At 35.8% G+C, this 72,089-nt stretch overlaps 1 non-coding gene across 1 annotated transcript; it reads right to left on the reverse strand.

The window, feature by feature from the left end:
- Window positions 1-21,641: 21,641 nt before the first annotated feature.
- LOC145060787 (small nucleolar RNA R71) lies at window positions 21,642-21,748 on the reverse strand. Its single transcript, XR_013686970.1, has one exon. It is a non-coding gene; the product is annotated as a small nucleolar RNA R71 (small nucleolar RNA).
- Window positions 21,749-72,089: the final 50,341 nt, after the last annotated feature.

Here is a 72,089-nt window from a genome sequence, read left to right on the forward strand (position 1 = left end):
CCCTTGGTAGTTGAGTTCCACCATCGCAAACAGTCCATTAGGTTCCGATTGTGCCATTGCTGCGAGTTCTTTGTTTCTTTCAGCTCGATCACAGGAATGCTTCACAAACCCTAAATCAGTTTCTTTTACAGCTCAATAATGAAGAAGAAGACTAGTGAAGTTCGATAGCTGAAGACGAAAGGCTTTAAGCGTCGTATTTCATTAATTGACGTGGCATATCTCACGTGGCATCGGATTAGACAAAAAATATATATTAATTGACAAAATGGCATCGTATAACCGGGAAACCTTCTAAAAGTTGCTAAAATGGTGTAATTAAAAGGTCAGTTACGAGTTTAATGGTCTAATGTACCAAAAAAAACTTTAAGGACCAAATTAGTCAAATGTTAAAAGTTACATGTGCTACAGTGACATTATCCCTAAAAAAATCATTACGCAAATATAGTCTATTTACACATAAAATTAGCAACTTCAAAGAATTTTCGATCTCATATAATCTTGGTCTTATAGAGTGAAAAATGATTTGAAGTAAGGTCTTAAACTTGACAATTATAACTCAAATTTTATATTTCATTTTATTAATTACACTAATTTAGAAATCATCAATTATGTTACCATATAGTAATTTCCTTAAAGTGTGCCAAAAATAGGAATGATATGTGATGCTGCAGTTTTCTAAATAAAAAACAAAAAATAGTATCTTAAAGACAAATATCGTAAATTTGTATAATATGTAACAATAAAATAAATAAAGATTTAATTGACGTTTTTTATTAGTATACAGTCAATTGCAGCATTTATGCAACGAATCGTATGATTTGTGATGCCAAAATTTTGTACGAAAAAAAAGGTATTTTGGCCATTTTCTTAAAAAAAATTAAATATAATGACAAGGATAAGAAAGAAAAAGATGGGGTTGTAGTGATGGGGAGTTGCTCTTGGAGATCTTCTAACTCCGTTTTCTACCACTACTTTTTGTTTAAGTCGTGGCAACTATATACACTCATAATTGAAAGTGGGTCACAAAATTTGTGTCTATTGTATATTTATTAATCAAATAGGAGGAAAACGGTAAAAGAATATAGTTTTTACTTTTTATATATAAAACAATACCATAGCTCTACTATGTAGATAGTCCGACGAGGAATGTTGATATTTTTATAAAGAAAATGCACGAATGAGGATTAAAATTAAATGAATATAGTTTGCTGTATTTTTATAGAAAGACTTTTTCAGTTATATTCAATTTTTATGATTACATAAGCTAAACATTCTTCTTGAGTTGTAAACCAAATTAATAGGTTTTAGGAACTAAATAGCTTCAAATAGTGTCATTGATTATGAGGTTATAATGAACTAACTCATTAATTTTGCATAAGAGAAAAACATGAAAGTCGGATGTTTGTTTTATGTGCAGACATAAAAGAATATTATTTCGAAACATAACACTAGAACAAGTTGATGTTAACACGTTAAATTTTCTTTAAAATTAAATAACTACCCATCTGGTTAAGTTAGACTGTTTGGTAAGTTTTTTAATAGTTATACTGAAAGGATGCTCTGAATCAGACGAATTCAGAGTGTTTTGTTTCCCTAATTTTCCACCTCTAAATGGTCCAACAAGGCTCTGATTTGTTCAAACTTGTAAGGGGCGTTGAACAAAAATATTTCCCCCTTTTCCCTAATACATCTTTCTTCGTTTTTCATTCACTGAAAAGAAACCACGCCACACCCACCTCCTACGTTTTGCTTGGCTGCATCATCCTCCTCCACGTTAGGCTCCACACTTTCCACACCAGCCACACCAAAGACACTTTACTCCACGCCATCATCGCCCTTACATGGTAAAAATCTAAAATTTTAAACTTCGAATCTCTCTTCTTGTGTCTAAAATTTTGGATTTTGAACGTTGTTTATGCTAAATCTAAAAACTTGTGGTGAATTACTAAATTTATGAATTTGTTTATGCTGAATCTGAAATGGTTTTGTTTAGGGTATCAATTGATGACAAGACATGACACGAAACGAAATTTAAACGAAACTGAAAGTTGAATACGTATTCATGTCGTGTTCATGTCAAGTGTTGAAAACACAATGTAGTGTCGTGTTTGTGCTCAATATTGACTCGAAATTGACACAATTTAGCATTTGTTTGTAGAGTTTTTCGTGTTATGTATTATCAAGTATTAATTTAATAAACTAATTGTTATTTTATGTTATCTTTATCGTGTTGTGTTTGTCGTTTTTTAATTTGTTCATTTTCGTGTTAATTAGAAAAACACGACATCATATCATGTTGTGTTTATGTTACATAAAATCTTGTCGTGTCGTGTTAGATAAAAACAAGATTTGATTGTCCAATTTGCCACCCTTAATTTTCTTTATGCTTGAAATATTGTGTTTGAAAATTTGAACTTCAAAATTGAAATGCTTGAATGTGAAATCTAATATGATTTTATTTGGTTTTGTTTATGGTTGAATGTGGAATTTGAACATCCCTTGTTTTATGTGAAATGGTTTTGTTTCTGTTTAAAAACTTAAAACAACCCATATTGAAATTGAAATGGTTTTGCTTATTATTGAAATTTAATGTGCTTGAATTTTGATTTTGTGAAATAGGGATTTCTTGATTCTAATTTTTTGAAAATATGAATTGCTTAATTCATGAATGTTGCAAATATGAAGTATTTGAATTCTAACGTGACCGGTATTCTTTAAATGCTTTAAATTAAAGAGATTTATATTTAATTTATATTTAACTAGTTTATAACCTGTGGGAACCACGCTTATACAATTAATTAAACTTTTAAAATAAAAACCAAAAACTAATTATTAATCAATTATTTTAAATAAATTATTAATTAAGAGATTTTTTAGTTATATAAATTTTAATCATTGATTTAAATAAATATGTGAAATTATATCATTTTATAATTTGTATTAAATTTATTTTAATTTTTATTTTAATGTTATTAATTTAATGTAATAAGAGTGGAAATTTTAAAATTTGAAATGTAGAATCAATAGGTTTACAAATGATATGCATTAATTAGAAGATACAATATGGTGACACATGACAAAATAAGAATAAAATATGTATTAATTAGAAAGCCTAATAAGATGACACATGTCAAATGGAGAATAAAACTATTTTTTTATTAGATAGGGAGGGGAGATTTAGATTTTGTATGATGTTTTGTATTTTTAATTTGGATTTTATATGATGTTTTCTATGTTTTTAATTTGGATTTTGTATAATGTTTTGTATTTTGAATAATGTTTTGATTAACATATTTTATGAAACAATAACATTTCATACCACACAAAATAGTTTAGAAAGTTAAAACAATCAATTTCTTCATTCAACAAAGTGATTCATAGAGCTACCGAAACAATATTTTTTTTTCATGAAATGATAGATTCATTAGTAGTCTTTAAGTCATTGAGATGAACTCAAACAACCCCTTATATTAACTAATGAGATTTTTTTTAAAAAAAAAAAGAAAAAAAAAGAAATTGTAGAGAGGACGAGGCAACATCGGAAACAATACAACCATCATTTGACAAGAAACAAAATTCATTTCCGCATTAACTTAATGCGAAACAATACGTTAACTAGTTTTTGAGTTGAAGTTACTTAACATGATTAATTACGACAGAAATCTTCGGTATTCGGCTCAAACAACAATATCAAAACATTCAAAACCTAAAAAGGGAAATCTTGTACCCAACCAAATAAAAAATAAATAAAACAAGCATTTTAAGAACATGAAATACCCAAAATGGAAAAGTTGTAGGAACAAGCAAAAGCCAAAATATTAAGTATTTCATATTCCATAAAACCTTAAAGAATCCGACACTCTTGCCTTTATGTCCACGAATATGTTTGAGAAATCCAATGAACTCAAACATATGCACTCATATTTATGTCCAAATTGTTTTATTTAAAAAGTCTTATAAATACACACTTGCATTTTTTTTCAAGAGATATATTACAACTTGGAGCATTATCATGTGACGAGTACTTTTCAATAGTTATGATTTCAATGTTATAAACGATCAATTATGAATTAATCTTTACGTTTGAGGAGTCTGATTAATTTTTAGTTTTATATTGTTATCTTTACGTTTGAATAAGTCTGATTAGTGTTTTCATTTTTATATTTTTATTTTCACGTTTGAGTTAGTATGGCTTATGTTTTCAGTTTATATTGTTAAATGATGTCTTGAGGTTATATTTCTTTTGAATGAAATCTAAGAATGACTACAATATTACAAATCGTGTGTACTATTATTCTTTTATTAGTTGAAAATAATCTTGAATGTGGGATTTAATGATTGTTCAAAAATATGATTTAAAGGCAAAAAGTTGAACGTCTTAAAGAAATAATAACCAAACTTGTTAATTTTTTTGGTAATTTTAGTTCATGTTATAACCAAAATAATGCATCTTAAATTACCATTTAAGGTAAATCCTGTGGGAAATATGTTTAATATACTTTTACTTATTTAGTACTATATAGTACAGTAGGAGCGAGCGTGCCACCTACTTGAGTCTTGAGGTTTGAATACTAGAGATAGAACAGTTGGGCCTTATTTTCAATCATTGGTCCATGATAGGTAGTTCGACTCAACTCAACCCATTAAATCCCAATTTCTATATCAGAATCGTATAAAATAATGTACAATTTCATTTTCTTTTTAGATTATTTTGATCGTAAATCAGAATATAATATCAGATTTTATGTAAAAGTTTAATTTCTTAATTTTAGTATTAAAAGTTTCGATATATATATATATATATATATATATATATATATATATATATATATATATATATATATATATATCGAAACTTTTAATACTAAAATTAAGAACTTAAACTTTTACATAAAATCTGATATTATATTCTGATTTTTCGATCAAAATAATCTAAAAAGAAAATGAAATTGTATATTATTTTATATGATTCTGATATAGAAATTATATATATAAACAGGATCAGATGAGTATTAATTTTAAAGTTAGAACTCATAAAGACACCATAAAAAATTTTAAAAAAAATACAAATCATAAAATCGAGCATAGATCTATGTCCGGAAAAAAAAATTGAATCATTGATCAAAATGGTGCAAAATAAAAAATTAAAATTGAATCATGGATCAATTTTAATGATGCAAATTTATTTTTTCAATTTTTTTCTCCCGGACATGGATCTTTGTTCGATTTTATGATTTGTATTTTATTTAGATTTTTTTTTTTCAATTTTTAAAGGTTTCTCACGAGTCCTCACTTTAAAATTACCGTGACACGCAATCTAAAAATAATTTTAAAATACAAAATAAAAAGAAAAATCCAAAAAAAAATTTAATTATTATTTTCGTCATTTTATTTACATAAAATTTAAAAATTACCGTTTTTTTTAAATACGTGAAATATTCTTAATAGAATATTACACTGTAAATATTGTAATGTGATTTTTAGAATTATAGAATATTCTAATATTCTACTAGAATATGTAAAAAACGGTAATTTTATTTATTTATTTATTTTTAGAAAATATAAATGACGAAAATAATATTTTAAAAAATTTCAATTAATTTGCATTTTAAAAATGTTTTTTTATCTATAAAATGAGTGACTATGATTGCGTCTCACGATCTCACAAAATTAGGCTGTCTCACATGAACCTAACTCTCTTTCTTCTCTCTCTCTCTCTCTATATATATATATATATATATATATATATATATATATATATATATATATATATATATATATAGAGAGAGAGAGAGAGAGAGAGAGAGAGAAAGAGACAGAGACAGAGAGCTAGGTTCAAATGTTTCTAGCAATTATTGTGTGTATCTATGCACCAATGAGAATTGAGGAAATAATAAATCATTAAATAAATCATTTAAAAGTATTATAGTAATCTTTGTATATTTAATTATGGTAGATAATTAGTATGTTTATTATCCATTTAAATATGAGATGTCAAAGTCAAAACCTGTAGAAAGACCCTACAATTGTCGTCTTCAATTTTCTTCCTCCATATCTTTGTTGTCTCGTTAGTCGTCTTCTTCTTTGAAGGGAAAACCCTAGTTTGCTGATTTTAGCTTATTGTCGGCTAATTGGGGTGCACACTTCAGCCATTAGGTGTCAACCATGGCTACTGCTTATCGTTCGCTGGAGAAGATCTACTTGAAACGCATGTCCATCACAGGTGATGATCTCGCCATAATTGTTCACTCCTTTCCGAATTTAAAGGAGCTTGTTTTAGTTTGCTATGAAGGTTTTGGAACGAGCGGACTCGCAATTATCGCCAGTGAGTGCAGGTAAATCTAGGGTTTCAAATTCCATTCTTCTCACAATTTAGATTTGTTTACATCACTAATGCATACCATATTATGTATATATACTGATGGGGTTGATTTCATATGCCAACACAGTTAATTAATTTTGTATGATTTCCTATACCAACATAATAAAGGTTTGATATAATATGCCAGCATAGATTGGTGAAAGCTACTCATCTTGTTCGAGAAAATTGTTTAAAAAGGTAATTAATTTGTCTGTGTTATTTTGGTTCAATTTGTGATTTTGAATTCCAGTTTCTATTGTCCCTCGTTATTGTATATTTGGAATCTAAAATTATATTAGCAGTAAATACGATACTTTTGAATGTATTCTATGTATTCTGTCAGAATAAAATCTATGTATTCTGCCAGAATGTATTCTATGTATTCTGTCATATTTTATGTGTTCTACCAGAATATATAAATTGATAGTTAATTGCAAGAAACATGTTTTTTTTACCATTATTAGTTTTTGTTGTATTTGTGATAGGAATGGCTGGAAGAATACGTTGAATACCTAATAGGAATAACTTGAAGAATGAATAAAGTTTGATCATACTCATATTTTAAGAATGTTGTTATTTTTTAAGAATATTTTAGTATGTGTATAATTATATTAAAATGTATAAGACTTCTAGTCTGTAAGAATATGTATGAATTTGTATTTAAGTTCGGATGTATAAGAATATATTAGAATGTTGTTATTTTTCAACATCAGATTCAATAATTTTGTTATTCTTCAATAATATTCTAATAAAATAAAATTTTGAAAGAACATCATTCTAATAAAAAAAATATTCTGATAGAATAAAATCGGTTATGTTTACAAATTACGTTAGAATTAAAATTGAATTAATTAAAAAAATTCTGATTTTTAAAATTAGGAAAATTAATTATCCCTAAAAATCCGAAAATTTCCTTTTATAAATGTAGTTAATTGTCCAAAATACCCTTTTGCTAAATTTTGTGTGATTATATGGTACATGTTATCCTATTGTAATATCATACACTCTCAAATCATGTCCATTGATTAATTCCATCTGTTCGTCCAGATTTATGCATTCTGGCACATAATAGTTAGTAAAAACAAAACAACCTAAGCATATATATATAAGTAGGTTCATGTGAAAACAAAAATATCTTGCGAAAACGCGAAAACATGATTTATCTTATAAAAGTCAAACACATGTACTATAAAAAAAATTATTAGCAATAAATTAAAGAGAGTAAGTTTACATTGGATGGTGTTATGGTAATGTAGATTTAAAGACAGTTTTAATAATTTTTTTCTCGTCCTTAATCATTTTTAAATTCATGTTTTCATAATAAAAATGTTAAAAATCATATTTTGCTAATATCAAACAATTTCTCATCTATCATCGATTATCATCATGTATTTCAAAGTTCGAATGAAGTATTTTCCAAAATATAATGTTGAGGTGACACAATATCATAGATTTTTCTCTTAGTTTTGTTTTAATAGAATACCATTGAATTAAGTTCAATTATGGAATAAAAAAGATCAATTATATATATATTTTTATTGCAAATAATTATTGAAGTTTATAAAGAAAATAAAAAACAAATATTTTTTTAACGAATATAACTCAAATGTATTGTCTTTCAATTGAAAAACTATATCTAATGATTTTGTGAAAAACTTGATTGAGTTATGACATGTTCTTCTTTTATCTTTTATTCTATTAGTTTTTATTTAGAATTTAGTAGTGTTGATTAAATGGTCACGACTTTTATTGTTTTAAGTTCTTAGACACAATAAAGAAAAAGAACAAAAATTTGATCGATTTAGTAAGTCACATGATTAATGAAGAATAGTAAAAGAGATATCATGATTAATTTGGATAATAATGGATCAAAACTACATTTTGTAAGGATTCTATATATAAGCTTAGATACATGACAATCACATATTCTCTAAGCCCATATATATATATATATATATATATATATATATATATATATATATATATATATATATATATATATAAAAGAGTGCATAGCTCAATACTTAAAGCTATGTAGTTTTGATTAATAGTTTCATTTTTTGGGAAAAAAAAATTCCCTAAAACAAAATTATTATGTGTCCTTATTTACATTCATTGATAACATCGAACACAATTTATCTTTGATTTTCGAATAATTTTATGATCATCGATTGTGAAAAAAATCGATTACACCAAAAACGATTTCATAGAAATCGCAATTCAATATAAATCGGTCTAATTTATGAACAAGGGCGATCTTCTTCCACAACCCATTTATTTTTGTTAAAGCTATTCATCGGTCACATACAAATTTTTTTTGAATTGGAGCTTTTGTTTATTTTATGCTCGTATTATTAATTTAATGAATCCAAAACATATACGGATATGTGAATCCTAGTGGGTATGGATATAGGTATTTAGTTACTTTTTCTAGATTGAATTGGGATTTTCGTTTAGTTTATGCTCATATTACTAATTCCACGAATCCAACACATATATGATTAACATGAAAGCTTATGTGTGGATATAATCAATTAATCAATTTTTTTTTCCGATCACTAACATCATGAAGTTATTCAAAAATATTTGTACATGAATTTGAAGCCAAAGTAATTGGTAATGGATTGAATAGCATCGTTAGGTTTGGATGGAGGAATAAAAGAAAACAAAACCAATACAATTTATATATTGTCTTAGGGATTTGTTTTTTTTTTCTAAAAATAAACCACTTATAAAAACTGCGTAGTTTTAAGTATTGGATTCCTAATTGTATATATACCTTTAGAGTTGATAAACAATTGAATGAATATCCAATACACTTTCACAAAAAACCATATATTAATATTGAGAATTAAACGCTGAGATGTTGCAAGATAACAAATTGAATTATTATTATTATTATTATTATTATTATTATTGTAATAATCCTTAACAATCAGATTTAATTGTAAGAAAGGAGTTGAAACAAACTGTCATGTAATTGGATGGATTTAAATGTGAAACAATAATGTAAAACCGACTGGTTGATAGTTGATCTTGATTGTAGAAAATTGCACGGATAGGACACATGTCTTTAACAGGTTTTTATTTCGCTTCTCTCGACTGTAAACAACAAAGTAAAACATCAGGATTTAATGTATACTTATTGATATTCCAACAACTATGGAAAACGATAAACGCAAAGTGAATACTCAGAAATTAGGGAGAGAGCTTCGAAATTAGTATGTGTGTGTAATACAACAACAAAAAACCTTATAGGTCGGCCCCTAAAAACATTAGGGCAACGCCTTGCTCTCCAAGCAACAAGCCGTTTTCTGGCCTTCCAGAATATTTCGATGCAAATCGCGACGCGAGCCCACTGTCGCGACGCGATTTCCATGAACCGAATACGGTCCAACTCGATCAATCTCGAACCTGCTAAAAATAAAAGCTCCTCAACGACCAATGTGTTGTGCCAAGTGCGCCATTTCACTCACTCACGTCATCAGCTAGGCTAGACTCACATGTGTGAGTTTGGCTGATCTCTTGGTCCATTTAAAACCTTTGAAGACATATCAAGACAAAAACATTATAAACTTACTAAATGTTTTCCCCCGGTAACGTAGGATAGTTGAAACTAACCAACTTGTTTATTTCATTAAATTTTCAATATTAATTATATACAAAATTGTCGTTTTAATTCACACTTTACAAACGATGTGACTCACAACAACTCGTAAAAATTTGAGGCTTGAAGTTGTAGCAAAAATCACGGTCATTATTATTTATAATCATGTTTCCACAAAGTTTGTACAATAAAGTAATTGGGTCAATTGTAATTCGGCAAAACGGCCGTACATTTGCGTCATTGTTATTCATGTTGAAGAAATCAACTATCGAAAGTCAGACATTATCAACCCATTCGCATATATCTGATGCTCTTAATTTTAATTATTTATATTACTTTTACATTCATAAAGCTAGAGTTTATCATTTATATATTAAAATTAAATATGTTTTTCATACGAAATCAATATGTCCATGACGAAACAGGTTAACCTCAAGAAATCTGAACCGTACACATTACCCTTAATAAAAGACTACTCAAACATGATAAACTTATATATATATATATATATATATATATATATATATATATATATATATATATATATATATATATATATATATATATATTAGTTTATAACCTGTGGAAACCACGGTTATAAAACTAATTAAATTTTCTTAGAGAGTGTTCAAAAATTATTAATTAATTATTTTAAATAAATTACTAATTAAAAAATGTTTTTTTAGTTATATAAAATTATAATCGCTAATTTAAATAAATATATGGAATATTATATAAACTATAATTTGTATTAATTTTATTCTAATGTTATTAATTTAATTTAATTAGAATGAGAAATTGAAAATTTGAAATTTGAAATGCAGAATTAATAGATTGACAAGTGGTATGCATTAATTAGTGGCCTAATATGGTGACACATGGAAAAAAATGAATAAAATATGTATTAATTAAAAGACCTAATATGATGACACATGTCAAAAGGATATTAAAACTATTTTTTTATTAGAATAGGGATATATATATATATATATATATATATATATATATATATATATATATATTGATAAATTTAACTAATTTATTCTTATCTTTTTAAAATATTTAAGAAGACCTTCTTATTTAATTAGTCTATTTTTAAACAAAATTAATTATTTAAAAAAATATATAAATACTAATATAATTATGAAAGTATATTAACTATTGAGTGGTCAAAATAAAAGAAAACAAAATAATTTTCTTCTCTAAGGGTATTAAGTGCTTTTTTTTTATAAATACATAATAATAAGTTATGAAAAAACTTCTCTTCTAGATGCATTTATATAACATTTTATGTTTTATAGAGTATACAATACAATATTTTAAAATATAAACTATTATGTATCAAAAAATTATTATATTTTATTTTAAATATGACCGGATAAATTTAACGCCTCTTAAAAGGAAAAAAATTGGGATTTTTTAAAATAATTTAGCAAATATAAAAGGGTTGAAAACTATCTTAGATATAATATTATGTTATAGACAAATTGCCATAAATGCTCCTTGTGATTTTTTTAAATATAATTTTTAGTCGTTAATTTTTTTATTTTTTATTTTATTTTTCTTCATGAAAGGTCCTTGTGATTTTAGTTTCTATCATGGTTGGTTACGTCCCCATACAAAATACGATTTCCTCCAATTTTTAGGACTGATTAAAACTTTTTCTTTACGCTTTGAGGTATGGAGTTGCGGAAAATCCTAGTTACATAAAACATTTTGAGATAACAAAGTTATTTCATTAATATTAAAAACTCTGAGGATGTCATCATTCATATCCAAACATAAATTACACCGTAAATATTAAAAGGTCATGAAATACTATAACATGCACATCTCTTTATTTCACTCGGCATCCTAATTAGACTTCGGCAACCTTACATCTGCTACCTGTGATGCACATAAAATCAGTGTGTCAAGTTTGAAAAACCTGGTGATATGCATAGGCTTTCAAGTCCATAATATATTAATGATAATTTATAATAGCATTTTTGCAACAAACATTATAGGTATAATCTGATATAAGACCACCTATCCCGCCTAATCCATTCTTACAAACCCTAAAGCAATGCTTATCTGGAGAAATCACCCTATCTGATAAACCGTTTGAGTATCTGGTTGACTACACAACTAGGGGAGTCCATGGACAGTGTAAGTCATATAAAGGCAACCAATGTTCAGAGTTATTGATAAATATAGTATCTCATTTTATCTATGTTTGTGGCTTATAAGTCCACACTAACAACATAATTCACTAGACCACCTAGAATAGTCAAATGTTGTCATCTACTCTGGTCGATGACTTAGACATACATGCCAGTTGTCTTATCTGGACTCACCATTTATGGTCATCCAAGGATAAGAGGACCACTCCGCTCCGCTCTGATCTCACACTCTACACTCAGAATGAGACATATCTAATATTCAACTTATTTGGAACTAATTACCCTTTATAAGTCTATAACTATCACATACTATATCGGAAAGCAATCTAACATAATTTCTAATAAGCAGTACTACTATAGTTATACAAATAACATAGAGTATCCTTAATACAATTAGCATTTAATAAATACTTTTATCAAATTATGTTCTTGAAATAACTATGCACTCACCTGAAAAAAGTAGGTGACTAGAGGTTAGGGAAGTGCTTCGCCTTAACACCTTTTCAGTAGACCTAGAATTATATAGTACTTTCTTTGTGACTATAATATTAATAGTCTAGATTCCTCAACAATTCCAATGTATGCATAAAGATCTATCAAATAATAAATAACCAGGTTGGATCATATCGAAGGTAGGGTTTGTTTAGTATACAATGTATATTGTTTGGAAATCCCACTTTAAGCACCTCCCTAAATCCAGTTTAGACATCACTTCCGTTAGTAGATTAATCAATATAATGACTTGGAATTACTGATGAATCTTAATTATAGGTTCATAATAACATTTATGACTATAATTAAAAGTTACACCTAATATAAAATAAATGTAGCTTAACTTATAAAGTAATCTCACAAAAACCTGGAATTATGCGGACAAAACTCTGACCCGAGAGCTTCTAATAGCCAACTATCTGACACCATAGGGCCTTATTGGATTAAGATGTCAAAGCCAATACCTAAATTGGTATATTTTTGAATTAGAAGCAAAGTCTTGGGTTGTCCTGAAAACTAATATTTGGATAGAATGATTTTAGGAGAGAGGCTGAATTGCCAGTTTATTATATGATTAATAAATTGGAATAGATAGTTTATTAATATATTATATGATTAATATATTAATAGGAAATAATAATAATTAATTTGAAATTAATCAGAAATTATTTGGAATTAATTTTGGGATTAATTGAATTAATTAAAATTGCAGAGATTGTTTGGTTATTTATTGGAAGTTGAAGCAGGAAAGTTCTAGAACCTCATAGGATGGGGATTGTAACGCCCGTGTTTTGGGGCTAAGCATTAGTTGATGATGTAATAGTCTAGGTCAACTATTTTAACTCTTTTTGAAGTAATAAAGATGAAATATTTGAGTATTATGTGAATTATGTGAATTTATGTGTTTTATACTCAATTATAAGACAGAATTTCGTATACGCCCTTCCTAAACAGCTAAATATCATATTTGCCTGGACTAAACTCTAAATATCGTATTTACCCTTCCTAATGTTTTTTAATATCATATATACCCAAATATTTTTTTTTATATATTTTTTATTGATTTATAAATGTTTTTCATAAAATTAAATCATTATAAATAAAATACATATTGATTGGACAATAATACCCTTACTCCTAATTTCCAATACAACATACGATTGAAATCAATTCTGCCAAAAGTCGTTTACCCCATACCTTCTCAAATCACGTTCGAGCCTTCCTTCCATGAGGCTTTCGATGTTTTCTTCCAATCGCTGCACATAATCGTTCTCTGATTCCAAAATTGATCGTTGATTCCCTGTTATTGCAAACACACACGCAACAGCTTGCAACTTCCTTCCTCCTGTATCTAGTTTCCTTTGATCGTATCGTACACAATCGCTGATTCCCCTGTATCGCATACACACGCATAGGTAATTACAAACTGAATCCATTCCCATTCCTCAATTATGATTATGTTGTTGTTTGATTTGTTCAACAGTTCCTAGACTTATTGTAGCTGACTAATCAGGATTTTATGATTTTTTTTTTGTCAATTGAACATTCAATTTGGGATTACAACTGATGAATATGTCACCTACACATCTAGAATCTGGAATTGTTGAAGTCCCTGTATAAGTTTCATAATTCCTTTTCCATATAATTTGTCTAATTTGTCATTGATTCCATTATATCATGAAGAAAATTAAATGATGTCAAAACAGAAGAGGCTGACTAGAAAACTAATTGATGTCAAAATATGACTTCATGGGAAGAGATTAACCAGAAAACTAATTTTGATTATGTTGTTGGTGTTTGATTTGTTCAGCAGTTCTAAGACTTATTGCAGCTGCATATAATTGGACTAATTTGTTTGATGATTCCATTATATCATGAAGAAAACTAATTGTAGTCTTGTTGTTATACCTTTATATTTGAATCATGTTATATCTTTATATATGAATCAGCTACTCTTAGCTATTGTGCCAATGATATGCAATGTTGATGTTTGTAGTCGTGTTTTTATACCTTTATATCTTTTTTTTCTTATCTTTGACTTAAAATTATATTTTAGAGCCGATACAAACCAATGTCGGAAGATCATTCTCAAACAGAAGATACTACCCTTAATGACACATCAAAACCCATATGGGAGAGCAGGGCTACGTCTCCAATAATCGAGTATGTTTATTTGAATACCTTAATGTTAATTCAATTAGATATTTACTAAATTGTATGATTGTTTCTCTAATTAATATTCAATTTCAGGCGTATACCAACATCCAAGTTCAAGTTAAAATTGAAATATGGAGGTTACTTTCGGCTAACGAAGAATAGTTGTAGGCAAATATATTGCTTTGGCTCTCAAAAATGTATCTACATAGACACATTTTTATACAAGTTTAGTCAACTACATGAAGAGGTTGTAAAACGTTATTCATCAAAGAACAACCCAAAAATTTCTATTTTTTATGTTGACAAGTATGCACGAGAAAAATCCCTTATTGTGCTTGATTCTGATGAAAAGTTCATGGCTATGCTTGGCATGTATGGAAACGAGAAACAAGTAACCATTTATGTGACAACAGAGAATAACCTCGGCTCCAATAATCATACTAACCATTTGTGTGCCAACAGAGATGAACCACACGATGAGTATGATGCAGACCTTTGTCCTAGTGAAGAAAGCTATCACAGTCATCTCAGTTCTGATAATGAAGATGATATAATGAATGATGATGATGTAGTTTACTCATCTAGTAAGAATAGTATAAGCATGAAAGTCGGCTCAAAATTTGAAAACGTGGTAGATTTTAGAAGAGCTTTGAACCACTTTGCAGTCATAAATGAATTCAACTACTACATTCAAAAAAGCGACCCGACACGATTCACAGCACGATGTGAAAACCTAGAGTGCGAGTGGAGAATTCATGCTTCTATTACACAAGATGTAGTTACCTTTGAAGTAAGTGTATACCTTAAGTTATATTTAACATGCTTTATATTAAAAATATATTTACGTTTTTTTCATTTATTTTAGGTTAAGAAAATGGTAGAAGTACATTCTTGCACTCGCAGCAATAAGGGTGGCAATAAGCGAGCCACTCAAGGATGGATTGCTAATGTAGTTACTGACAAGTTGAAATCTGATGGGGAGGTCTCTCCATATGAGCTTAGAAATTGGATTATGAAAACTTACAATGTTGATGTGCCATACCTAAAAGTTTTTAGAGGGAAAGAGCAAGCTTATACCGACATGTATGGTAAGTGGGAAGACTCCTTCATGAAGATGGATGAATTTAAAGAAGAACTATTACGAAGGAACGAAGGAAGCATTGTTGAAATTGACTTTGACATGGTTGGTGGAAAGAAACTTTTCAAAAGGTTTTTTTATTTGTTTAGCAGCTTGTTCTAAAGGGTTTGTTGCTGGTTGTCGTCCGTATATTGGTCTTGATGCTTGTCATTTAAAAGGAAAGTTCAATGGTGTATTAGCCGCAGCAACTGGTATTGACGGTAACAATTCTATCTTTCCAGTAGCATATTGTGTGCTTGAATCAGAAAACACACAATCATGGACATGGTTTCTTGATTCATTGAAAAAAGCAATTGGAATGCCAAATGGTCTTGTTATCTCATCAGACATGCAAAAAGGGTTAGAAGTAGCCATGATGAATGTTTATCCTAATGTCGAGCATAGAGAATGTATGAGGCACTTATATAGCAACTTCAAGAAACACTTTCGTGGGGACTTCTATAACAAAAAACTATGGGCTGCTGCCAAAACCTACCATGCTACCAAACATGACAAATTATTGAAGGAAATTAGTGATAAAAATGAAGATGTCATTGCATATCTAAATACTAATCACAAAAAAATATGGAGTAGAAGCAAGTTTGGTACTACTTCCAAGTGTGATTACATCACTAATAATATTTCAGAAACGTTTAATTCTTGGATTGGTAAATTGCGCTATAAACCCGTGCTTGATCTCCTTGATGCAATTAGGGAAAAGATTATGAAACGGTTTGATAAGAAAAGAAATTTGGTGAATACATGGAATGGCACTTTGGTTCCTATTGCTAAAAACCATCTCAATGACATCGCTAAGGTAAGCATGTTAAATAATTTAGTTGAATGATTATATTTATTTTAGATTTTACTTCAATAATACATATATATCTAATATAAATATATATATATATATATATATATATATATATATATATATATATATATATATATATAATTTTTCATGTAGAACTTGGGAGAGTATGAAGTTACTAGAAGTTCTGAGAATCAAGTTGAAGTGAAGTACAAGGCAACACGTTGGGAGGTCAACCTAGATGAAAGAAAATGTAGTTGTCGAGTGTGGCAAGTTCAGGGCCGACCATGTGTACATGCAGCGGCTTTTATTGCTTATATAAGGGATGCTAACTGGGACAAATATGTTGATCCATATTTCACTATAGAGAATTTTAAAGCCGCATATGCTTATCAAATTGCTCCGATGCCCGGACAGGATCAATGGGCGCAAAAGAATGGACACAAAATATATCCACCTATTATCAAACGCCCACCTGGACGACCAAGAAAAAATAGAATAAAATCATCGGATGAATCTAAAAGAAGACATAAGTGTCCGCGATGTGGAGAGTATGGACACCGTGAAAAGACATATAAAAATCCAGCATCTCAAAGTTTCGATCAAAGCAAAACATCCACATCTAAAAGGTCATGTGGAAAGGATACAAAATCGCATGGTGGTTCGGGAGTTTCGAGTTCTACATGAAAAAGTCTCATGGAATTAGTTGGTACTTTAGAAAAAATTTGTTAGATTAAGTTAAAAATATTCTTAGTTAGGGTTCAATTGATGGATTTTTTTGTTAGTATGTGACATAAATAAATATTTTTTTTAGTTTTTCTTTATTGGATTTGCGTTTGTTGTCAAATTGGTATATATGGTGCAAATTTAAAGTTCAGGGACCAAAATGTAACTAATTCAAAATATATGCTTTAAGGACCAAAATTGTATATATTATAATTAAAACATACAAAGATAATATATATATATATATATATATATATATATATATATATATATATATATATAGCTACTTTTCTTAACTATTACAAAATTTTGAAAGTTCAATGCTATATATCATCAATTTCTCAAAGTACGATGCTATTTCTTAAGATTCGCTTCACGCTTTATGACACTATTTCCCTTTCACGGCTGCGTCTGCGAATAAGATGACTAGGGTTTTGTCCTATCCACTACATTTTCAAAATTTGCATGAAACAGGATAAGTTTCTTTTGGCCACCGAAGACTTCTCCTCCATATATGTTGAGTATTGTGTCCCATGAACCATTCGGACGTTGTGTGTGTGAATCCACAGTAATATTGCCTTTGATAATTCCATGTACATCCTTCATATTCACAAAAAATCCATCAAAAAAGATATAGTTGGAATAATTTAATTAAGTACCTAAAACTTCTCAGCACAACCATGATACAGTACAACCCGGGTCATTACATAAATAACAATGTATTTACCTGTAAGCATCCACCATCAACAATAATGAGTTCATCTACAAAGTGGCGTATGAGAGCTGGAAGAAAATGATGTAAATTATAGTATGAAGATTGTGAATTAAACACTTTAAATGAAGGGATTTATTTCTTTCTTATGGCTCCTTTTATGGTTTTGGGAAGGGTTTTCATAGTTGAGATATCATTTACTAACGCTGCCATAAACTGATCTTCATTGTAGATGTCAGCTAAACTGTTAAACTGGACACTACAAACAACATATAAAATTATAAAATTATAATGCTGGTGTTCAGTACACTATTTACATATATACCATTTCAACCTAATTAATCACTTTAAAAAAATAGAATGACAATCCGATTACCTTGCTGCCTGTAGTTGACTGTATCTCTGGAATCACAAGTGTTGAATGCGATGCTTTTGAATAAGATCAATCAGCGAGCTCCTAATCTCGTGAGGCTGAAGATCATAGGCGAAATTTAAAGTTCTTAGTTCACTGAAACTGATTATACCTGAAATCCAACATAACTAAGCTATCAAATACAACATTTTTTTTTCACGATTTTAACAAGAATTTGAAAAATTGAAACTAAAAACCCTAAAAACGAAATTAAAGAGATGGAAAATAGGTATATGTTGAAGTCGTTGAACAAATCAAACAACAACATAATCATAATTGAGGAATGGGAATGGATTCAGTTTGTAATTACCTATGCGTGTGTATGCGATACAGGGGAATCATCGATTGTGTACGATACGATCAAAGGAAACTAGATACGGAAGGAAGGAAGTTGCAACCTGCTGCGTGTGTGTTTGCAATAACAGGGAATCAACGATCAATTTTGGAATCAAGGAACGATTATGTGTAGCGATTGGAAGAAAACATCGAAAGCCTCATGGAAGGAAGGCTCGAACGTGATTTGAGAAGGAGAATCGATTTCAATCGTATGTTGTATTGGAAATTAGGAGTAAGGGTATTATTGTCCAATCAATATGTATTTTATTTATAATGATTTAATTTTATGAAAAACATTTATAAATCAATAAAAAAATATAAAAAAAAAATATTTGGGTATATATGATATTAAAAAACATTAGGAAGGGTAAATACGATATTTAGAGTTTAGTCCGGGCAAATATGATATTTAGCTGTTTAGGAAGGGCGTATACGAAATTCTGCCCAATTATAAAGGTATAATAAATAAAAGATAAAAATAAGCGTGATATTGCCATATTTATACCTATTTTTAGGCAATATTTAAGTACATTTTTTATTAATAAATTGATACTATGTTTAGAATAATGGTACTTATGACTTTAAATTGTTATTTTCAGTCAATTAAAAGGATTTTCGAAGAGAGGGACCAAAAGTGACAATATGAGGAACATGGGAGACTTGAAAGACAAGAAAAAGAATAAATCCACGATAAATACTGAATTCACGATGTGGCAAAGTCGGCCACGACGTGGCAAGAGTGTTCTAGTAGATAAACATCGCGACGCGGAGGATTCCTTGTACGGTACGGATAGCTTAAAGCCCACGACGTAGCCTGGATAGCCACGACGTGGCGCGGGTTTTTGGAGATTATTTAAGTTCTCCTGATTATTACGAAAAGAAGAACCTTTTGGCTGAAGGAAAGAGTTCCATAAGACGATTCAGAGTGAAAGAAGGGTTCTGGAAGAAGGTTTTCAACACCAAAAAGAATAAAGGTTTATATTTTAGTTAAATAAGAACATGTCTTTTATTACTTTAAGTTGTGTTGGTTTATTAGTTGCTAGGATGAGCAACTGAATCTAGCTACTCTTGTTTAGCTAGATGAAGCTTCAAACTTTTAAATAGTTCAATGTTTATGGATTAAGTTTAGTTGGTAAAAATTGCTTGTGTTTGATTTGTATAACCTAGCATGCTATTGTTTGTTTCTTTAATTGCTTGATTGCATCTTTTGTGTAGCTTAATGACCATTAACTGCATGAATTTGTTTACCTAATGATTTAGTGAACATTAAATTGTTAGAGCTAGGATTGACCAATCTTAGTTAGTAATTAGAATAAATAAGCTTAGCTGTGCTAGAGAACGTGTATTGTGACCATAATTGCGTTTATGTTACAAATCTTACATAGCATATTTACATTCATAATTAGTTCTGTGTTTAATTATGTGTGAACATACATGGTTTGACATGAATTAGTTAATTATTGGTAAGTTAGAACTAAATTACTAATACAACTAAAAACCAACTTAATAATCCGTAATCATTAGCTAGCCATAAGGAAGAAGTGGATTCAAACTAAACAAGAGTGTGTTTTTACTTATTGAATTTGATTTAAGTTCATCTGATCTTATAAAATCAGATAAAACCCCTTTTAAACTTGTTAATAATTAGGTTAATTTAATATAAGTAAATTAATTAGAAACACCGTTCCCTGTGATCGACACTCGACTTACTCAAACTATACTGTAATCTGACTAGGTACACTGCCTATAAGTGCATAGTTAGTTAAGTTTGTTAGGTTATAAATATTAAAATTAGTGAGTACTTTTGTGCACATCAAGTTTTTGGCGCCGTTGACGGGGAACGACTTAGTTGTTTTTCTTAGTTTTTAGCTTATTTATTTGCATTAAATTAATCGATCCTTCTTGTGGGGTAAAAAAAAACCACAAAAAGTTAATTTTTCAGCAAAATAAAAAAAAATCTATCAGTCACAGAGTCCACGACGTGGTCATATACCTGCCACGACGTGGACAGTTAAAAAACTAGATTTTTAATTGTTAGTTAGTTTTTCTTATTTTAGTTCAGTTTTACGTTTTTAGTTTAGCAAGTTGCAGGAGTTCATGAACAAAATCTCAAACACACCCTTGGTGCCACCACTTGAAGATCCCGAGTCCGCAATTCACAAGAAAAAGATGCCCTTACAAGAATTGAAGTCAACTTTTTCTAGGAAGTCGGGAAAGAAGACAGGAGAGTCAAGTTCATCCGCGAGGCACAAGAGCAATCTTGAGCATTTGGATCATACGCCCGTCCAAACCGAGTCCGAAAGCGATACCGAGCCGGAATTTGAAGAACACACGAGCGAACCCGAGAACGAGACAAGGAACGAGATGGCAGCAATTGAAGAAATATCCATGGGAGCTTACAAGAAGCGGATCCGAGAAGATGTGGGTCCCGATTTAGTCCAACCCGCAATACCTGCCACTGCCACATTCGAGCTGAAGGGACACATATTGACTGCACTAAAGGACATCCCATTTTTCGGGAAAGATCATGAGGATGCTTTTAAGCATCTAGATGAAGTCAACGACATTGCAGATTACTTCAATGTCCCAAATGTCAACAGAAACACAGTCTTGCTTAGGATGCTTCCCATCACTTTCAAAGGAGCTGCTAAGGAGTGGTTAAAAGCACTCCCACCGGGTACAATCACCACTTGGGCTCAAATGCGTGAGCAATTCCTGGACCAGTTTTGCTCGCCATCTAAGATAGCCAAACTCAAGAAGGCAATAGCCAACTTTGAGCAACAGCTGGGAGAGTCATTATACGAAGCATGAGAGCGGTATAAGGGCTTGCTCAGAAATTGCCCTCAGCATGATCTAAATGTGCAGCAAGAGATGTCAATCTTTTATGATGGGGTCAACGTGATGAAAAGACAACTCCTTGATTCTCAAGGACCTTTGAAAAAGAAAAATCCAAGGGAGGTCAAGGAGCTAATTGAAGAATTCGCGAAGCACTCTCGCGAATACCACAACCCGAGGCAAGATGGAATCAAAGGTGGTGGAGGGGCCCAAACTGAAGAAATAGCAGCTGTAGTGGCCATGGTGAATAATATGGATCGAAGGATAACACAAATGGACCAGTCGATACATGCCATAAGAGTGGGTTGCAAGAGATGTAGTGGTCCACACTTGACCAAGGACTGCAATGTTGATGAGTTTGGGAACAGAAAAGCTCAAGTGTGCTACTCTAGTAGGGATAAATTTGATGAGGACTGGAGGAAACCGAAGAAGGAGTGGCTGCCATATGAAGAGTATAAGAAGCAAAAAGAAGAGAAGTATAGGTAGACAGGTCTAGGCTTTTATCAGAAGGAGCAGCCACCGGCCGAAAAGAAACCCGACCTAGAGGCCATTTTGATGAAGTTTATGGAAGCTTCGGAAAAGAGACACGATGCCACTGATTCTGCTATTATGGAACAACAAACTTTGATAAAGAATCAGCAAGCCTCCATCCACAACCTTGAAGTACAATTTGGTCAACTAGCCACTCTAGTTCATGAAAAATTGTCCCCAAAGAATCCCGAAGTAAAGACCCAATCTCACGTAATGGCCATCGATACTGAAGAAGATGCAATCTCTGAGTTCCTGGAGGCATTGGAAGAAGAACCATAGCAGCCCGATCCAAAACCCAAGAAGTCAAAGTTCGAAAGTGAAAAAGTTGCCGAAACAGCTTCGCCACGACGTGGCACGCCTCTGGCCACAACGTGGCGCATGTCTGATCAAAAATTCTTTGAACCCGTTCCAGCTTATCATCCACCTTTGCCATTTCCAACCCGAGCTGCACTTAGTCTACTGGAGAAGGAGCATTTAGAGTTTGTAAAGCATGTGAAGGGGATCCCGATTAATACCCCCTTTGTCGAATCCTTATCCAAAACTCCTGAGAACCAGAAATTCCTGCAAGATTTGATAGACACTTGCAGGCAATTAAAGAAGTAGTCAAAGGTGATTCTAAGTGAACAAACCTCAAAAGCCGTGTTGGGAGAGACACCAGAAAAGATGGGGGATCCTGGATGCCTCACTCTTCCGTGTGAATTTGGTAATAAAATGAAGGTTAATGCTTTAGCCGATTCTGGGGCTAACATTAATTTGATGCCTTTTTCATTTTATCAAAAATTGGAGATTCAGAAGATGAAGGCTATAAAAATGAAGATTCACATGGCTAATCGTTCGGTGACACAACCTCGGGGCATCATGGAGGATATTTTGGTGAAGATTGGAAAATTTGTTTTTCCAATAGACTTTGTAGTTTTGGATATGAAGGAAGATCCCGATGTGCCAATAATCCTTGGTCGTCCATTGCTTAACACTATTGGAGCTCTTGTTGATATTCGTGAGTCTAAGCTCACTTTGAGGGTTGGAGATGAACAAGAAGTTTTTGGAATACAAGATGACTTCCAAGAGGATCATGTTCAAGAAGAGGTGTTCACAATTAATGAAGACAATGAACTAGAAGAACTGGAAAAGCTTATGGAAGAAGAGATCAAGGCAGTTCATCAAGTCAAAAGAACAAAACCGAGGGCATCTGTTCCATATTTGATTGAAGTCATAGCTTACAAGAGTCCACATTCTTGGGTGAGCAAAGAGGATGAGGAGATGACAAGTGATGAAGAGGAGGTCAATTCAAGAGTGACAAAGCCGGTGGTGAAAGAGGAGGAGAATGGTATGGAGTGCAAGGAACAAACGAAGGGCACAAAACGCAAGCTTGAAGAAGATGGAAAAGCTAAAAAGGAGAATTCAAAGAAGGCGTATAAAAGGCGAGTTCAAGCTTACAAGAGGCGATTCAATGAAGAAAAGATCTTGGTGGTGGACTCTTCAGAAGATTCAACGTAGAAGGCACGGAGTCCAGCTCAAGACTCCAAGAAATAGAAGCGCTTCTCGGGAGGCAACCCGAGCTTGGTTTGCATTTTCTTTTCTTTTATTTTTTTTTAGTTTTTAATTAGGAGAGATAACAACTCATCATATAATAACTGATACTTAGTAAAAGATTAGCTGTGGGAACTTTAATTAATGAATGAGATGCAAAGTAGTTAGTTAAAATGTACGATTTTATAAAATTTTCCAATCAGACAATTGCCACGTCGTGGTAAAAATGAGAACACGGGACCAGAGCACAATTTTAAAGTCCACGACGTGGGCATAGCCAGCCACGAGTGGCCTTTAAAAAGTCACGGGGGGGCCATTTCCTTAAAACCCTTTGACCAACATCCCCATTCCCCATTTGATACTGCCGCACGAACGGGAACCAAATACCCCACAGCCAATTTCTTAATCTACTTCCAAATTCCTTGCAAGTTCTTATCAATTAACTCTACTTGGTATGTGTTCTATTCATTAATGTAGTTAGTTCTTACAATTTTAGATTTTCATGGTTAGGGCTTGTGTGATTCACGAAATTGGTTGAAACTAGTTGTTGATTCTAGGTTGCATGTCCCTTAAATGTCCATAGGAACAAACCCCAAGCACTAATTTTGGTAGAAATTGCATACAAAATGACCGATCCAAAAACTGCTTCCGACTGCGGTCCACGACGTGGCGTAGCCTGGCCACGTCGTGACTTCTGGCAGGCACATTTAATCTGTTTTAATGTTTTAGATGTTTGCTGCTTTGGTTTGATTGTGTATGCAGAAATGGGACCACGAAGAGCTATTCCACAGGAGGAAAACCCGATTGATGTAGCAAGTATACATCCCTTATATCAGTTTCCTCAAAACATTCCCCGACCATTGTTAACTACTTACGAGAATCGGCTGGGATGGCTGTACAATAGGGAGTTTGCAATAGCCCCAATTATCGATTGGGGATGGCTCGGTGGAGTGGGAATGGTCGCTGAGTTGGCACGCTATTGGTCGAAAACATACGAAGGGGACCAATTTTCTTTCACTTGTCACGGGTGGAGGAATTTGTTTGCCATCCAAGAACCCGTATACCGGGAATTATCGGTGGAGTTTTTCTCTACCGTATGCTTCGAGGAATGCACCATTGATTTTACCTACAACCGGGCACTTGTGTTTTGTTTGGGTGGTGTTTATAGAGAGTGTAGTCTTCGGGAATTCGCTTGGCGTATGGGGCTTTATACCGAAGTGGAGACTCAACCTCCGTTTTTCATACCGTTCTTACTTGGATGCGTTCAGGATTTTAATCCCGGTGTTATGGATGTTCAGTTCTGGAGGGGTATTTCTAGCCATGAGTACAATACTCGTGACTCGAGTGAGTCCCAAATTCGGAATCCTGTTTTCCGATTTTTACATCGCCTGATCACTTTTTCAATAAATCACAAGCATCATGGTGATAAAGTCCCCATTCAGAATTTGTTTTATTTATGGAATCTTATTACCCCGGGAGTTTGCTGTGATTTACCGTATATGTTGGCGAGGTTCATGGGGAAGAAAGCGGCCAATTCTAGGCCCGGGAGCCTGATCACGGGGGGGGGGGGGGGGGGGGCATTTGGTTACTCGCCTTGCTAGGTCATATCATATTTTGACCCATGACTTTGTGAGGAATCTTACTCGATTCCCGGACACAGACTTGACCATTCAAGTCTTGGGAGTTATGCGGGCCGTAGTGAATGTTGGGGGTCGTTTTGTTATACCGCCGATAGATGATGAGCAAGAGGAGGCGCGGCCAAGGCAGTAACCACCAGCCAGACCGCGGCGTCAGAATGTGCGAGCTATAGGTGAAGTCGAGAGAGAGCGTGCTGCTTCACAGTATATGCAGGGAGTACCCACCGACCCTTTTCAGAGTCAGGTGGGAACTTATTTGGATAATCTATGGGGGCATGCCATTTATCATACTTAGCTTACTGAGGGTATTTATTCGCATTTGGGTGTGACCCGACCACCTTCTATGCCACCACAGTGTCCTTATTTTCCGACATGGGAGGAGCTATGGCGTCCGCAGAATGACGGGGCAGGACCAAGTGGAGCGCAGGACCAAGGAGATGATGATTGATTTCATTTTTCTTTTTATTTTGTTTTGTTTTAAGTAGTTTTTTTTATGTTTGAATTTGGATTGTAATGTAAAACTTTCTTGAACTATGATGTTACTCTTTTATTTCTTTTGGGTTGTTCCATTTTTCAGATTAGCATTGGAATTCTAAGGAGCATGTAAGGTTAACTCTAGAGTCGTGTTTGTCGAGTCAAGGAAGCTTAGAGTCGTGAGTTGGAACCCACAATTCAAGATAAGTGTGGGGTACGTTAGTAGGAGAGAGGTTACAGTTGGGAAGTATATTTATATAGAGGCGTCTTAAACCATTTAGACATTGGTCAAGTTGCTAGAGTGCATAAAAGAAATAAGGCATTTTCTGCTGATGTCCAGTTTCCACGACGTGGGATCCTTACGCCACGTCGTGGCGCTCATGAACATTGAAGAAATAAAGCAGCCTGTTGGTGTTCACGTTTTTATCTTATATCACGACGTGGCAAGATACCTGCCACGATGTGTCTCAGTTTATCCTTGCCCACATTTCTATATACTAGCACCCACTTTGAAGAATTGAGGTTTCGAGGCATTTTCATGGTTGATTTACATATTCACCCAGTTCTACACCGAGTTTCTATTTTTGGAGGTCCATATTCAAGACGCACGTTTGCCACACTTTTGGAGATGCTCACGCTACTATCCCAGGGGAGTCTGTTCCTTTTTCTCCCTTTTCTTTAATTTTGATTTATTTTTATGAATACAATGAGGGCATTGTATGAAATAAGTGTGGGGTAGGGGTAGAAAAAGTAAATTGCTAGATAATCATAGAATTTGATAGTAAAAAAAATTGAAAATTTGGAAATTGAAATTTTTAATAATTGAATCTAGTAATAATAAGTTGAATTATAATTGCTAGTGTTATGTGGGATGATCCGATGAAAGTTCAAATGTTTAGTTGAGTCAATATACGTTATAGTGCATTTGTGGCCTCCCTTATTTTAGTGAAATCATGGAACAAAAACATAACCCCGCTTGGTTTGAGGGATGCAATATGTTTAGCAGCCTAAACCTAAAATGTATCCAGGAAATTTATTATCATTTACCGATAAAGGTTGAGGTTGAGTGCCTCTGCTTAAGCATGTAGGTTTTGAGTGAAAAAAGTGAGGTACATGTAAAAAAAGAAGAGAGAATTACGAGTAAAGTTTGAAGAATTTTGGAGCAAATAAAGTGAAGATCAAAAGATCAAAATTCCAAGGATTTCAAAAAGTTGAAGATACCAGAAATCAAATCAAATAAGGTGGTGAATTCAAAGAAATCAAAGATCAAATGTCAAAGAAATGAAGAATTCCAAAAGAGCTCCATAGTGGTATCAATGATTGTAATTCTAGATTATGTATGCTTAGGTTGCTTAACTAAAAATACCTTGAGGATAAGGAGGTTTTCTGCGGATGGATTCGGAGGGTTGCATAAAATGAGCATTGTTCGGAAAAAGTGGGCGAGTGTTTATGAAGATTGTGAGTATTTAAAGTATGGGGGTACTTTAGGAAAATTTTAGACACAAATGCATGCGTTGAGGTCTTGGCATAATGGCTGAGCTAGAGTCGGATTGTTCTATGTGGTGTTAGTAATTAGAAGTTAAGTTTAAATTTGCTTGAGGGCACGCAAAGCCTAAGTGTGGGGTATTTTGATATTGCCATATTTATACCTATTTTTAGGCAATATTTGAGTACATTTTTTATTAATAAATTGATAATATGTTTAGAATAATGGTACTTATGACTTTAAATTGTTATTTTCAGTCAATTAAAAGGATTTTCAAAGAGAGGGACCAAAAGTGACAATATGAGGAACATGGGAGACTTGAAAGAGAAGAAAAAGAACAAATCCATGATAAATACTGAATTCACAACGTGGCAAAGTCGGCCACGACGTGGCAAGAGTGTTCTAGAAGATAAAAATCGCGACGCGGAGGATTCCTTGTACGGTACAAATAGCTTAAAGCCCATGACGTGGCCTGGATAGCCACGACGTGGCGCGGGTTTTTGGAGATTATTTAAGTTCTCCTGATTATTACGAAAAGAAGAACCTTTTGGCTGAAGGAAAGAGTTCTAGAAGACGATTAAGAGCGAAAGAAGGGTTCTGGAAGAAGGTTTTCAAAACCAAAAAGAATAAAGGTTTATATTTTAGTTAAATAAGAACATGTCTTTTATTACTTTAAGTTGTGTTGGTTTATTAGTTTCTAGGATGAGCAGCTGAATCTAGCTACTCTTGTTTAGCTAGATGAAGCTTCAAACTTTTAAATAGTTCAATGTTTATGGATTAAGTTTAGTTGGTAAAAATTGCTTGTGTTTGATTTGTATAACCTAGCATGCTATTGTTTGTTTCTTTAATTGCTTGATTGCATCTTCTGTGTAGCGTAATGACCATTAACTACATGAATTTGTTTACCTAATGATTTAGTGAACATTAAATTGTTAGAGCTAGGATTGACCAATCTTAGTTAGTAATTAGAATAAATAAGCTTAGCTGTGCTAGAGAACGTGTATTATGACCATAATTGCGTTTATGTTACAAATCTTAGGGTAAATTACACCAATCGTCCCTCGTGCACATGCTAAAAAGCATGTTCAGTCCCTATTTTCAAAAATTAACTCGGACCATCCCTCATTTGTTTAAAACTTGCACACTTCATCCCTGATATGCTTTTTTCTTGTGAATGTAGTCTGTGCCTCATTTGAAATGACGATAATGCCCTTGGATATATTTTTTTTTAATTATTCTAATATTATTTATTATTATTTATAAATTAACAAAGAAAAAAAAGCAACTCTCTATAAACTCTATCTCTCTCAGTTACAGTGGAAAATACCACTACCTCCTTCATTTGATCTCTCACTCTCTCTCTCCCCATTCTTCTTCGATACCTGCTCTCATCTTTTCCAACCCATCCACCCCTTCACTTATAAACCCTCACGCTACTGTTACTGATCGGAGATAAAAGAGTAACCCAAAACACACATACACATGTGTTCTGATACGATATCGAGATAGAGGTCAAGTGAGATGGAGATATAGAACGATACCGAGAGAGAAATAGGTTGGGAGAGACGGACTCGATGAAAGCAAAAAAGGAGACCCTAGGAAATGGGTGAGATGGAGATGTAGCATGATAAGCCAGAGAAATACTTGATTTCGATTTTAATTTTGAGTTTCCTCCTTCTTCATCATCATCAAATCTAGAAATTGAAACTGATGTAGGTTTTCATTTTTATTTTGAGGTTCGTTTTAGGTTTGGTTTGATTTTATTTCGATGGATTTGTCTTGGAATTGATTTCAATCGGTTACTTGTTTCGATTTTGAAGATGAATATAGGTTAGTACTTTGAATGCAGTGAGATGTTGTGAACTTGTGATTGTGATTGTTTCTGGGTCTCATTTGTGTTGATTAAATCTTGTCAGTAGTTCAAGGTTTCGAAGATTGAATTATTGTTTCGATGGAGATGGTTATGGTTCAAAGAAATAACTTTCGATTCGAGCAGTGGACGGATCGATTTGATTATTGGGTTTCACCACGAAGTAGATAGATTGAAATTGGTAGTTTCGGTGGTCGTTGGTGTTCTTAAGGAAGAGGGAGAGAACGACGATAAGGATGGTGGTTTGGGGTCTGATTTTGGTACACTGATTTGGGGTATTGGATGGGTAATGGGAACGTATGAGAAAAGGGAGACGAAGGTAGAAGAAAATTAGGGAAAGGGAAGTGAAGGTGTTTGCGGTGATAGATTGTGGTGTCGGAGGTGGTGACGTTGATATGTGGTGGTGCCAGGGGAGTCAGTGGTGATAGGTGGTGGTGGTGATTTGTTGCAGAAATAGGGACTGAACGGGAGGGGGAGATATTTGTTTACCCTTTTTTATTACATACATAGATATATATATATATATATATATATATATATATATATATATATATATATATATATAATTATATAATTTAAACTGATACAGAAATAAAAAAAGGAAAAAGGAAATAACTAAGGGAAAATTAGTCTTTTCATGTCAACAGGGATGATGCGTGTAAGTTTAAAACAAATAAGGGACCGTCCGAGTTAATTTTTAAAATTAGGGATTAAATGTGCTTTTCAGCACCTGCATGAGGGACGATTGGTGTAATTTACCCCAAATCTTACATAGCATATTTACATTCATAATTAGTTCTGTGTTTAATTATGTGTGAACATACATGGTTTGACATGAATTAGTGTGACATCCCCAAAATCTCGGACAGAAAAGACCGATTTTCATTTATGCTTTTAAAATAATTTCAGAGTAAATCCTTTTGATTTGAAAGAGTTGCGGAATTTGTTCCCAAAAACAAAACATGATAAAACAATGTTTACCAAAGCATTTCATAAAAGAAATGTATTTTCATTATATTATCAAAACTCGGGGTGTCATGTTCCGATACAGACCAATAAGCATAAACGATAACATTACAAGTCATTCAACAAATATATACATATACAGACTTGTAAACAAAACAACTTGATGGTTCATCCATCTTATGCCCTCGCGCCACTTCCTGTAATACAAATTAAAACTGAGTGGGTCAGGCTTGGGAGCCTGGTGAGCATATATGGTTTTCAACCCACAATAAATAATCATATTTAATTTCCACCAACCAACAATAACCCAATTACCCATTTCCGTTATTCTCACTTTATGTCCCTAAAACAACTAACATAAGGGACCTAGTCTAAGAATATTTCATCGGGGCGACAACACATGCTTCGGGGGTTCCTCAGCAATATAAGTCAAATAAGGCAACCATGAGGGGGATGGAGTACAGCGAATGAACACCCAAGTTCATTAACACCTACAGGTGGCGAACCTGCTAATGTTCCACAAGACTATCTAGAAAAGTCTGTGGTCGTCATCTAAACTCCGCTAGATGACTAAATCAAACAACAACGAGGCCTCTCATCTGTTTATTACACACCAACTATCTACCCATGTTCTACCCAACATATTAGTAGATAAAATATACATCTTTATACATAGTTTAATAACCTGTATAGCATGCTTTAATCAATACATATTCCACATAACAGATGAGGCACACACACACATAACACGTATTTCATAGAGAAATAATCAGATCTATAAGATAGAAAAAAGTGAATACACATTCACACATATAAACAACAATATACTTAATACACTCAAACCATACTTGTATTATTATCGTGTTTATGAAAGGTAGTATACACTCACTTGATCAGAAGATGATCGGACAGCACTACGACTTGCAGAAGTAGTAATCCTCAGCAGATCTGGAAGATCTTCACAAAAATCGAACTTCTCGCGGGAAGAGCTTCGGCTCGGGAACCGCACTTCTCGGGATCTTCGGGATCTCGGAACTTGCCTCGGGGCTCGAGAATAATACCGGTGCTTCGGGGTATTTCTGGCACGCAAATCGATGCAAAACAGGAGAGAGAAGAGAGAAAATAGCAAAAGAACTCGGCTGCCCTCGCATCCTATTTATAGGAGGCTGGAGCCTCAGAGTACGCGGGGCGTACAGGTCCGAAATCGTCATGGCGTTCGTCATCCGAAGAACTCGAGTGCGAGGTGCGTCATGCTTCACTGTACGCGGGGCGTACTTCGGATCAGATCGGTGACTCCTTCGGATAATCATCCGAATTAAAGATTAAATTTAAATACAAAATATTTAATAAATTTCGGAAATTCATATCTTCTTCATACGAACTCCGTTTTCGACGTTCTTTATATCCACGCGAAGGTGAGACTACGCTCTACAACTTTCGTTTAGACTCCGTCGGCTAATTTTAACTTTATTTTTATTATTTATTTTTAATAGGCTGGGACAGAAAAACTTCATTATAAATTCATAACTTCTTCATTTGACGTCCCTTCTCGCCTAACTTTTCATCGCTTCGATACCAACAACGAGACCTTCGATCCTCGTTTAGAATGCTTCGGCTAAAAACCGCTCGATCTCAAATCGAGTATTTCAGGCTGCATACCGCTAAGCCGAAACTTCGATAAATCATAACTTCCTCATACGAAGTCAGATTTGGGCGTTCTATATATATTCGGAAACCTCGTTTCAACCACTACAACATTATCCAATGATATCAAGTTTATTTGACACTTTAATTTTGACGCTTATTTTTATTCTTAATTAATCAAACCACATAATTAAGCAATTAAGCACAAAACACATAATACTCAAATAATACAATCTTATTATTTCAAAACGGGTTACAAAGGTTAACCTAGACTATTACATTGCTAAAAATGGCAAGCCCGGAAACACAGGCGTTACAATTAGTTAATTATTGGTAAGTTAGAACTAAATTACTAATACAACTAAAAACCAACTTAATAATCCGTAATCATTAGCTAGCCATAAGGAAGAAGTGGATTCAAACTAAACAAGAGTGTGTTTTTACTTATTGAAGTTGATTTAAGTTCATCTGATCTTGTAAAATCAGATAAAACCCCATTTAAACTTGTTAATAATTAGGTTAATTTAATATAAGTAAATTAATTAGAAATACCGTTCCCTGTGATAGACACCCGACTTACTCAAACTATACTGTAATCTGACTAGGTACACTGCCTATACGTGCATAGTTAGTTAAGTTGGTTAGGTTATAAGTATTTAAATTAGTGAGTACGTTTGTGCACATCAAAGCGCCAAAATTAAAGTGTGAAATAAACTCTATATCTTTACATAATGTTGTAGTGGTCGAAACAAGGATTTCAGGGTTATAAAGAACGCCGAAATCCGAGTTATAACGAAGAAGTTATGACCCGTCGAAGTTTCGCGACGGAACCGACACGACACCGAGAAGCGTAAATAGTAAATTTACGATAGAACAACTTTTATCCTTAGCGATCTAAACGAAAGTCGTAGAATATGTTAAACTGAGAGTGTCCATATAAAGAACGCCCAAATCTGACTTTGTATGAGGAAGTTATGATTTTTCGAAGTTTCGGCTTAGCGGTGTACAACCCGAAGTTTCAATATTATATTGAGCGGTTTTTAGCCAACACAACCTAAACGAGAATCGAAGATCTCTTTAATAGTAGCGTAATGATAAAAAGACAGACGAAAACGGAGTCGGATGAAGAAGTTATGAGATTTTAACGGACCAATCCTGTCCCGGCCTGTTAATAATATAACTTTTAAAATAAAGTCAAAATTACCCGATGGAGTCTAAACGAAAGTTTTGGAGTACGTTCCTGCCTACACATGCATATAAAGAACGTCAAAAACGGAGCTCGTACACGAGAGTTACGAATTTTTAAAGATTTCACTTGAAATTGCGAAACTGTTATGACGTGGCAACATCTGGACCATCCATCGCTGATCAGGCCTCGCTTTGGATCACGCCACGTAGCCTCGCAATTACGCCCCACGTCCGAGGCCAAGTACGCCCAGCGTACTTCGATTCTTATCCGATTCCAAGGTGCGAGACAGCTGGTGCGAGTTGGTAGCCTTATCCGAAGGTACGCCCATCGTACGGTCCGAGATCAGCCCTATAAATAGGTGCGAAATCTTCCGAGAAAATCACTCCAAATCTCTTTCTCCCTCTAAATACTTTCTCTCTCTAAGGTTTCTAACCCCTCCTAAGCCTAGGTAAACCCTAGCACCCGAAGGAAGCCCCGAGGCTCCTAGAGTCTCCGAGAAAAAAGTTTTCGGTTTGAAACTCTGCCCGCACAGAGCCCGGTTTTCAAGCAAATTCCTAGTTTCGTCAAATAAGTTTATTTATAGAAGCGAGGTGTTGTCCGAATCAAACTGTATCAGGTGAGTGTATAGTCACTTTCATCTTACACATAGACATGAAGTATTTTATATAAAATATGTGATATGTGCGTATATATGTTATCAGTTTACCTGAGATGTTTGTTGGATGAGAAAATCTATACTTCTTTCTTTCAGACCTGAAACTTTTTTCCTTCAGATCTACACTTTCTCATCTCAGATCTAAACCTTTTTCTTCAGATCTAATCTTTATACTTTGAGATCTATGTTGGATGAAAGATCTGAACTTCTTTCCTTCAGATCTGAAGTTTTTCTTCAAATCTAGACCGTATATGTATTTTATGCTTTAAAATTTATGTTGGATGAAAGATGTAAACATTATTTTCCAGATCTAGACTATATAAATATTTTATGCTTTGAAAGTTATGCTGGATGAAAGATGTAAACATTTTTTTCTCAGATCTGGACTGTGTATGTATTTTATATCTACAAATATGTCGGATAGAACAACTGGTAGATGAAATAGATGATGTGTGTTAAAATGATGAGAGGCCTTGATGTTTACGATGTTTAAGATGATCCAGTCGTCTAGCGGAGTATAGATGACGACCACAGACTTTTCTTGGCTCGCAACCTATAGGTGTTTTGAAGATGTACTCCATCCCCCCATGGTTGCCTTACGGACACATATGGCTGAGGAATCCCCTTAGCAGTAGTGCCCATCCCGATGAAATTCCTTAGGATAGGTCCCTTATAATAGATGCTTTAGGGACGTAAAGTGAGGATAACGGGAACGGTTAATCCGGTTAGTAATTTGATGAAAATAAATAATGAACTTATTATTGTGGGATGAAAACCCTATATGCTCACCAAGCTCCCCAGCCTGACCGAATCATTTTCTTGTATTACAGGTAGTGGCAAAAGCATAGTTGGATGATTTGACGAGAGATTACGGATTTGAGGCCAGATAGTGTTTTGTGGCCTAAGATGTTTATTTATTTTTAGTTTATGCTTATGGTCTGTATCGATGATTAACATCCCGAGTTTTTGTAATGTAATGGAAAAACATTTCTTTAAGAAATGCTTTGATAAAATTTATATGATATTCTGTTTTGGGAACAAATTCCACAATACTTTTCTTAAGAAGTTACTTTGATTTTTATTAAAAAGCATAAACAAAATCGGTCTTTTCTGGGCATGAAAATGAGGATGTCACAGGGATGAACGAAATTTGGATAGGAATAACCTAGAAATTTAGGATAAGAAGATAAGACAGTTTTATTATTATATTAATTAGTTTGGGCCTTATTCCAAAAAACTCTAGCTTTGGTCTCAAGTTTCCTTTAGTTATATAAACCCCTCCCCGGCTGTCATTATTTTGTCCACTCCATACACACATACAAGAGCCAAAATTTTGATCAAGCCTTCTCTCTCCTCATGTCTTCTTGCTACCAGGGTTTTGGGTACAAGCCATTAGAGGCATCCATTCCTTTGGTGCTAGCTTTCCAAGATCTAGAAAAAGGTATCTACTTTGATTATTTAAAATAATAATCAAAAGGTATGTAACCCTAATTTTGCATGAATTTTGATTCCATAGCCTCTCTCCTAGGGTTTCTTGATATTGATAGTTAGTTGTTATCAATCAAGAAAACATAGACCCTTTATAGGTTGCATGTGAACTTAATGGTTTAAGTGTTTTCCCGCCACATGTAATTTGTGGTTATAACATAGAAATCCCATCACTCGCTCAAGTAACTAGGAACTAAGAAGTAAAAGGGAGTAGATATACTAGAGTAAACTAGAGTTTTTTTTTGGGTAAAATAGATGAAAAATAAGGTTATAAATTAGAGATTATATAGGGCTGAAAAGTGTAGGCATGCCGTACCTCCTGTCTAGGCTCCTTCTGAGTGGTGAAACGTGTTGAATTCTTCTGGTATGTTACAGGAACGCCATGTGTTAAATCGACATTGTGCATAATTTAATCAAATAATATTTTCACTGCTTGGTTGCACTAAAGGATAACATAGGGAAGCAGAGTTGAATCCTCATGGACACAGCCTAATAGTCAATGCCTCTTTGCGCAAGGCACATATTAGCCATTTAACAGAAAAATATAAATAGGGGGTTTTTGATTGTTAACTAAAAACTAAAACTGCTGTGAAATTACCTAAATGAAAGTAGTAAAAAAAGAATTCAGCTCTTCTGCGACTCCTAATCATGCAATCAGCGCAACTCTGGTTATTCAAAATGCATTCTATCTAAGATGGTACTGAGAAAAACTAGCAAGCTCTAGTATAATCTCTTTATATTAGAGTTAAATCCCAACACGAAACTAATCTAATACTTGTTACTTATTACCAGTTGACAACAACAATTACATATTCTGTTAACTGATTAACTGGAATGATTAAACCCTAGCTAGGTGATCAAACTAACAAGAACTAAAATCAAACATTCATTAAGCTCAAAACCGAAACAACTAGATAGAAGCACACAATGAAACTTAAATATGATAACTAGTCACATGAAGTACTAGTCTAATGTAGAACTGAAAACTAAGGCTTAGCCAGACATGGCTAAAAATGACTCTAGAATAGTAAAAAGATAAATCAAACTACTAATTCTTACCAAACTAACTAAGAGACACAATCCATAGTCTTCAGATCTTCATAATCACTGAAATCGCCTCATAAATCGTCTTTTTCCTCGTTTGGAGTTTCAGGAATTGGCTAGGCTTCAATCTGATTAGAGGGGTTGTATTTATATGCAAGTCAGAAGCTTCTAGAGTAAGAAAAAAAATCCACGATTGCATTTATCAGAAAATGTGATCGCATTTTTTCTAAAAATCTCTAGAATTGTCGGTAAATGAAGTATTATGCTATTTTTGGCCATTCTTGAACTTCAAAGTGAAAATGGGATCGCATATATAAGGAAATGTGATCACATTTTCCCCCTTTTTTCTTCATATTGTAGTTTTCGATCATACCAAACCTCAACACATTTATGTTATCGCAAATTTGATAAAATGCAATAACATTTCTGACTTTTTGGCATGATTCGGTCGTAATTCTTCAATTTAAGCATTCCAAGTTGTTCCTTAGCATCCTTCTTCAGTTCCAACTCCATTTAAGCTCCAAATATGCATCCAATCTGCTCCCAAAGTACCGTTCCACTCGAATTATTTGAAGACGACATATAAACATGAGTAGTACGGGAATTCTGACGAGAGACATGAGCTGAACATTATTGAAACTATTGACATGCAAATGTGAAAAATGTGATGCTAAATGAATAGAAACTACCCTAAAAAGATGCATAAAATGGCTTCTATCAAATTTCCCCAAGCTTGAACCTTACTTTCCCTCAAGTAATAAAAAGATTAAACATTTTAACCAAAATGGAAAGTCGTTGTGACAACCCAAAATTTTCTATCCTGTTCAGTCAAGCATTTCATTGAAAGTCAAACTTACTCCTGCTAACTTTTAGCACAATTTAAAGTCCATTTGAGCATTCTGATCTTAAATACATCAAAGGATCACACTCTAGAATGGGTCAACTAGGGTTCCAAACCACCAATCAAGCTTTAAACCCTCAAATAAGGAGTTTATGGCCATGAGACCATGAGTTTACGGCTGTAAAATCATGGGGCCGTAAACTCCATGCCAATATAAGAAAAACTTAGCCATTTTTCATTCATTCTTGCCATTTCAAGCCTAGAATTCGGGTTTGCTCTCAAGTATCATCAAGATCATTCATTTCAATCTTCCATTCATGTAAGTAAATCACTTCATATAAGTGTTATACCTCACTTCTTCTTGATTCACTCATCATTTCATCCATGAAATCTCTTATTTTGGTTAGATCTTCAAGTGTTCTTCAAAACACCAAGAACACACACTAGTGTTCTTGGACCTTAAACACTCTTGCAAGTTTCTAGATTGTAAGTATTCTTGTCCTATCTTGTTGTATACTAGAATGAACTTTTTTAATCCTTAGAAACATCAAGAAATCTGGGTTGGAAGAGAGTTTACGTCCAAGGCATCTCCCAAGGCCGTAAACTCCATATAAGGGTGCAATGTTGCCCTAATTTCCATCCTAATGCTTAGAGCTTGAACTAGAACCCTTCACATTTGAGCTAGGGACCTTAGCACACGAATTTGGGGAGTTTGCCATGGTTTTACAGCCGTAAACCCACTAGGGTCGTAAACTGTTGGTCGTAAACTCCATGGAAAGTGGTCCTCTGGCCGTAAACTCCAATGCAAAGCATTACAACTCTTAGATGCAACCCTATGACCTCCTAACACTTAAACCAAAGTGTTTTCCACACTTTAGGGTGTTTATACTTACTTAATTAGTGTTTTAATCACTAATTAGATGTGTAGATATGTCTTTATATGTTCATAGGATCATTGTGTGCGTTCAAGTCTTCACTTGACACCTAGCACCTTGTCTGACACTTCCATCCAATCCACTCACTACAGGTGAGTTCATACCCCTTAATCAACCTTTTAAATGTTTTTAAATGCTTTTATGGGGGGGGGGGGGAATACAAGTTGAATCATTATAGTTATTACATCAATCACATGTGATTAATAACTATCAAACTGTGGATTTACTACACTTTTAGCCGTTTTACCAAGCAAACTACTTCAAAATGTTTTCACAAATGTTTTTACATGTTAAACTCTTTATCAAACTTGTTCTATATACTAAATCTTTCCTTTCAAATTCTGTTATAACTATGTTTCAAACAAAGGATTTCATGTAGTTCAAAGTATGTTTCAGACAAGGGATTTCTTATACTTTAAACTGTTCATATCAAACAAACTGCTTTTAAATCGTTTTTATAAATTGACATCAAGTCATCAATATTTATTATTAAACTCTTGAAATGTTTTACAATACTTTTTTTAAACTTTTATATATATTGTCAAATGCATGCCTATATATGTATAGTTATGTAAGTAATGTTTAAAGGACTTAGGACTGCTAACTTGCTTTAATTCCTTTTCCTTGTTTGGATGTGGCCTTAGGGTATCGGTTATTTTTCCGAATGTCATTTAAATATCAGTTACATATTATGTATACATATGTAGACATAAAAGTTCCATTAGTCAGTTCAGTACCTTTGGGTAGCAAAGACATACCTTCATTCAGTCATATACATACATTACTAGTAACTATAATAGGTATAGTTTAGACAATACTATTTACTATTCCTAGTACAAGGAATCACACAAGAGTCAGTTCATTCATGAGTCTATACAAATATACTACATACTATATGAAGAGATACTATTACATACTATATGAAGAGATACTATTACATACTATAACAGAGAATACTAGACAGAGAATACTAGACAAAGAATACTATAACAAAGAATCCTATACAAAGAATACTATACAGAGAATACTATACATAGAATACTATTACTATAACAAGATTAAGAGATAACATAATGTGAGATACTACTTCAGGACACATCGACCATTTTGTTATGTCACGTTTTGTAACAAGAATCTCCTGGAGGGAGAGTGTGAGTTTGTGTATAGATCTATACTGGATTGACTATCCTACACCTTTTTTGTTCGCTACAGTGGGACTCTCAAGTCTACGGGTGCCAAATGTCATTTCTTCTGACGTCTTTCATCATCGTGTTAGAGTCAGATTAGTATGGTAACAATCATATCACATTTTGCCTTAATTAAACCATTGGTTTTAAGGTAGTTATTACTTCAGTGATTAATACAAATAATACTGTAGTATATATATACCTTTTCCCATTATTTTCAAATTGTTATCTTTTCACATAAAGGGTAATATAAGGCTATATCTTGATAATAATAGTTATACATGGGAAAAACCTTCATTTTTTTACAGAGAAGCAAACCTTCAAAACAGTCGGGTCTTCGTAGAAGACTACTTTTTATACTAATTGTAACATTCGGAATTTCAGGTATTATATTTATTTGATTTAATTTCTAGTTTTGTGGAAGAACTCGGCGAGTTGATGCGTAGACTTGTCGAGTAGAGACGCGAATCATTATCCGGGTGGACGGCTGGACTCAGCGAGTCGCCCCAAGGACTCGGCGAGTCCACACTATTTAATGAAACCCTAATTCCTCAGGTTTGGGGCCTATTTAAAGGACCTTATGGCCATCAATTGCGGATACCAGACCCCAGAGAGAAACCCTAAGTGAGCTAGGGCGTTTGTGAGAGAAAAGAAGCTATTTCTTGATCTTTGTTGGTGTTTTTGCGAGTAGAAGAGGACCATGACAAGAGGAGGCTGAAGAGGGTGCTGATCTAGTGATTCCAGGGCTCAGAGACTTCATTTTGAGGTATTCATTCAACCCCTTCTTTAGTTTATGGTGTAAATCTTAGAGTTAGGGCTTTTTAGCCCCATTAGAGGATGGTTATTTGGAGTAATTGGTCCCTTCTCGTGTTGGTACTGTAGATTTGGACCCAAAGAGGTCCAGAGACCCTTTTCCCTTAAGCTGTATGGGTATTAATGGAGGTTATGAACTTAGGATGTCATTTTAGAGGCCATGTCTTCATATAAGGCCTTTGAGCCTTTGCATGTGCACCAAGATGTTAGCTTTACGTGATTATAATGCTTTGGGAAGCTGGATCTATGGTTTAGTGAAGCGGATCTGACCTCAAGAGGTCAATTAAGCTTGAGCATGGCATGCACTCGCCGAGTCCAATAGCCGACTCAGCGAGTAGGATGAGGGTTTTCCCGATAATTACACAGTTGGTGACTCAATGAGTTGGGGTAGCGACTCGGTGAGTCAGAGGGAATCTAGAAGACAGAGTGCACAATGGTACTCGCCGAGTCAGGAGCCGGACTCGGCGAGTTTGGTCGAGGCATTCCACAGTTGAGATCAGTGATGATTTTCAAAGTTGAGGTTGACTCAGTGAGTCGAATGAGGACTAGAGGATGTATTGAGAGGAAGAGGTTAGCCTATCCCTGAGGGTTGTGTTAATTAGAGTATTTATTTTATGTGATTAGGTAGGGGCTATACCAGAGTTACTGAGTCAGAGATTTACTAAGATATCCGAGGTGAGTCTTCTCACTATACTTTACCTTGAGTAGGTAAATAGATTTATGTGATATAGTGTTTGTATGGTATATATGTTGGAGTAGTGTCTAAGCCCATAACTGTATTTGGTATGTACTTGACCCGGTTATGCATGGTCCTTTTGGGTTGTCTTCTCCAAAGCAACTTGACAAGGTAATTTAAGGAGAAAGAGAGAATTATGATTTATTAATATATTATAAGAATAATATATTAAAGGAGAAATCATATTTATTTAATTAGTATTGGTCATAAATTAATTAGGAATTAATTTGGTGGTCAAAAGAGATTAATTGAATAAAGGGGGTATAAACTGTCAAATGTATGATAGTTGAGTTTTAGGTTAAGGAAACCTAATGGGCTTAAGGGGGAACGAAATTATGATGGGTATCCATCATATTTTCGTCCAAGGTCCTTATTCCAGAAGGTTCCATGGGCTGCTTGGTGGCTAAGCTGTCCATTAGGGTTTAGAGTGAAACCCTAGTAACCTGTAAGTATAAATATGACCCCTAGGGCATGAATTCGGTACCACTTGATTCTAAGAGATCCCTAGGCCGATTTCTAGCCTCTCTCTCTATCTCATATTGCCTTCTTGCTTGTGGGGTTTGTGAACCATTAGAAGAGTTGCATTTGTGACTCTAAGCTTAAGAAAAGAAGAAAAAGAAGATCTAAGCCAACAATTGAAGAGGTAAACATCTAGATCTGATTCTATATGTTAAATTTAGTTGTTTATATGCTAGATTAGGGTTTGTAAGTCTTGGAATCAAAGCATGTTCAATAGTGAAACCTAGATCCAAGCATTAGGGTTTGCATGAGCACATAGGAATATTTCTTATGCTTAAAAGCCATCAGTGGTATCAGAGACTTGATTGGTTTTAGTTGTATGTGATGCTTAACTGCTTTATTTGCTGAAAATCGAGTTTTTGGCCCCTGCCCGAATCAACTCGGCGAGTCAGTATCTGGACTCGGCGAGTTGACCCCGACTCGGCGAGTCCAAGTCTGACTCGGCGAGTCAGTTCGTCAGGCAGAGGGATTTTCGGGTTTTGGCTGCTGTTTTGACTTGGACTTGATGCTTAATTTGTTTTATGAAGTTAAAATCCGAATTTTATCTTAATTAAGTGTTTATCCTTGCCAAAAGAATAGATAATTTCAAATCTTTTCTATATTAGTTGTTTATGTGATAAATATGGATTATTTAAAATTATTTGGTAATTATCTAATGACTAAAATCAAGACTAGGTCAAATATAGATAATTATGAAATTAATTGGTCAATTTGAATTATTTGTTATTTGATCCCTTGTGTTTTGAAAAGTTTAATTCTTGCCCTCAAGTTTTGAAATTTGAATTCATGATTAAAAGTTTAATTTTGACTAATCTTAATTTCAAACCCTAAGAATTTTGCAAGTTTAAAATTCAACCCTATACTATTATATATTATTACAAGCTTAATTAATATATATATATATATATATATATATATATATATATATATATGTATGTATGTATGTATAACTTAAAATGCTAGTCTTACCGTTAGTAGGCCTCATTCACGAAGCCGGTCTATAAGGTGTGTATAAGGTTGCTGCCTATAAAATGGCGCTTAATGGGTGTACACTCACACCTCCCGCTTGCTTGACTGGTGGAGGGTCGTTAGCCGAACGGGTAGGATAGGGCAACCCTCTCCTCATTAAAAGTATAATGTTGATCATAAAGTAACTACATGTTTTACAAATTCCCATTCCTAGTTACTTTAGGGTAAAATGTGAAAATGATGCTAATCCATGGAATTACACTTCGTACCCTTGTCAAACGTTGATGGAGCGTGTGTGGTTAACCGGCACATCGATTTGGGGATGACATTGGTAGCGAAGGGTGACTCGATGTTTGTCATAGATCAATGGAGCGTGTGTGGTTTACCGGCACATTGATTAGGTGATAGAGACATTGAGTGCACCACGTTGATTCGCATGGTTATTCACAAATTTGTTTGCGATCCTCGGCATCCCAGTCGCAAATTTGAAATGCATATCGAGATTTAAACATGCCATTGAAAAGTTCAATGAATCTCAAAGATCTAGGAGTTTTCAATACATTTAAAACCTAAATTGCTTTTTCGTTTTTCATGGTGAGAATTAGTGAATCGTCATTCACTTACCTTCAAATTATTTACTTTTAGAGTACGACATCCCTTTCTAAGTTGTAAATAATGTTGTTGGATCCTAGCCCTAATTTCTCATTTGGGTGTTTAATTAGGGATTCATTTGTAATCAAACTTTGTTCCCTTCTTTTTCAGATGTCTGCAAACAACAACAACAACGCTTTTGGGTCATTCTCGTTGTTGAACTTGTGTCAGAAAGTGACATTTGATGGTTCAAACTTCAATGAGTGGATGAGATATATCCGCATGATCACACGCTACGAGGACAAAGAATATGTCCTCGATGAAAAGCTTGAGAAGATCATCCCAGATGTTGCTACTCCTAAGGAATTGGCCGCCTTTGAGGCCCATGAGTGTGATGCCACAAAAGTTCACTGCATCATGCTGGTCACGATGAAACTCGAACTCCAAAAGTCCTATGAGGACATGTACCCATATGAAATGCATCAGGATTTGCTGGACAGGTATCACTAGAGCGCGAGGCAAGAGCGCTATGAGATCATTACTAACATGATTACCGCTAAGATGGGGAGTGGAGAATCCCTAACCTCTCATTTGCAGAGAATGCAGAGGTATGTTGATCGTCTTCTCAAACTTAATGTTAAGTTTGATGAGGATTTGGCTATCGACATAATCCTCCACTCCTTTCCCTCCTGCTACAATCAGTTCAGGATGACCTACCATATGAACAAAGAGGAGGTCTCCTTGAGCAAGCTCCAAGAACTCTTGAGGACTGCTGAGAGCAACCTCAAAGACAAATCCGTTGCACCGTCCCCTGCTGTGGCCGCTCCTGTGATGGCAATAGGTCAACGAAAGGGCAAAAAGAGGAAGGATCCATGTAAGAGCCACCATAAGGGGAAACCCCGTGATGGTTTGTCCTCAAGTGGGACCAAAGCTGGCCCTGCTAAGCCCTCTTCCGATCCAAAAGAAGCAGAGTGCTTCTATTGCCACCAAAAGGGCCACTGGAAGCGAAGCTGCCCACAATATCTGCAGGACATAAGAGATGGGAAGATCAAGCCCACTTTTGCAGGTATGCATTCTATTAAATCTAATAACTCATCATTTGCTACTTCATGGGTTCTTGATACATGGTGTGGTTACCACATTTGTTCTGATATGCAGGGCCTAAAAAGAAGTAGAGAGATGGAACATGGGAAGATGAACCTGATTATGGGAAACAGAAGATCGTCGCCTGTGACCAGAGTCGGTGTTTATTCTTTAGTGTTAAATAATGGGTTAGGGATAGATTTAGAGAATTGCTGTTATGCGCCATATATGGCGAGAAACATTATTTCTTTTCACGGGTTGTTTAGAAAAGGTTTCAGATATTCTTTTGATAATAATGATGGTTCTATTAACGTTTATTTGAATGGTGTCTTTTATTTCACTGCATTACCTTGTAATGGGATTTATGAATTTGTGATGATTGTTGATAATTTTGGAAATAATGTTTTGAATATTGATTCGTCTACTAGTCTAGACAAAGCATGCTTGTGGCATTGTCGCCTTGGCCATGTCAACAAGAAACGCATAGCCCAACTCCAAAAGGATGGAGTGTTGGAGTCATTCAACCTTAGGGACGATGACACATGTGAAGCTTGTTTACTTGGGAAGATGACCAAGTCACCCTTTACTGGCACTTGTGAAAGGGGTGAGGGTTTATTGGATCTCATACACACCGATGTATGCGGGCCCTTTAGATTCACCACAAGGGATGCTTGCCGCTTCTACGTGACTTTTACAGATGATTATAGTAGATATGGATATATCTACTTGATCAAACAAAAGTCGGAAACCTTTGAAAAGTTCAAAGAGTTTAAGAATGAAGTGGAGAATCAGCTGGGCAGGAAAATCAAGATGCTTCGGTCAGACCGAGGAGGAGAGTACCTAAGTCTTGAGTTTCATGACTATCTAAAGGAATGAGGAATTGTTTCGCAATTGACGCCTCCGAGGACGCCACAATTGAATGGTGTGGCTGAGAGACGTAATCGGACCTTGTTGGACTTGGTTCGTTCTATGATGAGTCGGACTTCGTTACCAATAGCTTTCTGGGGGTATGCCTTAGAGACTGCCGCCCACATACTTAACTTAGTTCTCACCAAGAAGGTTTCCAAGACTCCTCACGAGATGTGGACAGGGAAGGCTCCCTCGTTGGCACATATCAAGGTTTGGGGTTGTGAGGCTTTCGTAAGACGAGAGACTCACGACAAACTAGAACCTCGTAGTGAGAAGTGTTATTTCATCGGCTATCCGCAGAAGTCTTTTGGCTACCTTTTCTATAGATCGAGTGACAATGTTGTCTTTGTTGCTAGAAGAGGAGTTTTCCGAGAAAGGGAATTGATAGGCCAAGAAGATAGTGGTAGGCAAATTGAACTTGAAGAGACCAAGATCAAAGCGATGAAGGAACCTCTGACACTGGCACTCAACTTGAGGAGGAAACTCCTGTTGAACCTGTTGACGAGTCCCTACCTCTTCGACGTTCCACTAGGGCTAGTGTTCCACCCCAGTTTTATGGTTTTCATATTACTACTGAAGGGGATACATTTATTAGTGATAGTACACTAGTAAATTTGGATGAACCTAGCAGCTATAAGGAAGCCATGGCAGGCCCGGAGTCTGCAAAATGGAAAGAGCCTTGTCATAAAGAGAGACGACGCGCATTTACGATGCGCAGTTACGACACGCAATGCGTATCAAGGAAGGCCCTGTCATAAAGGAAGACGACACGCATTCGCGTATCGTAACCTTACGACGCGCATGTTAATGACACGCAATGCGTATCAAGAAAACCCCTGTCAAGAAAGGCCATGTCATAAATGAAGATGACAAACATTTTTGCGTATCATAATTTTAAATGTTTAAAAAAATATATTTTTTATAGATTTACTAATTTTCAAATTAAATTTGCATTTAATGCCTTGTAATAGAAAATAAAATATCATATACATAAAATATAATCCATTTCATAAAATTTAATGTCATATAAAATATCATATACAAAAAATAGAATCCATTGCATAATATTTTATTACAAATTTAACGTTTTTTTGTTTCCGTACTTTGACAATTTGTGCTGCTGCTGATTCCGGAACCAATCCGTGACTGCATTCCAGAGCTGATTCAGTGGAAAGAGCATCCCAGACTCCATCACTTGAAATTACAAGCCACCCACAAGAAGAAGATAGTTGAAGATCATGAATAAATAAAAGTTGTTAACAAAAAAATGAATAAATTGAGTTTAATTACTAAACTAACCTTCACTTGTTTGACATGAGGAACTGGAATAATGAACTCCTCAACATCTTTATCTCCAATAGATCTTGAAAGGCATAACCCACCTTGTCAGGGGTTTTGAGTCTGAATTTTCAGAGCCAGTCTACTGATGATTGTTAAGAAGAGGAGCAAAATCTAATAATTTTTATGCTGTTTTGGTGCTAAAGGGATCTCTTTTGCAAAGTAGAGTGTCACCAGTGTGCAAAATGTATGAAAAATCTGCAAACATGCCAGCATGTTTTGTATTATTTAATATTCCAATTTTCCTTTTGTTAGTTAGAAACATCAGAAGGCTTTTTGGTTGTCAATTTATCAATTTTAAGATATAGTTATATTTAGCTATTAAAAACTCACCACTGCAACTAAAAAAGATGCCTTCAGATTTCCACATGCCTCACACCAAGCTATACTTTTCAAGAAAAGAAACCACCTGCCATGGAGAATGATGAAATTAATTAGAAAAAATATGAAAAAAAAGTCAAATAAAACCATATAATATAATAAGAAGACTTCCAATAGATAATATACGTGTGCCAATTTCCACTAGAACCAGATAGAAACCCTAAGATGTTTCCAATCACCATCCATGAACAAAATATAATATTTGCTGAGTTCCTCTGATCAGGGCCTATCATAAACAAGCAATGTAAATAAAATACCCAAAAATCATCATCATAAACAAGCAATGTAAATAAAATACCCAAAAATCATCATCATCATCATATCTTGAGAAAACATATTTCTTTCTTCTTTCCTTTCTTACAAAAAGTAAGGTACCCCTGTCCTTGGTCCTATCATCTGATTGTTTTTTTCAGTTTCTGTGAAAAACTTTACCTCTCTCTCCTGTCACACCCACCACAATCATTAATTCATTATTAAATAATATACTCCAAAAAGAAAGAAAAAAAAAGATAAATTAACTTATGGGAATACCATGTTTTCACTAAAGCTCAAAATTGAAGCCATGTTGCCACACCGATAGCAGTAATTTGGTGCAGACCAAACCTATAAGATGAAGAAAGAAAATGAAACATCAATTTTTTTTTGATTTTTGGGAGTGAAAAAAAGGGTAAAACAGGAAACTTACAGTTACAAGTCATTTATATTGAAACATGTACTTTAAAGAATTGAATCTCTAAGGTTTTTGTTTGGTTCAAAAGTAAAGTTGAGGTGGATTTCTTCCCGAAGCCACCAATGTTGGCTGCAAAAACAACACTGAGTGTTACGTATACACTTGAAAGGAATTGAAAATATCTACAGTCATACACTTAGTTAGTTACCTGATTAAGGGTGGGATACTTATCTACTTTTTGGATCTTTGTTATCAGAGAACAATCTTTGTTATCAGGTAAGCCTGGTGACACATATGAAGAGTCATGATCATATTTTGCAATCCAGAATGTGTAGTAATCCTTTTCATTGAGGCTTTTGGATAGATTGAAACATATTTTAGTGTTGTGTTTTCCTTCAGCCCATCGCACATAGACATTATGTCAAGCACCTTGTTGGCGTACATCAGTAACTGACCGAACAGAGACTAATTCGTGTTCATGGCTATACCCTCCAAAGCAGCTTTATGAGTAGACAAATTAAGTGTGTGATATATCAACCATTAGTTCCGATATTACATAAGAAAATGATAACAAGTGCAATCACCATGGCCTTTGCATTATTCTTATACCCCTCCAGAGCTGTTGTAGCAATTGTCACCACCTAGTCAAAACAATAGCACACAACAGTGCCACATCAGCATTATCAAATTGCTATCATGAGTAAAAACAAGTACATTTCTCATATCAGTAAAAGAAAAAGAAAAAGGCAAAGTACCTCTCGTTCAAATGGAGGATATCTCCCAAGTCCTGGTGTAGCATTAGCTGAAGCTGAAACTATGTCCGCAAGTACACGATGAACCTGTACTCATTACAAACGATTACATAAATGAAATTAAAAGAATAATAATATTAATAAGAGAAAAGGGGAATTAATTAAAAATGAAAAAACAAAATAATGTGTAGTTTTTTTACCTCGTCAACACAGAGACGTGAGGGCTCTTAATTTGATACATAGCAGAAATCACAGGGACCATTTTGTAATTTATTCTTAATCGATTTTACTGATCACAGCAATGGATCTTGTTGCTATATTAAAAAAAATTATATTTTAATAATTCATGAAGCCTTGACTGGATTGCAATTTGGGGAAACAAAGATTAGTTGTCCCAGATTACTTACCTTTCCTTGAACACTACTTGGAACAACTTATCACCATGACAAGCTAAATCAACTAGAAACTTTCCCTATTTACATTTTACAACAATACCTATCAATAAATGAAACAATTATACTACATTTCTTAAAAAAAAGCATAAAATTAGAATAAAATAATGAAATAGATGAAGAGAAGTTAAAAAATCACGCATATTATAGAACATATCCATATCTAATGCCTGAAGCATTCTAGTTTAATCAACTAGGATAAATGTCTAGCAATGTGATTACATTGCAATAATTTCATGAAGATTATTTATATAGCTTTGTTGTTTTGTATAAGGAAATACAATTACCTTCCCAACTAGTATCTCATTAGCATGCTGAACCCCATATACATCAACAGTATCAAAGAATGTAACTCCTCTATTAAAAGCTTCCTTTAGCACTTTGTTGCCTTCTTCCTCAGGGAGAGGATTGTTATAGATACCTGTAAGCCCCATGCAGCCATACCCTAGTATTGAGACTTGTAGAAAAGGAAAATGAGGTTGAATGTATAACGGATCCATATCTAATTTGCAATTTATAAAAATCTTTTCTATCCCTAATCATACAACTTTTTGTCCCAGAATTCAACTATCGAATGCATCAAACCCCCAAATTGGAAGTAGAATATAAACCTAGATAGAATTAAATAGATGATTTAGGGAGAAAGGTTTTAACAGAAAAGGTAATCGTATCACATACTAGTTTTCTATTATGTTGCCCCATGCAGCCACATGGATAATGTTTTTTGCATGTATCAGACACATAGAAATTCAGAAGCCACATGGATAATGTTTCTTGCCCTTTAGAATTCATCCACATTCTAGTTTTCTATTATGTTGCTCCTTCATTCTAAAGAGAATTACAATTTTTCTATAGGAAAAAGAATCTTTTGAACTACAGATTTGTCAATCTGTCTTGATAATTTTATGGTAACAGTTAAGTAACCCTAAATTTCCAATTTGTTTGTGTCTTGAACCAATTTGTCAAAATTAAGTACTATTCAGAGAATACAAGTCAACATGAGGGGGAGAATCACCAAATCAAGGGCAAAATCGACATAAACAAGCAAAAATTCGAACAGTAGAAAAGAGAATTTAACAATATATATGAAAATTTAGTGAATAATGCCAATTTGAGAGAGACGTGGTTTGAAGTTTCATAAAATCTCATGTTTGAAAGCCCTATGTCGGCTCTTTGGACTGTGGTCTCGATTACTGTAGGTAGAATCACATATTTGTGGGTGCGATCAAGCCCACTAAGTTTTAGATGATATTATCATACCTTCAACACAAGGAAGACGATGTTATTGAGAGGGAGTCTTGTTGTACGAGAGAGATCACAAAGAAGATCTGATGGTCATTAAACCAGACCTAGGGCTTGTAAATTTGAGCATATGTGGCAGTCTCTGTCGAGGTAAGGTTATCCCAAGCTCTCCGGCTAAAAGAGATGAGTCGAGATCGTTGGTAGATGAGGTGAGCCAAGGTAGCGAGCGTTGTAGAGAGCCTTCTCATCTTGAAAAGAACCCTAGAATGATCCCTTCGATTTCAGGGGCAATCTTGTGAGGATTTCAAGAAGGAGAGACTCAGTGAGGTTTTGAATATCGTATGAGCAAGGAGAAGATGAAGGCCCTAGGGATTTTTCTTGAGGCGGGGGGATTAATTTTTGGAATCCAATAGGCGGGAGTAATTTTAGTCGATTTCATTTCCCGCCTAAAATGCGTGTTTCACTTAAAAATTATAAAGCGACACATTTACACGACGCACATTTTATGAAAGGCACCCTCCGCATTTCTTTTTTTTTTTTCTTTTCTGACACTAATTTTAGGGCGCGCACAAATGCGTGTCCTTTATCCTTCAAATTTTGCAAAACTGACATTATTTTTTAGGGCACACACAAATGCGCGTCCTCTATCAGCGAGTGTCATTGTTTGCGCGTCATTAAAGGCTGTTTTTCTAGTAGTGGATACAGGAAGAATCTCTCTAAAAGAAAACAGTTTTGGCAATCTCAGAATGCCTATTTCTCACATCAAGACAGGAACTTAAAATCAGAGAAAAGTCCTGTTGGATCGAAAGAGAGCAACAACAACCGAAAGCAGAGGTTCGGTTCGGTGAAAAACATCAACCGAAAGCAAAGGTTCGGTTCAGAAAATGATTCCAACCGACAACAGAAGTTCGGTTCAGAGAATGACTTCAACCGAAAGCAGAGGTTCGGTTCTGAGAACAAAAGAGATCAAAACTCTAGGGTCGGTCCTACTGATGATCAAAAGTAAAAGGGTCACCTAGAATCTTCAACCAAGAAGTCATTTCAATCTAAGCCCTCTCATTCTAATTCTTCTAATTCTTCAAACTCTTCTATCTCTTCTCCACCTCGTCCTAAATCCAATTCTGTTCCTTCTCAAAAATCTCAATCATCAGCTGAACAAAAAGGAAAACAGAAGGTTTCAGTGGTTGAACCAGAGTCAAAACCGAAAGCATTAAATCCCAATAAAATTAAAGTTTTTACCATCAAAAAGAAAGATGAAACAACTCTAATAAAAAGAACATATTTAGTTGACATCTCTCTTACTATTCCTGTTCCTATGAAAGGCTCACGAGGACCCAAGAAACTTTGGGTTCCTAAATCTGCTTAATTTTTGCAGGTTATCAGTGACGAGCAGTTTGACGAAGAATGGTACATTGATAGTGGCTGGTCACGTCACATGACAGGAAGGAAGGAAGAGCTAAGGGAATACAGGTCTCTTTCAAATGGTGGAAACGTCAAGTTCGGGAACAACTCCTTCAGCACCATAAAAGGCTATGGAATGATTACTAACGGTGATTTCACGATAAGGAAGGTTGCATACGTGGAAGGATTACAACACAACCTCATTAGTGTATCTCAACTTGTTGGAGGTACCGGTCTGAAAGTCTCATTCGACGATGAGGGTTCTGAAATAATTGAGAAAAAGACGAAAATAGTTATTCTCAAATTTGAGCGTAAAGGCGAAATGTTTCCTTTAAACCTCAAACCCATCAAAGGAAACCCAACTATCTGCCTGTTATCCAAAGCACAATCTGACGAAAGCTGGCTGTGGCACCGAAGACTCTCTCATCTCAACTTTAAAGATATCAACAAACTTGTTATTGGAGGTCATGTTCGAGGTCTTCCATTGCTCAAGTATGATCGAGATCATTTGTGTGCTGCATGTGAAATGGGGAAGCAGAGTCGTCAAAGTCATCCATCTATAATAACCACTAAAGTTGTTGAACCACTAGAATTACTTCATATTGATTTGTGTGGTCCCTCATCTATCGAAAGCATCAGTGGTAGCAAGTATATTCTTGTTATTGTTGATGACTTTTCACGTTTTACATGGGTGTTCTTTCTGAAGCTTAAATCTGAAGCGACTCACAAGCTGAAAGTGTTCATCAAGCAGATTGAAGTACAGCTGAAGAAGGTCGTTCGCAACATCAGGAGCGACAATGGATTGGAGTTCAAAAATAGAGAATTCGAAGAATTTCTGGTAGAAAAGGGAATCAGTCACAACTTCTCAGCTCCTTACACACCTCAACAAAACGGGATTGTCGAAAGACGAAATCGGTCTTTGTGTGAAGCAGCCCGTACCATGCTAAGTTTCGCTTCCTTACCTCTTTATTTTTGGGCTGATGCTATTTCTGCTGCTTGTTTTACACAGAACAGGTCATATCTCAACAAACGCTTCACTCTAACTCCTTATGAGATTATCAACAACGGGAAGCCAAATGTGAAGTTCTTCCATGTGTTTGGTTCAAGGTGTTTCATTTTCAATTCCAAAGAACACCGAAACAAGTTTGATGTCAAAGCCGACGAAGGAATATTTCTGGGCTATTCTCTCACTTCTAAAGCGTACAGGGTATTAAACAAGCGTTCGAGGAGAATAGAAGAAACTTACTACGTGACTTTTGATGATAGCTATGTCAAAAAGCTAAAGGCCAACGAAGACACAGCTGGGGAAATCTTTCCTCAAACTGGCCAAGTCACAGCCTCGATCGCTAATCTATTCGAGCAGTTCATGGAGCTATTCGACGAACCAGAGAAGGCTACTCTCTCTGAAGCCAGTGCAGGAGACAACAAGGTAGATCATATGAAGCAAATTGTTGAAGACGCTGCAAGAAGAATGAATGAAGGAGGATCAAGTTCTGATGAGCCTCCATCACCCAATGCTTCAGTCGAGGGGGAGAATCCACCATCATCATCCCAACCAAGCTCACAAGTTGAGGGGGAGCTAAGTTCTCAAACTACAACCGAAAGCACTTTGCCAACCGAAAGTACCACACCAACCGAAAGTGCCTCTCCATCCGAAGATGCATCAACGCCCGAAAGCTCAACACCACAAGAAACCACTTTAGCTCAAGATTCTCAAGACATTCCTGTAAGATCATCTATAGAGGGGGAGCATGCTGATATGTCTTACAACTATGAAAGCCAGTCTGAACCAGAAGAAATGATAAACGCTGAATTAGATCCAACCTTTGATCCGAACTACCCTCCTCTCACCAAATGGACCAGGGATCATCCTATCTCTCAAGTTGTTGGTGATGTATCTGAAAAAGTTCTGACTCGATCACAACTCAAGGCAAAACAGACTTCCTTGTTTTCAAAAGTCGAATTCTGCATGTTTAATTCATTCGTATCAAAAGTTGAACCAAAGACAGTTAACACTGCTCTTGATCACTCCGATTGGGTTCAAGCTATGCAAGACGAATTGAATGAATTTGAAAGGAACAAAGTCTGGCGACTTATTCCAACTCCTCCAGATGCCTCGGTTGTTGGTCTCAAATGGGTCTTCAGGAACAAAATGGACAAGGAAGGGAATGTTATAAGGAACAAAGCACGTCTGGTTGTGAAAGGATACTGTCAGGAGGAAGGCATTGACTATGAAGAGACTTTCGCTCCTGTAGCTAGGCTGGAATCTGTAAGAATATTTCTTGCCTATGCTGCCCACAAAAACTTTGAGGTCTACCAAATGGACGTCAAGTGTGCATTTCTCAATGGAGAACTCGAAGAAACTGTGTATGTTGAGCAACCTCCTGGATTCATGAATGAAAAGTATCCTAATCATTGTTACAGTTTGGATAAAGCCGTGTATGGACTAAAACAAGCTCCGAGAGCCTGGTATGAAACGCTGACTAAATTTTTAAAGATGTCCAAATTCAAACAAGGTTCGGTTGACCCAACCTTTTTTCGTAAAAAGGAAGGTAACCACCTTATGATCGTTCAAATTTATGTCGATGATATCATCTTTGGCTCAACGAATCCTAGCCTAACAGCTGAATTCAGAAAGCTGATGGAGACTAAATTTGAAATGAGCTCAATGGGTCCTATTAACTTTTTCCTTGGTTTAAATATTAGACAGGGACCCGAAGGCATCTTTATTAATCAGGAAGCTTACACGAAGACTCTCTTAGAAAAATTTGGCATGATGGGAGATTCAAAAGTCAAAGTTCCAATGGCGTTCGGCACCAAGCTCACTCCATCCCTTGATAAACCGGCCGTTGATATTACGCTTTATCGTCAAATGATAGGCTCTCTAATGTATCTCACTGCTAGCAGGCCTAACATAATGTTTTCTGTTTGTTACTATGCTAGATTTCAGGCAAACCCACGCGAACCTCACATGCTTGCAGTGAAGAACATTCTACGATATCTCAAGCGAACTACCTCTTTAGGTCTATGGTATCCATCCAACTCAGGCTTCTTCGTTCAAGCCTACTCAGATGCAGACCTTGGAGGTTGTGGACTCGACAGGAAAAGCACCACTGGAGGCTGCCAATTCCTTGACGGGAAGTTGGTTAACTGGCAATCGAAGAAACAAACGTGTGTGTCTTTGTCCACAGCTGAAGCAGAATACATTACAGCTGCATCCTGTACCTCTCAAGTGATTTGGATCCAGAGTCAACTCAGAGACTATGGACTCAATATGAAAAAGATCCCACTATATTGCGACTCTGAAAGTGAAATTAGGATCTGTCATAACCCAGTGCAACACTCCAAGACCAAGCACATAGCACTGAGGTATCACTTCATCAAAGATCATGTGGAAGATGGAAATGTTGAAGTACACTTTGTTAGAACCACTGATCAACTGGCTGATGTCTTTACCAAAGCTCTTCCTGAAGCCTCATTCAACAAAATTCTACAAGGGCTAGGTATGATGGAATCAGAATCAGTACCACAAACTACCTCTCGATCTCAAACGTAAGAAGCGAAATAAACCGAACGTTCGGGTTCGGTTGAATCATCTGTACTCGCCCATCAATCCAAAGGTAGTTGTCTTGGTTGTAAATTTCATGTACAAAGTTGTTTATCTTATTGTCAAAAGTATTTCCTTTTTGAAAGTCTAAATTCCTTGGTTTTTCAAAATTTTCCAAAACCGAAACCAACCGAAGGTTCGGGTTCGGTTTTTCAAAATTTTTCAAAACCGAAACCATCCGAACGCTCGGGTTCGGTTTTTCAAAATTTTTCAAAACCGAAACCAACCGAACGCTCGGGTTCGGTTTTTCAAAATTTTTCTCAACCGAAACCAACCGAGCGCTCGGGTTCGGTTCCAAAGTTTTTTTTTGTTTTTCTTTTCTTTTCCAAAGTTTATTTTTTTTTTATTTTCTTTCTTAGTCTTATTTTTCTTATTTTTTTTTTATATATCAAAACTCCAAAAATATTTTGTTCTTCATTTGCTTTTTGTCTTTAATTTTTATATGAATGTTCGTTCGTTTATGGGGAAATTTTTGATGGATTAGTTAAGTGTCCCTAGAAGCATGCTGCTGCATGTGCCCAAAGCCTCATCAGATTCTGAATAACAGCCTTAATGACTTGGTATACACAAACCTTGTCTTCCCAATTAGACTATCATATTTATTCTAATCGAGAGCTACCTAACTCTCTTCTCACATGAGATAAGAGTTTTCTGCTTGGTCCTACTTTTATAGCAGAGGTACTTTTCTTTCTTACACCATCTCTATTACATTTCTCCATTAAATTCGTTTCATTAATGTAACCCTTGAGACTCTCAGAAATTACCACTGAGGTTTATGGTTACTCAAAAACTGTGTTTATGATCTTAGTTTCGTGCCACTACGAGCTGAGTGAAACCCAAAATTCAATACCACATCTGAATTGACGGTGAACAATTAATTTGCTCAAGTTTTCACTAATGAATTGACGGACGTATCCTCATGAAATCTCAAGTTTTTTTTTCTTTTTGTGTGATTCCTATGAAATTGTTAAACACCATAACGTTTCTTCCCTTGGGATCCAGTTTTATTTTTTTTGAGATTTTATATTTACCAGCTACTTTAAAATTATTACATGCCTACTTGTTCAACAGACTACACCGGTCTCACAAGTACTTTGTTCACTTTCTATCTTATTTCAAGATTAGCACTGTTGAATCAAAGCTAAAGCCACCCTAAGGAGCCTAATTAAAAGAAGCCTTTCAACACTTCTTAATAAGTGTTTGATCGTTATTCAACGGGAAACCACACTAACACTTTAAGGTCTCTCTTGACTTTGAAGGAAGAGATTCGTGCCCGGAATCATTTGTTTCGTGTCATTATTGACATCACATTTATTCCTAAAAAGATTTTCTTTATTTCTTTTCTTTTTACACCCTTAGCACGAAAATCTTTGATTTTCCAAAATTCTGGTTCTAATAATTACAGGCTTTTTCATTGGATCGGTAATCAATTATAAAGACATGGTCAAAATTAATCCACGTGGGCGTATTATTCAAAAGATGACGTTACAAGGATAAGATGCAGGGTTTCTGACTCAGGCGGGAGTCTAATGGATTGGATTTCAAATGGCGGTAAAAAGGGAACACATGCGAATTTGAAACGTCCATTCTTTAACTGACGTCGTGGACGCGTGTGCAAATTTGAAACGGTTCCTCTCTGGCACAGAAAGGCGTGTGTGAATTTGAAACGGTTTCTTCAGAAACGGCGCTTGTTGGGCGGCGTGTTCCAAGGAATCTGACACTCTCTCTCATGCGTGATCATCGCTTACCTTAACTGTCACGCATCAGTCAAATTCCGGGGAAAACCTTTCGTATTTCGATAGCAGATTTGGGAAGATATTTTTCTCTCCTTAAACCCCAGTATAAAAGGCGACATCCTCTCCCTTTTACCTCTTTACTGCATCAAAATTCCCAAGAGAGCAAAATTCCCTAAAATCCTTACTGTTCATCATCTTTTTCCCAACTTCAACAATGGCAGAATCCTCCTCTGTTCACGCTACTTCCCACATCCTTCCCATTCGCCCTCAATAGTGTTTGGTGATCGATTTAACCCCTCAGGCGTACGACTCCTACATGTTCCCAATCATCGAGTGCCTGAAGTATTCCCCAATAGCACCTGCACTTTCACGGGTGGAATCAGTGCCCATGGAGCTTTTATCGCAGATCTATGCGACTGCACATTATGACAAAGCAGTCGATAGAATCTTCTTCGAAGTTTCTGATCACAAAGCTTCGATTTCCAAGCAACGATTTGGCTCACTGCTAGGGTTTGCAGCTGACCCTTCAAGGGTTAATCCGGAGACAATTCCGTTGGGCCATCTCTTCAGTATGTTCTATAATATGGGGTACACGGAGGTGCTCACCTCCGTCGCAAAGTTTAAAAAGTCGTGTTTTCCGCCACAGTGGAACGACATGTTCACTGTCCTTTTCAAGGGTCTTTCAGAACGGAGCTCCGGTTCAGACGGCTCTAGTCGACTCTTCCTATCCATTCTGTATGGGGTTTACAATGGCGTCAACGTCGACTATGGGTTTGTTCTCTGGCAACAACTCATCCAGAGTTTATCCTCTTCTTCACGACATTATGAGGTGTCGTATGCCAGGTTTTGTCCATCATTACTAAGTGGGCGATGGATAAGCACGATGTCTCCATTGTTGCCGGTGCATCGATGTCTTCGATTGGTACATTCCATACCACGAAGATCATCGTCTCAGATGCATCGAAGTTCCCTTTCATTGGTTCCATCTCGGAGACCATGTACGCTGATGTTCCTGCTGACAGCAGGATCATCCGGACCTACAAGGAGTTCAAAAGGTCTGGTCCGAGGGATCTCACACCGGAGATGCTCAAGTCAATTCACGATGTTGATAAGCCTGTTCATAGAGGCAAAAAGGCAGATAAAGGGAAGCAAGTGGCGAAAGGGGCTAAAGGCCCTTCTCCTAAAAAGAGGAAGGCTCCTAAAGCTGCTCAGTCCCCGCAGCAGAAGAGGCGAAAGACTCAACCTAAGCGAAAGCTCATTATCGCTTCCTCTTCTAGTGAGTCGGAGGGTGAGAGTTCGGATTCGGACGACTCTCAAAGAGGCGACACCCCTCCAAGAGGCAACACCCCACCCAGATCACCTACCCCTGACATGGAAATTCATAACTCACCAATTCCCTCTCCCACTCAAACAATTCCCACTTCCATTCCCACCATAAACCCCTTTACCAACATTCCAAACACCTCAATCCCTATACCACCACCCATTTTCACTGATACAACCACAACAGCTACTGCAAAGGTTACAACCAACGTATCTGATACGGGGGTTCATACCGATGCAACCGAACCACCACCAGTAACCGAACCCATACACACAACCGAAACCCAACAACCACCCGAACCTACCCCAGCTCAGACTCAACCTGAACCTACCCACACCACAACACCACCCGCTTCACCACCACCACCATCTCCAGGTCATGCCTCTGACGGAGATAACCCTTTCCTTGGCGGGGAGAACATGCAATTTGATTCGGTCTATTTCAGTCCGTTTCAGGTGCAAAGCGACGATGATGAGGATGCTCCGGTAACAAAGAAGCACCTTAAGGAGTTGCATGAGAAGGTCGACTTGCTCATTGCTTCCTCCTCCAATTCTCAATCATCTCTTTCTGAAGCTGCTCTTCAGAAGATTGTTGATGCCTTCTCCAGGGCTCAGCAAGATTCGATCGCTTCTGCCACTGCCGCCATAGATGCCTCGACGAAAGCTTGTGAGGCAGCGACCGAAAAAGTCGATAAACTATTCTCTGACGCCTCTACCTTGTTAAAATCTTTACAGGAGAGTGCCGATGCTACAAAGACAACGTTGGAACCAAATATTCAACAGTTGGCCACGTTCGTCTCCACGGAGTTGAAGTCGTTTGCTACCCTTCGCCAATCAATCAATGACGACAACTCGGCCCTTCGTGCCTCCATCGACGAGCGCCTCTCTAAACTCCAAGAGGATCTGGCCGCCAAAAACTCGTTGATGGACGTTTTAGCAAGTAAAGCTACTGCCCTCAAGGTCAAGAGTGCTCAGCTTTCCAACTGTCAGCAACAAATTGACGCTCTTCGATCCGAACGGGAGGTCATCAAGATGTGCGTTTCAGATGTACACTCAGCTATATCCAACATCCTGGAAGCACACGATCCGATCCTGAACCATTCTGTGAGGCGAACCCTTGCAGAAAAACTCGCTCCTGCCCTGGATCTGCTCAGTAAAATAGAAGGGCTACCTAGTTTCGTGTTCACTCCGAAACAAGGGGGAGAAAAGGAGTCCGGATCGAAACCACCTCCTTCCTCAAAAGCTGCTCACACAACCGAACCTCCTCCTACAGGTCAAACCTCTGGTTCGGGTGTGAAGGATAAAGGAAAGAAGATAGCTGAGGAAGAAGAGGAAGAAGACAATGAAACCATTGCCGACTTGCTGAAACGAAAAAGTTGTCGCAATGTTGATGACGACAATGTTCGTGTGGCGCGAGAAGCTGAAGAAGCTGAACACAAAAAAAAAGAAGCCCACGACCTCCTCGAGAGCAGGAAGACTCTTTTCCCTGCTTGGACTCGAGAGAGAATGATTAAGGAGGCAATCGATACTCTGAGCATCCTATGGCTAGAACCGGTGATCTCCTTTGACTCCTACAATTCTGTCGACTCGCAGTTCGACATGCCCTTAACCCGAAAGGCGTTCATCTTTCACGCCTTCGCCAACGTTTCTGAAGTCCCTCATCCTCATCCGGAGGTTGATCGGGAATTAATCGAGTTCTATCTGAAGGCCGCTCAACCACAGTACCAAACCTGGAGCGCTCAGAAGATAGTCAACGTTCGGGTTCTGAAGCCATACACTGAAGGGAGATTCATCAACGTTTGGTTCAGGGTGATCAGAGGGTCTGCAAAAACCGAACATCTCATCTCTTTAGCAGATCTACCGAACCTCAACCCCCATGACTGGATCGTTCTGCACAACATCCTCTTGACGAATGAAGCTGAATATGGTCCGATCATTGACCATCTCAAAAGGATGTTGGTGTGCTATATCATGGAGGTCGCCCTGATGGATCAGGAGATTGCAAATGTCTTCAAGAAGAAACCGAAGATCTCTCCTGTTGGCTCGGCCAGTGATCTGAACCAGATGAAGATGGGAAAGATTGACCCAAGGCGAAACTCGGTCATGTTCACTAGGGCTGAAGGACAGAAATGTCTCTTTGCCTTAGCGGATAAACATCTTTATACCACTGCTTGTCTTGAGCATGTGTTGGGGATCATCCACAGGTGTAAAGAAAATGCAGCGGATGATATCAAATACTTTGACGACATGATTCAGTGGTACATCCGATTCAGACAAACGATACTTCCCTTATCTCGCGTCTGTTTCAGACTGTAAAGAAGAAGGTTCCTGCTGCTGCTGGCCCAAGCAAGAAGAAATGATCTCGCTCCAATTTGACGCAAAGGGGGAGATTGTTGGGTAGCAGATTTATTTTGTATTGCGTCATTGGGCTCGGTTTATAGTCCATGTTTTGTACTCCGGTTTGGGCCTGTCCAACCGTGAGCTTGTAGGGTTTAGTATATAATAATGTGCTTGCATGCATATTAGGTTAACGATCTAAAACGATTTTAGAGTAACGATTGATAGCTTTACAGATTTCCTTAATGATTCTTGTAAACCCTAATCCTCTACAGTAGAAGTTCTTAATCGAGCTCTTCTGAGGATTGTTGATTAATCATTCGACATCGTTTGATCCATTATTGTGTTCTTGTTGTTTACTCGTTTATTTCTTTACCTGTTTTATAGATCTAATCGATCTTCAAGTTAGTTTTTAACTTATCAACGTTCATATCCCACGATTTCGGAAGTGAATTTAGCAGCTTTTTGTTTATCTCTGATATGGACAAGAAGATCCCGACTATATTCATCTCAGTAGTGAGTGTGGTAAATCGCTGCAACTGAGCTTCCAGGGTTTCTCCAGGGATATAATCGAACATGTTGAAATTTTGTCTTAAGATATCCTGACGACTATCTTTCATGTTTTCAACTCCCTCGTAGATCTTAAAATCAATTAAAAAAACACAACTAGAAGCTAAGATAAAAATTAAACGTCAAATTTAAAATGCCTTTTTTTTAAATCAACCTTAAAAGTCAAATTTAAAAAATCAAACTCAAAAGTCAAACTTGAAAAGGTCAACCTTGAAAAAGTCAAACAAAAAAAATCAAACTTGAAAGTCAAACCGAAAAGTTAAATTTGAAAATTTAAAAAAAATTAAACGAAAAAGTCAAAGTTTAAAGTCAAAGGTCAAACTTGGAAGTGAAAGTCAAAATTTAAGGTCAAAAGTTAAAAATAAAAGTAAAACATTAAAATATAATTATTTATTAATTTTAATTTAATTAATTTATTATTATTATTTTTAATTTTTTATTATTATTATTATTAATTTTTATTTTGGATGAAAAAAAATTTAAAATTAAAAGGAATTTAGTTTTGGGGTTAAAAGTGTTAAAAAATGAAAGTTGGAATCGACAGGGATGGGTTAAGTTCAAAAATTCGAAGTTAGATCACAAGGGATTGCTTGGCTGAGTTGGTTAAGTGCGCTGCCTTGTGAACTAGAGGTCCCGGGTTCGAACACCGGCACCCTCAAATCCGTTTCACCTTTTTTTAGTGTATGCGAAGCGAAGTTGCTGCAGCGAGGACAAGCACGCGATGCGATACGAAGCGGGGACCTGTTGCGAGATGCGAGACCGTAAACGCTGCTAAGCCGTATACTCCGGCCGTGAACTGTTTCTGGCAGTAAGCTCCGGCCGAAAACCCTTCAACGATTACGTGAAAAACAACGATTTTTCGACTTTGAAGCTCCAAAACTCGATCAAAAACCCTTTTTTATGAAAAACACGAAGAACAAACCCCCTTTATTTTTGCAAGATCTATCCAAAAACGCAAAAATATTTCGAAAATAAGATCAAATAATGCCCAAAAATAGGGTTTACGGTCCAAGAACTCGGTGTTTACGGTCGTAAGCTTGGACCGGAAACACCAATTATTCAGATTCCAGACGAAACAATAAATCCTTTTGACTGATACAACCAGGCTCTGATACCAATTGTAATTCCCTAATTTGCCCGTGTATCAGTCAGATCCGTTTGATGGTGCGGAATCCCAATCAAACAGATGATGTCAGATCAAATAGAAGAGAAGGAGAAGAAGAATAATATGAATCTTCGTATGAATTGATATGAATTAAAGTTACAGATACAAAAGATTCACACAAAATGCTCTCTGACCGTAAACTCTCTTCTGTTCATCCATCTCTACTCCTCACCCTAACACCTCTATTTATACTTGGAATATGGGCCGGATAACACATGGGCCGTAAATGAGTTTACGGCCGTAAGGTGTTTACGGCCGTAAACTCAACCATAAACATGACCTGACCGTAAACTAGACTGTAAGCTCATAAAATATTACACAAAAATATAATTGCCCAGAAAAGCAAAGTATAAACCATATTTTGACCCAACACTTCCAGATTTTGGAAGAAATTCCATGAGGAGTTGGGTACGAGGTTGCATTTTAGTACCGCATACCACCCTCAGACTGACGGTCAGAGCGAGTGGACGATTTAGACGCTCGAGGACATGCTCCGAGCATGTGTGTTGGATTTTGGCGGAAGTTGGGACACGTATTTGCCCTTAGCAGAGTTCTCCTACAACAACAACCATCATTCGAGCATTGGTATGCCACCCTTTGAGCTGTTGTATGGGAGGAGGTGTCGGACTCCCATTTGTTGGGGAGAGGTAGGGCAACGAGTGATGGGTAGCACGGAGATCGTGCTTCAGATGACAGAGCAGATACAGTAGGTTAGGCAGAGGTTGTTGACCGCCCAGAGTCGCCAGAAGAGTTATGCGGATAGGCGACGATCGAGCTCGAGTTCCAGGTCGGTGATTATGTTCTCCTAAAGGTATCTCCTTGGAAAGGAGTGATCCGATTCAGGAAGAGGGGCAAGCTAGGGCCTCGGTATATTGGGCCATTCAGGGTGATCGTGAGAGTGGGCAGGGTAGCGTATTGCTTGGAACTACCTGCGGAGTTGGAGCCGATTCATAATACATTCCACGTGTCTCAGCTGAGAAAGTGTATAGCCGATGAGTCGGCGGTAGTGCCGTTAGAGGATATTCAGGTGGATGCGAGCCTAAACTACGTGGAGAGACCAGTGGCGATTGTGGATCGGAAGATCAAGGTTCTGAGGAACAAGGAGGTGCCACTGGTGCAGGTTCAATGGCAACATCGGAGAGGATCCGAGTTGACTTGGGAGCCAGAGCGGGAGATGCGTGAGCAACATTCGGAGCTATTTAGGGATGAGACTTCGAGGGCGAAGTCTAATTCAAGTGGGGGAGAATTGTAACATCCGGAATTTCAGGTATTATATTTATTCGATTTAGTTTAGTGGAAGAACTTGGCAAGTTGATGCGTAGACTCGCCGACTAGAGACGCGAATCATTATCCGGGTGGACGGCTGGACTCGGCGAGTCGCCCCAAGGACTCGGCGAGTCCACACTGTTTAATGAAACCCTAATTCCTCGGGTTTGGGGCCTATTTAAAGGGCCTTATGGCCATCAATTGCAGCTACCAGACCCTAGAGAGAAACCCTAAGTGAGTTAGGGCGTTTTTGAGAGAAAAGAAGCTATTTCTTGATCTTTGTTGGTGTTTTTGCAAATAGAAGAGGACCAAGACAATAGGAGGCTGAAGAGGGTGCTGATCTAGTGATTCCAGTGCTCAGAGACTTCATTTTGAGGTATTCATTCAACCCCTTCTTCAGTTTGTGGTGTAAATCTTAGAGTTAGGGCTTTTTAGCCCCATTAGAGGATGGTTATTTGGAGTAATTGGTCCCTTCTCGTGTTGGTGTTGTAGATTTGGACCCAAAGAGGTCCAGAGACCCTTTTCCCTTGAGCTTTATGGGTATTAATGGAGGTTATGAACTTAGGATGTCATTTTAGAGGCCATGTCTTCATATAAGGCCTTTGAGCCTTTGCATGTGCACCAAGATGTTAGCTTTACGTGATTATAGTGCTTTGGGAAGCTGGATCTATGGTTTAGTGAAGCGAATCTGACCTCAAGAGGTCAATTCAGCTTGAGCATGGCATGCACTCGCCGAGTCCAATAGCCGACTCGGCGAGTGAGACGAGGGTTTTCCCGATAATCACACAGTTGGTGACTCACTGAGTTGGGGAAGCGACTCGGTGAGTCAGAGGGAATCTAGAAGACAGAGTGCACGATGGTACTCGCCGAGTCAGGAGCCGGACTCGGCGAGTTTGGTCGAGACATTCCACAGTTGAGATCTGTGATGATTTGTAGAGTTGAGGTTGACTCAGTGAGTCGAATGAGGACTAGGAGAGTGAAGAGCATGTGTGGACTCGCCGAGTCACAGTTGCACACTCGGCGAGTTTGGTCAAGGTTGACCGTTGACGTCGTTGACTTTTAGGGTTAGTCAATGTTTGGACCATAGAGTCATCGGAAGGGTAGGATAGTCTTTTACCCTTCCTAGAGGATGTATTGAGAGGAAGTGGTTAGCCTAGCCCTGAGGGTTGTATTAATCAGAGTATTTATTTTATGTGATTAGGCAGGGACTATACCAGAGTTACCGAGTCAGAGATTTACTGAGATATCCGAGGTGAGTCTTCTCTCTATACTTTACCTTGAGTAGGTAAATAGAGTTATGTGATACAGTGTTTGTATGCTATATATGTGTTTTGTGTTGCACTGCATTATTCTATGTGATTTATGCTGTGCATGTTTGCAGAGTTAGAACCTGAGGGTTCACAGAGTTTGGGTGCACGAACCCACAGAGTTATAGCCTCGAGTGGCTAATATGTGTTATATGTTGTATTTTGGGGAACTCGCTAAGCTTTGTGCTTACAGTGTTTTATGTTATGTGTTTCAGGTAGTAGTGAGGATCGCGGAAAGGCGCCGGCTTGATCAGTACACACACGTGATTTTTATGCTATGAGATCTTGGGGTTGATATATGTCATGAATTGAGTTTTTAAACAATGATGCTTTTATGAATAATGAATGAATTATGTTTTTATAAAATGCGAAAAATTGTTTTGGAAATTTATGGTGTTACACTAATAGGAAATATGGGATTTTCTAGGGTTATCATACTTATACAAACTTTTTCATTAAACATTTACAAGTCTTTTGTATACAGTTTTACTAATCAATGATACTAAATTACTTATGAATTCACCAGCTTAAATGCTGATCTACACTTTCAAAATAACTTGTATTCTTAGGTCACCAATAGACAGGTACAATGACCAGGTTTTGTAGAAGACGGAGTAGTCAAGACTCGTCTTTCATTTTGATTACTTATCATGTCTTATTCTATAAAAGAATACACATGTATTAAAAATTCACTATTAATGCAATGGATGATGTTGTTGCTTGTTTACTACTTTGCACTGTTGTGATACTTTACATGACGTCCTCCGCCCCAGAACGTTTCCGTTGTTCTTGGTTTTGGGGCGTGACAGACGTAGATGACCTAAAAAGAAGTTAGAACAAAATAAAGGAAAATAAAAACTCAAACTAAAAATACTTCACTTTGTTTTTTCACTTGATCAGACTTAACACCGAGGAAATCTCCAATGGAATCACTACCTAGACAATCATCACAATACCTTCCATCTTTCACAGATTCCCAAATTCAAGAAAAAGCTTGACAGTGTAAACCAACAAACCAATTTTAACTGTTATTTAAACTTTATACCTTAATTATCCCTGCAAGAGAAAATAGCATATTTCAGAATTTCATGTCCTCAATACTAGATAATTAAGAACCAGCCTCGACACATCCTTAAGAACCCATCACGTCAACTTAACTTTTGGTGAAGTAGTGAGCCCAACGGCAGGGGCCAACTCCTATGTTATCACTTTTCTAAGAATGACAAATATTATATCACATAGTTCTTCATTCATGACGGATTTAACTTTGAGATAGCTTCCAAATTGAATGAACTTGATTTTTTGTTTTTTTTGCCTGCGACTTTGAGTTCTTCAATTTTCTTTTCGAATATATTAATATTTCTTCGATTAAATGTTTGAACTTTAACTTGGGTATCAGATATGACAGTTCGTACCCTTTTGGTCTTTTTGACTATGTGGATCTGATATAAGCTTCTTTGTTACCATGAAGGTAACACATGTCAACAAATAGGTCTGTGTTCTATGGGTCTAGACTTGTCGATTAATATTCTTTTTAAACATTCTCAAGTAAATAATTATGAATTGTTATTACTCCCCACACAGTATTTCCGTATGCCTTTCTTTATATTTTTACATCCGGCGTCTCAAATCACGGTGTTTTGCGACCCCTAGCTATGAGACTGATTACTGAACTTACCACTATTGACCTAATCTCTACGGACTTTCATTTTCCATTTATACAGAACTATCAAATGCAAGAATGTCATCATATCATGTAACTTTTTTTCTGATTTTTTTTTTCTTTTTTTTTCTTTTTCAGAATTTTTTTATGCAGCAAATAAACACTAAAATAACTAGAAATAAAATCTTTTTTAGTTTTTTTTTCTTTTTATGAATACATAAAAAAATAAAACATAATATATATATATATATATATATATATATATATATATATATAGAGAGAGAGAGAGAGAGAGAGAGAGAGAAATTTTTAGCTTTTCTTTTACGTGCAAATGCAAATGCGGAAAGGAAAATTAAAAATTTTAACTAAAAAACTGAAAAATTTAGAATTTTAACTAAAAATGCAAATTTTGACACTAACCCCCTCCCCAAGCTTAAAATGATGCATTGTCCTCAATGTTTGGAGAGGAATGAACAACTCAATATGGCATATAGAAACAAAAGGTTTTAGCTAGGAAATAATGTACTTGATAAACTTGTGGAAAATTTGATTTTGATGAAGATGTTGGCAAAAAATCTGAATTTCAGCAACTTTGAAGATCCTCTGATTTCCCCAAGCTTGCTTAAAGCAGCAACCATCTCTTTATTAAATGCAAAAAATAAACTAAAACTACATGGGTTGCCTCCCAAAAAGCCGCCAATTTTTAAAGTCGTTGGCTCGACTTCGCGCAACTAGATTTTCAACTGGTGTGATCAAGACTTCTCTGAAGCTTAATTCTACACTTCCTCACTCCAGTTCCCTTCAAATATGGAAAAATTGGTGGATCTTGAACATGCACATCATACTTGAAAAACTTCAGATTTTTATCAGTTGAGTCCTTCTTCAGATTTTTAAATCTCTTTCTTTTTTCTGATCTTTCTCTTTCTAGCAACCTCCTTTTCTTTTTCCAAAAGCTTTTTCTTATCAGTTTTTTCTCTGATTTTTCCTTAGCAAAAATCAGCTTCTACTTCTCTTCCTCAAATTTATTTGCTTATATCAACTTTATATCAACAAGCACTTTCTCTTCTTCTTCCCTAAGCTTGTCATTTTCCAGCTCTTTTGAAGTGTCAGATAATTTATGTCTAAAAATATTTCTTGCACGGAAACATTAGAAAAGTCACAACAATCCTTAGATAAAGGACAACTGGTACCCAGATAAGTAATAAAAAATTTATCAGTTGGAATTTCTTCTTCATTTATTTTGAAATTAACCACATCCCCATCAAATTGCATTTAAAGTGTGCCATTAAAAATATGAATTTTAGTTTTTGTAGTTTTCATGCATGACATTCCTAAAATAATTGAGTTTTTATTAAAAACATCCGCATCACCCATGCCCAGAGCATAAAAATCCGCAAGAAAAATGAGTTCATTTACTTGGACAACAACATCCACCAATACACCTTTTGGGTGTACTATCGAGTGATCAATCAACTGAATGATTGTCCATGTATTTTGTAAAGATCCCAATTTTAATTTTTCAAAAACATAAAGTGGGAGGACATTGACTGATACACCTAAATCAAGCATGGATTTTGGAAAAGTAAGGTTTCCCAACTTACAAGGAATTAAGAAAATTCTCAGATCCTTGCACTTTGGGGGGTAAACCTTTTTGCAAAATAGTAGAAATATTCTCGCCTACTTTTATGGCTTCGTTAGTTTTCATTTTTTTTTCCTTAGAAGCATATAATGTGACAACCGTCAAATTCAAGTAAAGGTCAACAAGTCAAAACCGGTCAACTTAATTTGTACGTGAATGTTAAAACTTATTCTATGTATAAAAATGTGTATTTGTATGTCAAGGATTCAAGTGTCTCGAAGAATCTATGTGTTATCAATGTAAAAACCCTAAAATGAGAGTTAAACGCATCAAAACACGACTAATGACCCTTTCGGGGACTTAAAACAATCATAAACGAAGCATAATGAGGTTCACGAACCTTGCATTACGAGATTATATGATAATAATGACTAAGGTTAAATCTCTCCCAAATCTCTCCAAGAATGTGAAATCTCTCCAAGTATGTGAAATCTCTCCCAAATCTCTCCAAGTATGTGAAATCTCTCCCAAATCTCTCCAAGTATGTGAAATCTCTCCAAGAATGTGAAATCTCTCCAAGTATGTGAAATCTCTCCCAAATCTCTCCAAGTATGTGAAATCTCTCTCCAAATCTGTCCAAGTATGTGAAATCTCTCCCAAATCTCTCCAAAAATGTGAAATCTCTCCCAAATATCTCTCCAAATCTCTCTCAACTTTTTATAGTCATCCCGACCCTTAACTTGGCCAAAAACCGCTCGAAACAGTGAGTTATATTGAAAAACAACTAAATAGAACTGAAACCCCTCTTAGGAACCGAAACCCCTCTTAGGAACCGAACCTCTTAGGAGCCGAACCTGTCAGAAGCGAACCTCCCATTCTCGGACCGAACATGCATCAGAACCGAAACCCTTTCAGCCGAAATGGATCGAGGGTTCGGTCTATTTCGGTTCCCCAACTACTTCGGACCGAGACCTGACCTTCGGCCCTCCCCCTCGCACCTTCGGTCCTTCTCCTTCACTCTCGGTTCCTTCCTCCCTTCTCTCGGTTCTCATCCTCTTAGAGCCGAACCTCGCAGGTTCGGTCCCTATTGTCCGGTTTTCGACCATATTTGCTTCCTAAGCCCGTTTTTTGACGGGATTTTTTTCACTAAATTCATATTTTTACCATTTTAACCCCCAAAACTCATATTTTATTTATTTTTCAAAGATTATTAATTAAAAATCATTATTTTATAATAAGAGGAGTATTCTACCCCACAAGTGGGTCAAGTGTGCCCACTTGCCTTCCATGTGTCACCCTCTCATTTGCCACCTTATCGACATCACACAAACCAATCCACACATCACTTCAAACTCACAAGTTGCTCCAGCAACCTTCTATATAAAGAAATCCCTGGAGGATTTCTTGATTTACTTGCTCATTTCAAACATACACACTTCTCATATCACCTCAAGAAAGCTTCTTTCTCTCTACTTTCCACCACCTTGTGCAAGTGTTCTTAAGTTGATATTGCACTTTTTCGTAAGTATTCCACCTAAACTCATGTGTTATTCCATAACTCCATAACACTCTTGGATCATTGACTCGTATCTTAACGCCAAAAATCGTTCTTAGGATCATCCAAGTCTTCACGTGTTCACCAAGTGCTCTTGACTTGATATTCCTTAACTTCAACCTCCCACTCTTCAAGTCAACACTCAAGGTGAGTTCATACCCCTACATTTTCTAGTTTTATTCAGTTTTCAGGGGGAATAAAAGTTAAAACACCAAAACATATTCAAAACTCAACTTGACAACTTACAACAGAAAAGTTGTGACATGTTCACGAACTGTTTTACCCAACTTAAACTTAATATTTTTCAAAATTGTATAATATGCAAGTAGCTCAGGTTTATAACTTTAAAATGAGTACTTACACATCTCCATACGATGTTTCTACAATTTATGGTGATTTTTACAAAACTGTCTATCACTGCAGCAACAAAATCAGACCAAGTTGTGAAAATGAACATTTTCACACTAGTTGAGACAACCAAAAATTATGGGAAAATTTATGAGCATAGTAGACACTTTTTCCAAATACTCAGAGTTTGCGGATTCAGTTTTTAACTTACGATAATTTTTCTATAAATACTTAAAAACAGTGACAGTTAAGGGTAAAACTGTCAAATACATATTTAAGAGTTATTCACACCTTGTAACATGTTGAGCAAGGTGTGTAAGATTTACACTTAGTATTTCCAATGTCCTTTATTTGAAATACATATACATGCGTAACAAAGTTTCATACCATCATATAACACTTTTGATAAACTATAATAGGTATAGTTTTGAACACTCCATGTAACAAAGAAAACAATAACATTATTGATTTACAAAATGAATTTTTCACTACACACTATGTGAATTTGCTAATGAATAATTGTGAGACATTCTCCTTAGGGGTACTCTAAGTACCACAGAAAAGTCCTTTAGTTATAATCAGAATCTCCTGGAGGGAGAACGTGATAGTTGTGTATAGATCTATATTGGGTCCGAAAAACCCGCACCTAAGTTGCTTGCAACAGCTAGACCGACAGGTCTGTGGTGACAAGTGTCATAACACTCCGACGCCTGAAGAACGTCGCATTCAAGGCCATCTAGTCTTTAGTATGATTATAACATCTCGCATGGAATGTTAACACAACATACTGTTCACGAAAATTCTAAGGCTTTATACAAAGGAGTTTTATTTAAATATAAAACACACATAAGTATGACGATTTACTTACACATACTAAGCCTTGTTTCATTTTAGTTTACAACAAAGCTTTTAGAAAATATTGGATTTTCTGGAATCAAACTTGTAACAAATGTTAAGGAAACAACATTCATTTTTATAAAATACTTATGAACTCACCAGCTTTATGCTGATACTCTCTTTTCAAAGCAACTTATATTCTCAGGTAATCAGTAATACAGGTAACCACAAGATTTCTGAAGTCAAGACGCTAAGGCGTAGATTCTTTTGCTACATTTTATCATCATATGTAATTTAATTGGAAAACATGTATTTTTGGAACATGTATTTTGGAAACAATGTAATTTTTTAAATTATATCTATGATGGTTGTGTTTTACTTTCTTCATTATGGTTATGATACTGAGCATGACGTCATCCGCCCCCCAAACGTTGTCGTTCTGGTTTGGGGGTGTGACACATAAATCTTTTAAAAACTTGGCATATCGAGGAATTTGATTAATTATATCTAAAAGAGGAAAGGTGTCCATGATATCCTCTAGCTTAGGAAAGGTGTCCATGATATCCTCGTCCTCTCGCTCGCGTTTCGTAATTCTCAATTGTGATGAGAATAGTGGAAGTGGCTTGTAATGTTTTAGATTCGGCTTTGTTTTCTTTGGAGTCTCTTTTTCTTCATCTTTCTTAGTTTCCTTCTTACCCGAAACTTCTTCAAATTCTTCCTCGGCCTCCTTTTCTGGTTCAGATTTTATTGGGTCTTCATAACTCTTACCACTTCTCAAGGAAATAGCACTTACATTATGCTTTGGATTGTTTTTAATATTCCCCATTAACTTTCCTTGAGATTCCAGCCAACCCACCGAAGTGGGAAGTTGAGACACCTACTGTTCCATATTCTTGATACTAGCTCTAGTTTCGTTTTGGAACACATGGGTGCCGGTGGTTAATCTTTTAAGAATATCTTCTAAGGCCACACATGAACTACTGACTTGCTAATTTGAAGGCTGGTTCTAAAATTGTTACTGCTAAATATTTTGTTGGTTCAGATTTTGATAAATCAGCTGCTGAAAACTCGACGGCTGAAAATTTCATTGCTACTAAAATTCGGGTGGATTCTGATATTGTCGTCATTGCTGAAAATTATTCTGATAATTTTGCTGATAGCCTCCGACAACTTTTACTGTAGTTGTATCCTCTTTCAACAATGGGCACATGTTAGTAGGATGGTCAATCTTCAAGCAAATCCCATAATGTTTCTTTGCAACTGCTTTTTATTCTATCTGCAACAGAATTGCTTTTGTTATGTTGGTAATAGATCCGAGATGACGAATACGGAATATCAAGAACAATCAAGAATCAATCACCAACATATGCAAGTAATCTGATAAAGGTTTTTCATGTATATTGATTATTAGATGAACGTACAGAGAAAACCCTAATCTGGTCAAAAAGATTACACCAAAAGCTAACCTAATAATTATTTATAGGGAACAATAAATATATACCATAAATATAAAATCTATGCCTTAAAATGAAACCAATGTCTTAGAAGAGCTCGATTAAGAACTTCTACTGTAAAGACACCGTAGGGAATCATAAAATGATTAACCCCTAAAAGGCTTCCCTAAATAACTAAATATGGCAAATCAGTTTCAATATCTCAAATACTCAACAATCTCCCCTAGATGTTGAAACTGATGAAGATCACAATTTCCGATCTTCTTGGCATTTCTCCCCCT

This window comes from Lactuca serriola, chromosome 6 (genome assembly GCF_051521515.1).
Source record: "Lactuca serriola cultivar US96UC23 chromosome 6, Lser_US96UC23_V15, whole genome shotgun sequence".
In the NCBI taxonomy this organism is placed as follows: domain Eukaryota; kingdom Viridiplantae; phylum Streptophyta; class Magnoliopsida; order Asterales; family Asteraceae; genus Lactuca; species Lactuca serriola.